At 38.2% G+C, this 72,089-nt stretch overlaps 3 protein-coding genes across 3 annotated transcripts in view; 1 reads left to right on the forward strand and 2 right to left on the reverse strand.

Annotated features, from left to right (window-relative positions):
* Positions 1 to 1,439: 1,439 nt before the first annotated feature.
* LOC128242430 (uncharacterized) lies at positions 1,440 to 13,210 on the reverse strand. Its single transcript, XM_052959578.1, has 6 exons — positions 13,069 to 13,210; positions 7,164 to 7,271; positions 6,606 to 6,698; positions 3,438 to 3,545; positions 2,541 to 2,584; positions 1,440 to 1,848 (listed from the first exon to the last, which is right to left on the reverse strand). Exons 1-6 carry the CDS (start codon positions 13,100 to 13,102, stop codon positions 1,810 to 1,812), a joined length of 426 nt encoding a protein of 141 aa, XP_052815538.1. The 5' UTR covers positions 13,103 to 13,210; the 3' UTR covers positions 1,440 to 1,809.
* Positions 13,211 to 22,561: 9,351 nt separating this feature from the next.
* LOC128242292 (uncharacterized) lies at positions 22,562 to 28,344 on the reverse strand. Its single transcript, XM_052959387.1, has 6 exons — positions 28,330 to 28,344; positions 27,333 to 27,430; positions 24,769 to 24,846; positions 23,607 to 23,784; positions 23,135 to 23,257; positions 22,562 to 22,737 (listed from the first exon to the last, which is right to left on the reverse strand). The coding sequence occupies exons 2-6, from the start codon at positions 27,365 to 27,367 to the stop codon at positions 22,639 to 22,641; spliced, it is 513 nt and encodes a 170-aa protein (XP_052815347.1). The 5' UTR covers positions 27,368 to 27,430; positions 28,330 to 28,344; the 3' UTR covers positions 22,562 to 22,638.
* A 42,612-nt stretch (positions 28,345 to 70,956) lies between these two features.
* LOC128243942 (uncharacterized) overlaps positions 70,957 to 72,089 on the forward strand; it is a 12,410-nt gene continuing 11,277 nt past the window's right edge. Inside the window, exons 1-2 of the mRNA XM_052961962.1 lie at positions 70,957 to 71,110; positions 71,679 to 71,758. The gene's annotated coding sequence lies outside the window, so the exon portion shown is untranslated. The remainder of the gene's footprint in view (positions 71,111 to 71,678; positions 71,759 to 72,089) is intronic.

Consider the following 72,089-nt stretch of genomic DNA (forward strand, 5'->3'; position numbering starts at 1 on the left):
CATGAAAAATGCCTAATTTAGCGACGCCGACGGGTATCAATCCAGCGAATTCGTACGGTACTACAGAACAGAAATGTTGTCGGTGTGTTTATAGGTCTAGCTGGTAAAATCTTTCTCACTGTTTCTTTTCTAAAAAAGTAACACCTCTGCATATTGTAACTCTTATATGGAAGTAAAACAGATAGTCATACTAACTGCCCTTAATTTCAATGGCTATTTCAGCGTGTGATAACGACTGCGTTGAAACAACTGAATCACCCAGTGTGTTACATGGGACTAATACTGTAATGTAATGCGAACAACGCATCATCTTGTGGAACTAAAATGACTCCTTTGCACTTTAAGGATGTGACACAGATATCTGTTTGCATATACATCAAGGATAATGTCAGCAAGTCAGTAAAGTTTTCAGAAGTATTTTATTGGTCTGATTGTAATACTGTAATAGTTAAGTGTCAATTAACAGAAACTTCAGATGGATGGATATATTTATATAGCTGATCATTACAAGACAGGTATTAAATACGAATATATCAATACTAAGTAATCAGTATAATGTAGACAAATGGATACAAATACATGTCAAAAGAACCTCGGATACATATGTTGTAACATGCTCGGATATGTGAAATAAGTACATAATTATCAATAGCCGGAAAGTAGATGATTTTTATCTCCAAAGAGCAGAATTCATACTTTTATTTATATGATAAAATATGTTGAAAGTCCACTTTACACAACAATCACTATTAAAGCTTTTAAAGTCTAAACTTGATTGTCAGACTTTCCCCTGTTAGTTAAAATAACTTACAAAGCATATCTTATTTCAACATTGAACCTTGATCTTGCAACAAGAGCGCCATCCATGAAGAGAACACCAGCGCTCGTCTGTTTTTTTCTCCTTCGAAAATGAGGCATAACTCAATACAAACTAAAGCCAGAGTTATGCCCCTTGATGTACACATGCATATTGTCCCTGGCAACATCTTAACCAAGTTTTATTTAAATATGAAGTGATTTAGTTACTGTCCTAGGTAAAAGACTGCATGATGCCCACAGCCCTGACAGGTGCCAAGGCATATCACAATACCAAGATACTTTTTTCTGAAAAATTTTCTTTTACAAAAATTAATGCATATCAAATTTCAGAAATAAACAAATCTTCATTCATTGGCTCTAGATACAATTCAACCAAACAAATACTAAACGTTTTGATAGCAAACAGAAGAAAGTTTATACATTTTTGTTTGACATGTTCATACATGATGATATTTCATTTGCATTTCATCAATTTATCCAACAACACGAAAAACATCACATCACTGGGAAGTGACAGAAGCATTCAATACAAAGCAATACCACACACCATTATTTACCATGGAACAAAAAAAACAATTGAATACACTGCAGTGTAAATGACCACAAATATCATGGACAATTCTAGCAAAATCACCTACATATTCAATTTCAAATTTTTAATTGTTAAAAAATAAATGAAAATAGAACAATATCCAAAGAAAATGTCAATCACTGATGGTATTCAGATATAAAGCTTAAATCAAAATGCAATCTAGTCTATTCTATAATTTAAAGTATCTGTTTGTTTAATTGTTTGCTTTTTGATGAGCCTATTGCAAGGCCAGTTGCCTTGTTCTAATGTACCCTTTCACCATTGTCCTTGATCGCCTGGCAAGAATTGGATACTTCTTTATAAGTTCTTTATAAGTTCAAGACATTCTAACTTATTTTTGGTGGAGTATTAAGCTTAAAACACTTTTTAAGGCCATTTTCTACCACGTCTTCTTCAGCCTAGCTCCAAGGTGTTCTGACTGTGGCTGTTCGTTTTTCCTAAAACACAGAAATACAGGCTATTTTATAGACAAAAAAAAATCACTATATTTTCATCTATTTTTGAGCACTAAAATATGAAAGTGTGTTCTTGATAGTCCTCTTTAGGATAAATAACCATAAAATCCTATATTAAAACATGTTTTATCAATTGAAGTTGTCTAGGAATTAGCAACAGTGCCTCTGCAAGTCAATATATAAATATGACCTGTATTCAAGATGATGTGTTTTCACTGATAACCTTTATATTATTTGATTTCTTAATTTGTACAATAAAATGGGCACGGTAAGCAAACTCATTTTTCTGTAGCACTGACCTGAGCAACATGTCTTACAGTGCTATATAATATACATTGTTGTCCATGTTAAACATGTTTGACTTCAGGATTTTATTTGATATGTAGAAATTCAATTCAAGGCCTTTCTGTTAAATACAATTAGATATTTTCACTGTAACTTTTTACACTGATCAGTAACATGACACACATTCTGGCTAATTTAAACACTGAATAGGTTTTTTTTAAGATTACAAGTATGGTTGTTACACAAAATTAATTGTACACTAAGGAAGACAACAGAAAAGCCTGATCACAAAAGTGCACTTACTCCTTTACAGAAACAACACTTTTTAAATCAAATTTGCTTTAAGAATAGAAATTTCTAATTGTTACAAATTTCAATATGATTCTTACATGGTTTGTGCCAATCCCAGCATTTACGACTGCTTCGAGTTGACCTATGGAGAAAAAAACATATTATATAGGCAAATAGGTCTGCTATGTTTCTTAACGTTAACAATTAATGCTATTTATAATAATGAAACAGGTGTCTCTCGACAAGTATTATTTGAATGAAATTGATGTACATTAACAAAACCTCTTTCTGAGGACTTTTCTAAAAATATCACCTCCAATGGAGGCCAGTTACTTTTATTAGACACCATGCCTGTATTGAGATCTCAGGTATTTCAAATTTCCTTGATGCCTATTATTTAAAATGCAGTACTGGTTCTGAAATATTGAAGGTGTAGTGTTTTTAATACAGGAGATAATTTATCTCAAACACACACACACAACTATCTCTACACAACTAGGCTAAAAGAGACATGTTGCAACAAAATGACATAGTATTTTGTCTTTTGAACCTCTGGTTTTTTTTATTTTGTTCTGTGGTAAGCATAATACTGAAAAGAAGTATTCAGCTTTACTGATTGTAAGCACATACAGGTACATATATTAATTATTTCGGTTAATGATAATGTTATTTACATACAATGATGTACAACCAAGATTGTGAAATGACCTTCAACCTACCACTTGAATGATGTCAAACTGATTTTAATATCTCTGGTGGTTTGAATTTCTTATTTGTTAAGCAAATTTCTACATGTAGTCATCACCTCAAAAGACAATGAATTTGGTCGAACACCCATTGATGTCCAAATGAAGACACTTCATTCCAATCACTTTGAACCCATTATGAAAACTACATTCCAAGACTAATTCTTTTACAACAAGGGCAAATCTATACATGAAAACATCAAATATCAGGCACCCGTTCATCTTATATTATAAAAACGATAAGTGTACCTATTTCAGTCCCTGGTTGATCAACGGAGGCATCAACATTATCAACATCCACATCATCAGCATCCCCATCATCAGTATCAACAGTATTCACATCATGGCACTGTCCAGCTGCAATACAAAAACATCACATCACTGAAAAGTGACAAAAGCATCAAAAACAGAACAAGATTATACATTATGGTATTTACCATAGAAGAAAAACTACTGAATATAGTGCAGTGTGAATGACCTCCAACTGAGGACAATTCTAGCACAAACACCTCCAATTGAGGACAAGTTAATACCTTTGGACAACACATAAAACTATTTCATAAATATCTCTTGTTTCAAATATCATCCTAATCTAAGCACTTCAAACAATTTAGTCTTTAAGACAGGAGGCACGTTTAAAGAAAGTATTTTAAAGAAAACCCACTGACAACCAATATAAAAAACTTCTAGTTAAGAAACAAGAGCTGTTATAAGACAGCGCGCTTGACTACGCCGCTTTGACTTAGAAGTGAAAACAATAACAATGTTATATGTGCCTGTCAAACACAATAAAACAATCAAATTAAAAAAGTGAACAAGAAGCGGGATGTGACAAAACCAGGTTTTTAATGATTGGCAGAAGAGATTCAGTTTCAACTGCTTTTTTCTATCTTTAGTAGCAGTGACCTTGATGCCATGGGCCCCAAACACAATCCCATGGAAGTCCTCCATAAACTCTTCCTACATATTAAGTTTGGTCACAGTATGTCAAACATAGCTGAAACAGTAATCTATTTTTAGTAACTGTGACTTTGACCCAAGAGGGCCGAAAGGCAATCCATCAAAGCTCTGCATATTGTCCTATATTCCAAGTTTGGTCACACTATGTCAACCCTTACTTGAGATATTCAGTACCGGTACTTAGCATATTTCTATTTTTAGTAGCAGTGACCTTGATTCCATGGGCCCCAAACACAATCCCATGGGAGTCCTCCATAAACTCTCCCTACATATTAAGTTTGGTCAAAGTATGTCAACCATAACTGAAACAGTAATCTATTTTAGTAACAGTGACTTTGACCCAAGGGGGCCGAAAGGCAATCCATGAAAGCTCTGCATAAACTTGTCCTATATACCAAGTTTGGTCACACTATGTCAACCCTTACTTGAGATATTCAGTACTAAGCATATTTTTATTTTTAGTAGCAGTGACCTTGATTCGATTGGCCCCAAACACAATCCGATGGAAGTCCTCTATAAACTCTTCCTACATATTAAGTTTGGTCAAAGTATGTCAACCATAACTGTTACTACATTTTCCTGTTCTACAGAAGTTCATTACTTTTATTTGGATTGGTTTTTCTTACTGCTTAAAGACCGACTGAATTAGTTTCAGTAAGTTATCTGTCCTCTGAAGGTACCTTCACCATTTTTACTTTCCTGGGCTCTGTTAAGGTAGTGCGTGGATTCCCTGTGGGCCACTCACATTTTTTCATATAGGTTTTCCAATTTAAAAACTTGATTATTGTACCTGAGATGTTAAATTTCTCCGATTTTTGATAGTTAGAAATAAGTTACTTGGAGTTTATTTTTTTATACTGTGTTTGTCAATTTTTGACACTCGACAGAATTGTTTCAAACTTACAGCCTAAAGTTGCATTATGGCTTGCCTGAGCAGCTAAGTATATCTAAGGCATTTATTAATTTCATAGTTAGTTTGGTTTTTACAGTGTTATTTCCATTTGAATTTAATTAATGAACTTGAATTCTTGAATAGATTGTATAAAAAAATGCAAACATCTCAGTTGTTCTTCACACCCAACCTCCCTGCCTTTGCCCTGTGTCGAACCTGAGGGTTCTTGTAACCGCCCGTGCGGCTTACTACCACTTGTTGAGGTTCGGTTACACAGTAATCTATTTTTAGTAACAGTGACATTGACCCTAGGCGAGCGAAGTCAATTCATGAAAGCTCTGCATAAACTTGTCCTATATACCAAGTTTGGTCACACTATGTCAACCTTTACTTGAGTTATTTAGTATAAGCATATTTCTATTTTTAGCAACAGTGACATTGACCTAGACCATAACTCTAGGGGCCCAAAACACAATCTCAGAAAAGGTCTCTATAAACTCTTCCTATATACCAAGTTTGGTCTATTTATTTCAAACCTAGCTAAAATTATTCCATTCATAAGGTGACTTTGACGCTGCCTCCCACCAGCCGCCCGAACAATGACGCAAGTTGATATTCAAATAACTGGTTTTCCCTTTATGAAAATGTGGTTAAGAATATATATAAAAATGTGCCTTTCAAAAAATATAAAAAGAAAATTGAAAAAAAAAATCATTCCCATAATTTGTATTAAGGGTTAAAATGGAGTTATGTTCCTTGTTCTAAGGTGGTCGTCAATAATTATGCAAAGTATTAAGGGCATTGAATGAAGGGTATAGACGTTTTTTTTATTAAAATCCCAACTTGCCCTACAACTTTAACCTGCCCTTTAACTTTAACCTGCCCTAAAACTTTAACCTAAGTCAATCAGGGGCCATAACTTGTATTAAGGATAATATGGAGTTATGTAACCTCATTGTGTGATAGTCCTAAACAATTGTGTGAATTATTAAGTCAACTGAATGAAGGGTATTGGACTAATAAGTGAAAATCCCAACTTGCCCTAAAACTTTAACCTGCCCTAAAAGTCTAACCCAAGTCAATCAGGGGCCATAACTTGTATTAAGAATGATATGGAGTTATGTAACCTCAAAGGGGTGATGGTCCTGAACAACTGTGTGAAGTATTAAGTCAATTGAACAAAGGGTATAGAAGTTGTTAATAAATATCCCAACCTGTCCTAAATCTTTAACCGAAGTTCAATAGTCAATCAGGGGTCATAATTTGTAAAAAGGATAATATGGAGTTATCTAACCTCATTGTTTGATGGTCATGAACAACTATGTTAAGTATTAAGTTAATTGAATGAATGTATTGGACTTCTCTAAGTGAAAATCCCAACTTGCCCTAAATTGCAATTTCTAACCGGACGCTGACACTGGGGTGAGTAGTATAGCTCTCCTAATTCTTCGAATAATCGAGCTAAAAACTATATTCCAAGGCTTATCATAAAACAATTTTTTTTTGCAATTTTGCTCAAATATCAGGCACAAATTTATCTCATATTATAAGAAAGATAAGTGTACCTATTTCAGTCCCTGGTTGATCAATGGAGGCATCCACATCATCAGCATCCACATCATCAGTATCATCAGTATTCACATCATGGCACTGTCCAGCTGCAATACAAAAACATCACATCACTGAAAAGTGACAGAAGCATCAAAAACAAAACAAGACTATACATTATGGTATTTACCATGGAAGAAAAACTACTGAATACAGTGCAGTGTGAATGACCTCCAACTGAGGACAATTCTAGCACAAACACCTCCAATTGAGGACAAGTTAATACCTTTGGACAACACATAAAACTATTTCATAAATATCTCTAGCATTTAATTCCTTTAAATCTAGGCACTTCAAACAGTTCTGTCTCATAAGATAGGAGGGACCTCTACTGAAAGTATTTGATAGAAACCCCACTGAAGACCAATATCAAAACACTGCAACTTAAACACTGCAACTTCTAGTTAAGAAAAAAACTATATTCCTCTAGGCTTATACTAGAACAAAAAATAATTGTAATATTACTTTAATTACAGGCACCCATTCATCTTATATTATAAGAAAGATTAAAGAACCTATTTCAGTCCCTGGTTGATCAACGGAGGCATCAACATTATCAACATCCACATCATCAGCATCCCCATCATCAGTATCAACAGTATTCACATCATGGCACTGTCCAGCTGCAATACAAAAACATCACATCACTGAAAAGTGACAAAAGCATCAAAAACAGAACAAGATTATACATTATGGTATTTACCATGGAAGAAAAACTACTGAATACAGTGCAGTGTGAATGACCTCCAACTGAGGACAATTCTAGCACAAACACCTCCAATTGAGGACAAGTTAATACCTTTGGACAACACATAGAACTATTTCATAAATATCTCTAGCATTTAATTCCTTTTATGCTAGGAACTTCAACGTCAGTTCAGTTTCATAAGACTGGAGACACCTCTACTTAAAGTGTTTTATAGCAAACCCACTGACGACCAATATTTAACACTTTGCAACTGTTAGACCTTTAAGAAAAAAACTAAATTTCAAGGCTTATAATGGAACAAAATTAAATTGCAATTTTACTTAAATATCAGGCAACCATTCATCTCATATAAGTAGAAAGGTAAGTGAAAAAGCGTACCTTAATTAGTCCCTGGTTGATCATCCGCGGCATCTACATCATCAATATCCACATTATCAGCATTATATCATCAGTATGAACAGTATCCACATCATCAGTATGAACAGTATCCACATCATGGCACTGTCCAGCTGCAATACAAAAAATCACATCACTGAAAAGTGACAGAAGCATCAAAAACAGAGCAAGATTATACATTATGGTATTTACCATAGAAGAAAAACTACTGAATACAGTGCAGTGTGAATGACCTCCAACTGAGGACAATTCTAGCACAAACACCTCCAATTGAGGACAAATTAATACCTTTGGACAACACATACAACTATTTCGTACAAGTCTCTAGTATCTAATTCCTTTAACTCTAGGCACTTCAAACAGTTCTGTCTCATAAGATAGGAGGGACCTCTACTGAAAGTATTTGATAGAAACCCCACTGAAGACCAATACCAAAACACTGCAACTTAAACACTGCAACTTCTAGTTAAGAAAAAAACTATATTCCTCTAGGCTTATACTAGAACAAAATATAATTGCAATTTTACTCCAATAACAGGCACCCATTCATCTTATATTATAAGAAAGATTAAAGTACCTATTTCAGTCCGGAGGCATCCACATTATCATCATCCACATCATCAGCATCCACATCATCAGTATCAACAGTATTCACATCATGGCAATGTTCAGCTGCAATACAAAAACATCACATCACTGAAAAGTGACAGAAGCATCAAAAACAGAACAAGATTATACATTATGGTATTTACCATGGAAGAAAAACTACTGAATACAGTGCAGTGTGAATGACCTCCAACTGAGGACAATTCTAGCACAAACACCTCCAATTGAGGACAAGTTAATACCTTTGGACAACACATAGAACTATTTCATAAATATCTCTAGCATTTAATTCCTTTTATGCTAGGAACTTCAACGTCAGTTCAGTTTCATAAGACTGGAGACACCTCTACTTAAAGTGTTTTATAGCAAACCCACTGACGACCAATATCTAACACTTTGCAACTGTTAGACCTTTAAGAAAAAAACTAAATTTCAAGGCTTATAATGGAACAAAATTAAATTGCAATTTTACTTAAATATCAGGCAACCATTCATCTCATATAAGTAGAAAGGTAAGTGAAAAAGCGTACCTTAATTAGTCCCTGGTTGATCATCCGGGGCATCTACATCATCAATATCCACATTATCAGCATTATATCATCAGTATGAACAGTATCCACATCATCAGTATGAACAGTATCCACATCATGGCACTGTCCAGCTGCAATACAAAAAACATCACATCACTGAAAAGTGACAGAAGCATCAAAAACAGAGCAAGATTATACATTATGGTATTTACCATAGAAGAAAAACTACTGAATACAGTGCAGTGTGAATGACCTCCAACTGAGGACAATTCTAGCACAAACACCTCCAATTGAGGACAAATTAATACCTTTGGACAACACATACAACTATTTCGTATAAGTCTCTAGTATCTAATTCCTTTAACTCTAGGCACTTCAAACAGTTCTGTCTCATAAGATAGGAGGGACCTCTACTGAAAGTATTTGATAGAAACCCCACTGAAGACCAATACCAAAACACTGCAACTTAAACACTGCAACTTCTAGTTAAGAAAAAAAACTATATTCCTCTAGGCTTATACTAGAACAAAATATAATTGCAATTTTACTCCAATAACAGGCACCCATTCATCTTATATTATAAGAAAAATTAAAGTACCTATTTCAGTCCGGAGGCATCCACATTATCATCATCCACATCATCAGCATCCACATCATCAGTATCAACAGTATTCACATCATGGCAATGTTCAGCTGCAATACAAAAACATCACATCACTGAAAAGTGACAGAAGCATCAAAAACAGAACAAGACTATACATTATGGTATTTAACATGGAAGAAAAACTACTGAATATAGTGCAGTGTGAATGACCTCCAACTGAGGACAATTCTAGCACAAACACCTCCAATTGAGGACAAGTTGAACAACACATACAAAACTATTTCTTAAATATCTCTGGTATAAAATTTCATTTAAGCTAAGCACTTCAACCAGTTTTGTCTCATAAAACTTGAGGCACGTTTACTGGAAGTTCTTTATAGCACACCCACTGACAACCAATATTATAACACTTTGCAACTCCTAGTTAAGAAAAACACACCATATTTCAAGCGTATCAAAGACAACAAAAATCTTCAATCACTTATGCTTTCTCAAACCAGGGGACAATTCAATACAATTTAACAGAGCAACCTTGGAGTTTACCAATTGCACTGACGGCAAATAAAAACTTCCTAGTAATTTTAATTGTAAACAAAACATGTACGTTATACCAAAGAATTACTCTTTATTTAAAATAAAGGTCGGGGCATGATGGTGAACAAGCATGCAAAGTTTCAAAGCCAGATGTCAATGGACTTTGAAAATATTTGAGGTGGTACGTAAACTTTAACGTAAATTCTAAGAAGAAAAAAGGGCATAATTTTCTCAAAATGCTTGATAAAGTTACCTCTTCCTGTGTACAGGTTGGGGGAATGATGGTGAACAAGCGTGCAAAGTTTCGAAGCCATATGTCAATGGACTTTGAAAATATTTGAGGTGGTACACAAACTTTAATATAAGTGGTTACGCCGACACTGCTGCCGACGCTCGGGTGACTAGGATAGCTCTCCTTATTCTTTGAATAGTCAAGCTAAAAAATCATTGGTTAACACCTTATGCTGGGGCCTGAACTATAACTTTCTGCCAACAAAGTTATGTCCTGTTATACATGTAAAATAGGTGAGTATGTATTTTCCCCAATTCTGCGACAATATTTTCCTTTAGATTGTCCTATTTATGAAAAAACATTTGATAGAAATCAGGTAAGAATTGGCCAAGAAAAAAACTTTGTCTGCAATAAAATAATTAATTATGCCTCCACTAGAATATGTGAATGCAAATGTTTATATGGCACATTATCACTTACATTCATTTCTACTTTGATAATAATTATATTTTGCTTTTTTTTTTTAATTATGCTTTCTTGTTTTAAACAGTATTCTATTTTACAATCAATTATTGGTTACAATCAATTGATTAGATATTGGCTGTAATTGGAAAGCTGTTGCTATTTATATACTGTTTAACTGTTATATATAACAGTAAGTCACTCTAAGATGAATTTTATGTATTTTATCGGATATACATGGTAAAGACTGATTTAGACTCTTAGATTGTTTTTTAAAAGAAATAAAAAATAAACATTATATCATATCTTGCTTTCAACCGGCTAGTGGTAACATTCAATCGTATTTGGAGTTTTTTTATAAAGATGAAATTAAACAAAATGTACGCCGTTAAATATGATATTGTTTTGGACTTCTGCTACATTAACAATAAATCTGACTGCAAAACAACCATGTATCTTAAAGATAAGTGTTTAACATCACATCAGTTCACATACAACTTCTGAGCATAAGCGACAGTAAATTTTGGACATATAGATCTATATAATTTTTGATTTTTGATTGTTTTAATTCCTTATGACCACACTTGACTTAAACATTAACATTAGAAAGTTAAGGTTAGTCACTGTACCCTAAACAGAATAATTTTGCATTCACAGTCACCTTAACATAAAAAACATAATCGGGTCATGATTCTTTGTCGGTAGGGTTTGGTTGTCTTGAAAACCTATACAAATCATATTGTAGTTTATTTTTCAGAGGGCTACAAGTTTGCTAACAGAAGTCGTACCAACACAAACTCGCACCAATACGAGTCGTGCAATATACGGACAGGTCGCCCCACATATGTATTATATAGGCGGTATGGGTAGATTCATATAAGTAGCTTGTCATATAGACTTTATATTAATTTACCATCATCAATTCTTAATCAATAAAATACCTTTAAAAAAGATATCCAATAAATATTGTAAAATTTGACAGAAATAATATGTACTACCGTATATAATCCATATGCGGGGCGACTTCTCTCTATATATGGGGAGACTTCATAGAAGTACTAGTTTGTGTTGGTACGACGGCTCTTGTAATCATGTGTTTGATGAAGTTCATGCATGGTTGTTAGCTACAAGCATGATTGTATGCTAGTCTAAAAAAATAGACGTGTTATACAGGATTCTTCCAATACCTAACGTCTAAACGGGTTTGTGCAAAAACAGGGGGTTTTTGACACGTATTGAAATTTTATTTCGAGAAGAATTTTATGTTTGAAATAGGTAATAAAGGTTTATATTCATATTTTACCATGTAACTTGTGCAAATATATTTTGCACAAAAAAAGCATTAAATTGCAATAAAACGAAACTTGACTAACACAGACTACAATTATGCCAAGCTTAACAACAATGCGTTGTTAAATTAAACCACAAAGGTTACACTTGAATTATTTTTAGACAATACCATTCTCTTATTACACTTAATGCACCTGTCAATTGTAACCTCGCCCCCCCCCCCCCAGGTCCGGGGGTATACCGGGGATAGCCGGGGAAAAGGGTTGTGTTTTTATTTTCCAGGTGCCCCCGCAGGGCCGGGTGACCGCGATGGTTTAGTCATAACGGCAAATTTAGCGGAGATTGGGCCTTATATAGAGTCTCTGGGGTGCGGGGGCATTTGGTCGGCGTTTAACAATCAGTTCGTCCCCGCAAGGCGAGGATTTTGCCCGGTGTTTGCTGGAATGAAAGTCAAAGTCCCGGCTATTCCATTGGACCTGGGGGGGGGGGGGACCGTGGTTACAATTGGCTGGTGCATAAGTGTTTCATGAAACCAGTCATCGATATTAGACTTTTGGATGAACAAGCCTGAATTCTTAAACTTTTGCTTGGCATCATTTTTTTTAACAAGCCCTGCGCCCTGTATAAAATTCAGAATTTTAACAAGCCCGGAAGACATTTTTCCAATGCAGGGGTTGCTAATTCATACTGATCTGTCAACAAAGCATCACCAATTTAAACTACTAGCAGGTGCCCTTTATCTTTCCACTCAATAAACTTAGCGCTGGGCTCTGTCATTCTTGGCTAGGAAAACAACAGGTGGGACATGGACGCTTAGAGTCGCCAAATAAAAACCGTCTCTGAAGACTGAAGCTATCATTCATCAACGACAACGTACAATTATTTGGACTAAGATGTATGCTATTAAGCATAATGCTTTAATGCACTGCTTTTGTAGATACATAAGCTTTAATAAATTAAACCATTCAAAAATAACTACTGGCGAATAGCTGGTGTTTAAACATAACAGCTGACCAACTTAAATCTTGTTTTGTTCATTTTTACAAGAATACTGTACACTGAATGTCTCCGAAAACTCGTCGTGTTGACATAATTCTTTAAATTAGCATAAAAAATGTAATACATTTCTATTTCAAAGAAAAGTATATAGTTTCTTATATAAACAGCTAATGGGCACATCATAATTGTAGAAACCATCACTGTATCTTCATTTTAATGAAATTTTCCGTTTCCGGGTCAGACATCGCGAAAACATATGACATTCTCAAAAATCAATCGAAGTAAACAACGTCTGGTCATGACCGTATCATACTGATAAGATAACACCTTTAAACATATATTTTACGATAAAATATTGTTATAAAGTAAATTAACAATTGAAAACAGATGTTTCACTCACTTGATGATGCGCGTAACACCGCCAATCGAGACCACTGGAGTGTGACCAAAAAAGAGGCAAAAAATGGAAATTTACGGACGGTCACGCACTTCCCATACACTTGACCCTTCTGACCTCCAACTGAGGACAGTCCATTTTTATGATATTATTTTTCGTTTCAAGTCATAAAACGAACTTTGAGACTACCTTAAAAAAATGCCAAATGAGACCGTCCTCAGTTGGCGGTAATGGTCTCAATCGTTGCTGTTATTTCTAAGGATTGTCCTCAGTTGGCGGTGTGTGCAAACCCACCACGCACGCACGCACGCACGCACGCACGCACGACACACACACACCCACACACACCCCCCACACACAATCGCACACACGCACCCACGCACACACGCACACACACACACACACACACGATACGATAAAATATATGTTCCAAATGGTAAAAATGATGATCCTGAAGTTAAATGGTACAAAAAAAGTTTGTAATCGAAAATAGTATGTACAGTTTATATATATATATATATATATATATATATATATATATATATATATATATATATATATATATATATATATATATTGTGTGTGTAAGTATCATTGTTTTAACTGTTATTAAAGCTTACTGAGCTTATTGAACACGTACATGAGCTTCTCATGCTAAACGTGACGTCAATGCTTTTTTATAGTGCGCATATTCTATTCTTTTAAGGTATACTATTTAAGTCATGGACTATCATCAGTTCAATTTGTGCTTTAATGAAACCCTGATAACGGATTCGAACGCGCAACATGAACATATTGAAGTGCAGGCAGTATCAATTAGTTGGCTACTAATTTTCCAAATGGCTAAAATGATGATCTTGAAGTATATGTATACCGCTTAGATGTCAACTCATTGCTTGTTTTTACCAATACCGAATTATTCTGTTTCGGCAATGCACTCAATGCCCATGATACAAAAGTCAACATAGCTACATTATCCTGCACTTTGCCGTGCGTACAATGGCTGTGAACGCGTGTGTGCATAAATGACTGCATGGGATAGCGTGTATGAGTGTGAGAGCGTGTGCGTGTTCGTGTGCGTGTGTGTATGTGTGCGTGCGTGTGCGTGCGTGCGTGCGTGCGTGCGTGCGTGCGTGCGTGTATGTGTGTGCGTGTATGCGCGTGTGTGTGTGCGCGCGCGCGCGAGCGTGTCCGCATACCTGCCTGCGTGCGCACGCGTTCTTGAGTGTAGGATGGTTTGTGGGGTGAGTTTTTACGCATTCTTACGTGCGTGCTTTTATTGTACCTGCGTTATGTGCGTGTGTTTGTATGTGAGTTATAACCACCCTAAATGAGCTTATATAACCTATTTAACTATAGTTCATTTATAATCAGTGCTATAATGATTTGATAATTTTTATTATTCAGAGTTTAACAGAAAAAAACATGTTGAATTATGAATTAAACAGAAATAAACAATTGCTGTTAAATAGTATTGATCAGTTGTTTGTTCAAAACTAAGCTCTTATTATTAACAATAATAATATTACGTATAACGTAATGTTAAACGTTTTAATACAATACGTATTGAATAAGAAACAGGTATAGGTGTTAGATTATTTGATACTGCGCAAAAAACGAAGTCGGTAAGGTACACTTTTCTGGATATCAGGTGATTTGTAACATTTAAAAATGTTTATATTTATTGTAATCTTAGGTCATAATTTATTTATTCTTTTTGTTAAATCTTTTAAAAAAATACCTTAAATGTATATCTTAACAAACAAAATGCTTTATTTTATACACAAGAATGATACACATTTGAAAATATAAATACATCGCAAAATAACGTCACTAGTACACAATTATTATAGATTCCATGTACTCACAATGATATTTCCTACTTTTACGAATATTATTTAAATCAAAAATTTACATTAAACGATCGATATATTTGGAGGATTCATTCATTTTGCGTTCCTTAAAAGTTTTTGTGCATCCTATTTTCCTTTTGTCGGAACTCTAGAGTAACATCGATCGATAACAACGGGTTACTTATAAGCCCCGCCCATATTGGACGCTGATTGGTCAGTCTTATTTGAAGCGGCTAGTCTGACAGGCAGTCTGCGTCATGTCAGTTCATTATTGTTAGAGATCATGGAGGAAAGCGCCGGGCAACTGATAAGCCCCGCCTTATCTTGGTGATGATTATGCAATCGATTATCGGTCAGCTGGTTTGACTGGCATCTGCTTCATGTACGGTAGAAACCAATCGCAGAAGATAAAATATTTACGCAATTTGATATTGAGAATTTTAGATAGGTTTTATTTTATTCTATTCCTGCCGATTAAGATTTGATTTGAAGCGATAATTTGGACAAATTAAGTTTCTTCTATGACATCAGAACATATTGTTTTGTAATACATGTGTGGCTTATTTAAATATTATGTATGGGTAATATTCAGGATGATTGAAGCTTTTATGTGTAAAACATAGATTGTTGCAGTTTAGTTTTGTGAGTTTACCGATACTGAAACTGTTCCCATATTCCCGTTCACACATTTCAGAATTTTAAAATAAAGCTTAAAAGCTGCACTTCTTTATCATGCCATGAAATACCAGCCATTTTTTCCAGTTTTCATTTCTACGCGAGAGTCAACTTTAGCTACACATTAACCCCTAATTGACCGAGAATCAAAGGTCAAATTCTCATGTTATCGTGCCTAGGGAATTGCTGCGGTTTGGGTCAAGATTTGGAAGAATGTATTTAATTTAGCCAAGAAAGATATTAAGAAGTATTAAGTGTTACGTAATTATTGACAAGTTAAAATTAATATAAACTTATACATAAACTATCTTGTTGGTCTTTAATAACAGCTGCACTCTCACAGTTATACCATTTCTGTGAGAGTGCATCTTTAATGAGTAACATTCAACTGTTTTAAACAGGTGGCAGCTGTTAATCAAAATGGTACGCTTATGAAAACCGTTTTATTTGTAATGTAAATGTAACCTGTAATGCCTTATATAAATCTAGTTGTATTTATCAATCTAATGTATTTAGGGGTTTTACTAAGCGTATAGATATTAATTTTACAAAGGAAGCTTGATTGATTTCGCATTTTATAATAGATACGAAAACTCTTAATTATTCATTTTAAAAGCTTTGCCGTTGATCAATGTATTTTTTTTTTATAAAACTCGTTAGTACTGTCGAACCCGATTGCCTCGAACTCATACGGACAGGCAAAAATACCTCGAGCCTCGGAAAATTCGAGCCAAGCGGGAATGGTTATTTTCAGTATAATGAAACATTTTCGGGCCAACGAGGAATTCGGGCCAAACGAGTTAGAGCCAACGGAGTTGTACTGTATACGTAAACACCATGTAAAATACAATCGAAACTTGAAAATATATCATATTGGTGAAATTGAACTTCGAATGTCAAATCTACTTCAATTGTGTTTACATCATCATGAACACATTCTAGGGCACTGTGAATTCATTTTCGTATAACAGATGCATCTTGCATTTTCTTCATACCTTGATCTGTGTAAGAACATATTTTGGCCGACATAAAATCATCATCCTTCAGTGACTCGTTTTGTGTATTATATAGCCCCCCTCCCCACAACCTCTAAAAATACTAAATGACTTCCCACGATCGTGTCTGTAAAAAAGTATATAACCCCGAACAGAACCGACTATGTTCTATTGAAGTTTAAATAGATATATTAGGTGAGCATGTTTGGTCATTTGGTATGTGCGCTTCAAATCTTAGTAATACAGCTGGTAATGCTTAAGTTTTTGCTGTCCATACTACCACTACTGTTTCTGCTATTGCCACTGTCATCAACACCGCAAAATCACCAGCGACGCCACCACCACCGCAATTATCATCACCACCGATATTGTGATGACTTTGCATCCCCTAAAACAACTGACGCTGCTGTTGATAATGTTGTTGTTGCCACTTCTACAGCTTCAGCTATGACTCCAACTACTAGTATGATTATTTTCGGCTTTGAAAACATGAATTTCTGAATTTTCCGTGTTGTTAGAAAAGACAATATTCAGCATATAACGCTCTGATGCATAGTGTGGTAAGGGTAAACTAAATTACAGCTTAAATGGCAAAATGAAGCGTTTTGAATTTGAAGACGCGCTTTTTTTTACCAAAACGACGGGAAACTTCGCACGATTTCGTCTTAGCAGAGCGATAAAAATCGAGTGAAATTGTAGCAAGATTACGTTAAATATTTAGTGTTCTGTAACATTTTACATCTTATCTTTGCTTTAAAGTCATTAAACTTAGAATCATCCGAACGTTACACATAGTTAAAGCCTTGTATCCAGCCCGTGTGAAAATATCGTGATACGCTTGAGGCTGCCCTGGGCTGTTCCAGGCTGCCAAAAAGATTGAAGTCGAAAAGTGGAGTAAAGTGATGTTTTTAGTTCACACAAAAAATAGTGTAAATGTTGAAAAAGTATTCATTTGAGTATGTTTGCGTCATTTAAGAGTGCTTTGCAAACGAACTGTTGTGAATGATTTTTTTTTTCATTTTTTTCGGCTTTAAAAACATGAAATTCTGAATTTTCCGTGTTGTTAGAAAAGTCAATATTCAGCATATAACGCTCTGATGGGTAGTGTGGTAAAGGGAAACTAAATTACAGCTTAAATGGCATAAAAATCGAGTGAAATTGTAGCAAGATTACGTTAAATATTTAGTGTTCTGTAACATTTTACATCTTATCTTTGCTTTAAAGTCATTAAACTTAGAATCATCCGAACGTTACACATAGTTAAAGCCTTGTATCCAGCCCGTGTAAAAATATCGTTATACGCTTGAGGCTGCCCTGGGCTGTCCCAGGCTGCTAGAAAACTAAAGTCGAAAAGTGGAGTAAAGTGATGCTTTTAGTTCACACAAAAAATAGTGTAAATGTTGAAAAAGTATTCATTTGAGTATGTTTGCGTCATTTAAAGAGTGCTTTGCAAACGAACTGTTGTGAATGATTTTTTTTTGGATTTTTTTTTCGGCTTTAAAAACATGAAATTCTGAATTTTCCGTGTTGTTAGAAAAGACAATATTCAGCATATAACGCTCTGATGCGTAGTGTGGTAAGGGGAAACTAAATTACAGCTTAAATGGCAAAATGAAGTGTTTTGAATTTGAAGACGAGCTCTTTTTACCAAAACGACGGGAACCTTCGCACGATTTCGTCTTAGCAGAGCGATAAAAATCGAGTGAAATTGTAGCAAGATTATGTTAAATAATTAGTGTTCTTTAACATTTTACATCTTATCTTTGCTTTAAAGTCATTAAACTTGGAATCATCCGAACGTTACACATAGTTTAAGCCTTGTATCCAGCCCGTGTAAAAATATCGTTATACGCTTGAGGCTGCCCTGGGCTGCTGGGGGCTGCCAGAAAACTAAAGTCGAAAAGTGGAGTGAAGTGATGCTTTTAGTTCACACAAAAAATAGTGTAAATGTTGAAAAAGTATTCATTTGAGTATGTTTGCGTCATTTAAAGAGTGTTTTGCAAACGATCTTTTGTGATTTTTTTTTCATTTTTTCGGCTTTGAAAACATGAATTTCTTAATTTTCCTTGTTGTTGGAAAAGACAATATTTAGCATATAACGCTCTGATGCGTAGTGTGGTAAGGGGAAACTAAATTGGAGCTTAAATGGCAAAATGAAGTGTTTTGAATTTGAAGACGCGCTTTTTTCTTACAAATACGACGGGAAACTTCGCACGATTTCGTCTTAGCAGAGCGATAAAAATCGAGTGAAATTGTAGCAAGATTACGTTAAATAATTAGTGTTCTGTAACATTTTACATCTTATCTTTGCTTTAAAGTCAATAAACTTTGAATCATCCGAACGTTACACATAGTTAGAGCCTTGTATCTAGCCCATGTAAAAATATCGTTATACGCTTCAGGCTTCCCGGGGCTGCTGGGGGCTGCTGGGGGCTGCCAGAAAACTAAAGTCGAAAAGTGGAGTAAAGTGATGTTTTTAGTTCACACAAAAAAAGTAGTGTAATTGTTTTTAAATGATTCATTTGAGTATTTTTGCGTCGATTAAAGGGGTGTTTTGCAAACGAACGTTTATGAATGTTTTTTTCTTCATTTTTTCGGCTTTGAAAACGTGATTTTCTGGATTTTCCGTGTTGTAAGAAAAGACAATATTCAGCATACAACGCTTTGATGCGCGGTGTGGTAAGGGGAAACTACAGCTTAAATGGCAAAATGAAGTTTTTGAATTTGAAGACGCGCTTTTTTTACCAAAACGACGGGAAACTTCGAATGTTTCATATACTAGAAGCCATGTATCTAGCCCGAGTAAAATACCATAAAACGCCCAGGGCTGCCTGGGGCTGCCCGGGGCTGCCCGGGGCTGCCCGGGTCTGCTCGGGGCTGGCAAAAAACTAAAATAGAAAAATGGAGGTAAGTGATGTTTTTAGTTCACACAAAAAGAATAGTGTGAATGTTGAAAATGTATTCTTTTTAGTATTTTGCGTTATTTATAGAGTATTTTGGAAACGAACAATTGTGAATGATTTTTTTCATTTTTTCGGCTTTGAAAACGTGATTTTCTGGATTTTCCGTGTTGTAAGAAAAGACAATATTCAGCATACAACGCTTTGATGCGCGGTGTGGTAAGGGGAAACTACAGCTTAAATGGCAAAATGAAGTTTTTTGAATTTGAAGACGCGCTTTTTTACCAAAACGACGGGAAACTTCGAATGTTTCATATACTAGAAGCCATGTATCTAGCCCGAGTAAAATACCATAAAACGCCCAGGGCTGCCTGGGGCTGCCCGGGGCTGCCCGGGTCTGCTCGGGGCTGGCAAAAAACTAAAATAGAAAAATGGAGGTAAGTGATGTTTTTAGTTCACACAAAAAGAATAGTGTGAATGTTGAAAATGTATTCTTTTTAGTATTTTGCGTTATTTATAGAGTATTTTGGAAACGAACAATTGTGAATGATTTTTTTCATTTTTTTCGGCTTTGAAAACATGAATTTCTGAATTTTCCGTGTGTTAAGTCATTAAACTTGTTATCATTCGAACGTTTCATATACTAGAAACCATGTATGCCGCCCGAGTAAAAATACCATAAAATGCCCAGGGCTGCCTGGGGCTGCCCGGGGCTGCTGGGGGCTGCCAGAAAACTAAAATAGAAAAGTGGAGTAAAATGATGTTTTTAGTTCACACTCAAAGAATAGTGTAAATGTTGAAAAAGTATTCAATTTAGTAGTTTGCGTCATTTAAAGCGTATTTTGCAAACGAATTATTGTGAATGAATTTTTTCATTTTTTTTCTGCTTTGAAAACATGAATTTTCCGTGTTGTTAAGTCATTAAACTTGTTATCATTCGAACGTTTCATATACTAGAAGCCATGTATACAGCCCGCGTAAAAATACAATAAAACACATGGGGCTGCCCGGGGCTGCCCGGGCTGTCAGAAGCGTGAAATCGAAAAGTCGATTTCTTTAGTTCACAAAAAGGGAATAGTGTTAATGTTTTTAACTTATTCAATTTAGTATTTTTGCTTCATTTTAAGGTTTGTTTTGCAAACCAACTATTGTGAAGATTTTTTTCATTTTTATGTTTTTTTTGTCTTTGAAAACTGAAAACCGACTGGAAACTTCACACGAGTTCGTCTTAGCATAGCCGCTAATCTGCTCAGCTGCTCAGCTGTTGACTTCACGCCGTCAGGCTTCTAGACTGCTAACTCGCGCTGCTATGCTGCTTGGCTGCTGACTTCACGCTACTAGGCTCTCAGTCTGCTGGGCTGCTGATTTCACGCTGCTGGGCTGCCAGTCTGCTGGGCTGCTGACTTCACGCTGCTGGGCTGCCAGTATGCTGGGCTGCTAACTTCACGCTGCTGGGCTGCTGACTTCACGCTGCTAGGCTGTCAGTCTGCTGGGCTGCTGACTTCACGCTGCTAGGCTGCCAGTCTGCTGGGCTGCTGACTTCACGCTGCTGGGCTGCTGGGCTGCCAACTTCACGAACATCTAAAATCCAGCTATTCTCGCTCGTGGTGGCATAAATCTATTCTGCTTGTCAGGAGAGATCTATGTGAAGGATATTGGTTATTTGATGGGCCTTTCATTCTACTGTATGGAATTATTGTCGTAATATGACGGGCCTTTCATTGTCATTCTACTTTAGAATTTTATGTCGTAAATTGATGTGCTTATACTTCTACTTTATTAACTTATTGTCGTAATGCAACATCACATACCATTAAGGTTACAGACGCCTTTTTAATTTCCTTTCATATGCCTCGCCAATGTTATCACAGTGTACTTGACGCGCTATGCCAGACGCACAGATGAAGGCACAAAACTCATGCTCAAAGAAAATCCGTGTATTATAATTCGGCGATTTCAACCAAACGTAAGGATATCGGTCAAATATCGTTTTTCGACATCAATATGATGTTTGAAAATATATCTGTCCATTTTGGACGAATATATTTTCTGATTGGCTCGAAAGCACTCAAAAAGTATTCAATTTATATCAAGAGTAGTCTACTTGTTCATATAATAATTTACAACAAAGCTACAGTGTACCAATACACATACGGGGAATATTACATAACTATCGGACCGTTATCGGGTCATCATTGGGCCTATCTGCCGACATTCCGACCAGATGCCGATAGCTTCAGACTTTAATAAAATATAAACCTTAAGTACCATACTCAATCTTAAAAAAGAGTGTGTATCTTGAACGTCATCCGGGAACTTTGCATTTAGTTATAACGTACCTATAATTAACCGAAAATTGCAAACACTAATTCAGGCGAAAGTGATCTACTAAAGCGTTATGTAAAATCGTAAATATGTTGTTTGATATTTTTTTTAATTTAACAATGAACCTCAAGAATATACTAGAATGAAGCGGAACGCAGTACTTATATTTATTTGAAAATCAATCATGTTTGGTACACATGATTTACAAGATCAGAAATACACTTTTTAATGGGATATTATAAGGACTTATGAATATGATGTTTCCTCAATGTTTCCTCGAATTGATTTAGTCCCATTCCTAGATTCCAATTACTAAATTTAGGAATTTAATGCGATTTTATGCATTTTTAATTGTCAATGAACCAAACTTCAAAAATTGCAAACACAAACGTACAAAATCATAGACTTTAGTCAGATTGGAAGTCTTTATTTTCAAATTGTACCAAATCAACGAAGTTCCATTCACTGATATTCGGTTATTAATTAAAGAATTGTATAGTAGTTTAAGGCGTCCATCAGGTTGACTCCCTGTGTTGTTATGGTGACGATGGCAGGGTCAAGGCCACACTCCTGAACCGCAATCTGAACAATAGCAAATGTATTTGACTTTTACCAAACCCAATGCTCTAAAACAGGTGGGTTTGCACTAATCTGATCAGGTGGTTGTTAATATTGCGTTTATAATAAAAGTAATTTATCTCTTATTTCTTGTATCTCTTAAACTCTTATTTTTTATATACCTCATTTTAAAAATTGATAGTCCAATTATTGAGACTGAATATGGTATGTGTTTTGTTACATTTACTCACATTTCCGTGATTTCCTTTCCAAATATTGATGAACTAATTTCAACTCTGTCGGTTGCAAAGTTATTTTAGTATATCGATATATAATCTGAATTTGAAATATAACGAATCTAAATTGAATAGATTTATTTCAAAAGGGTCAACATTGTCAAAAGTATCCCCCATAAGCGTACCTTAAATCCATTGGTCGTGCATTCCATGATGATTCCAGAGAGCCCTCCTTGGGAAACATATTGATTGTTGTCAAAAGCAGCTACGGCTGTGAATGGTGGGAGATTGTGGCAACTCGACATCACCTAGCACGTTTGAACGAAATCTGAGTATGAAAAAGGCTCGACTCTGTATGATGGAACTAGATAAACGACAAACTCATAACTTCAAGGTTCTACAAAATATCCGAATGGAGCTGAGGAAAAAACCATGAAACCAGCGCATTTGTCAGCCAAATATGTATATGTGAAAGGAATTAATGAATACATTTAATAGTGTTAAAGCAAATCATACCTACCAAATATGAAACACGATATATATATTATATGTATATTTCAACGAGTAAAATATATATTACTACGTTATAAAGAGGAAACACTGATGGTCTATGTGAAAATTAAAAGTCAAATATTTTCTCCAAAGTATGTTATTAACCTGTTTTCCGAACACCCATGATGTGGTATCATTATTGACGGTTAGACAGTTACTCAGCACGAGAGCCTCGTGGATGTACGTGTGGGTGAGCCGGGACACACGAATGCTCCCGGGTGTGAGCTTGATTCTTTGTTGAGGAGTTGCACTGACAGTAATTGATGTTGACATTGGTGGGTATCTGTAAAGGTACATGCATACATATTGATACAGTATATAGAGGGAGAAGTTGCATTGACAGTAGCTGATGTTAACATTGGTGGGTATCTGTAAACGAACATACATACATACATACATACATACATACATACATACATATTGATACAGTTTATCGGTTGAAGAGTTGCATTGACAGTAACTGATGCTGGCATTGGTGGGTATCTATAAACGTACATACATACATATTGATACAGTTTATCGGTTGAGGAGTTGCATTGACAGTAGCTGATGTTGACATTTGTGGGTATCTGTAAACGTACATACATACATACATACATATTGACATAATATACCGGCAACCACGTATACTTATATAACGGAGAAGTTGCTTCAAGAAATCATAGCTACTGAGTGTGAGATTGATACGTTATCGAAGCTGCGCAAGCGGAGACTGATGTTTACATTGGTGGGTATCTGTAGGGCTAACGATCATTAATAGGAAAGTTACAATGACAATAAAAGATTCTGTATGCAATATATTCGTCTTAATCAATTAGTTTTTTATCACTTTTCACACATAATGAAACATTTAGCTTAGTGAACTTTACAATCTTTCTTATGTTTGACTTTAAAGATTCAAAATTAAATATTTATCATAAAAATACCAGTTCTAAACAGTAAATTCACATTAACTACAGCATAACTTTTACAGTCAGAGTTATGGACCTTTCTATGCACATGAAATTGTCAATATTTTGTATTTTTTTTGTCTAAATATATCGGACATAATTATAGACTTGTATTGTTATTTAAAAAACTAATAATAAATTTAGAGGTTGCACGCTTATTAACTAGTTTAATTACACCGTCATAGGTAAGGCTTACCATTCCAAAGCAGTATTTTAAACACTTACTATGAATGCTTTGCTTGACCTTATGCTTTTATTGTTGTTTGAATAATTAATTTTCACAATTTTTTTGTAAAAAAATGAATAAAAACGGTTACTTATGTATGCTGTTGTCGTGGGCATTGTAGTTGTAGTAGTAGTTGTTGTTGTTGTCGTCGTAGGTGTTGTTGTCACCTCTGAAATATGGAAACACCGTTAAAACTGTCGAATAATTTCCTATCATGTGTGTTTAATTATATTTGCAAGTTGCCATGTGTGTTTAAATTTATTTGTATGTTGCCATGTATTATTTAAAGCTATTTGCATGTTGTCATGTATGTTTAATTTTATTTGTGCGTAACCATGTGTGTTTAAAGCTGTTTGTATGTTGTCAGGTATGTTTAATGCTATTTGTTTGCTGCCTTGCATGTTTAATACTTTTTGTACGTTGCCATGTATGTTTAGAGCTATTTGTACGTTGCCATGTGTGTTTAAAATTATTTGTATGTTGCCATGTATTATTTAAAGCTATTTGTTTGTTGCCATGCATGTTTAAAGCAGCTATTTGTATGTTGCCATGTATGTTTAAAGCTATTTGTATGTTGCCATGTGTGTTTAATTATATTTGTACGTTGCATTGTATTTTTAAAGCTATGCGTACGTTTCCATGTGTGTTTAAAGCTATTCATATGTTGTCATGTACGTTTAATGCTTTTTGTATGTTGCCATGTATGTTGATTGTTATTTGTATGTTGTCATGTATGTTTAAAGCTATTTGTATGTTGTAATGTATGTTTAAAGCTATTCGTATGTTGTAATGTATGTTTAAAGCTATTTGTATGTTGTCATGTATGTTTAAAGCTATTTGTATGTTGTCATGTATGTTGATTGTTATTTGTATGTTGCCATGTGTGTTTTTAAGCTATTTGTATCTTGACATGTATGTTTAAAGCTATTTGTACGTTGGCATGTATGTTTGATGTTATTTGTATGTTGCCATGTATGTAAAATGCTATTTGTATGTTGCCATGTGTATTTAAAGTTATTTGTATGTTGCCATATATTATTTAAAGCTATTGGTATGTTGTCATGTATGTTAAATGTTATTTGTATGTTGCCATGTGTGTTTTAAGCTATTTGTATCTTGACATGTATGTTTAAAGCTATTTGTATGTTGGCATGTGTGTTTAATGTTATTTGTATGTTGCCATGTATGTAAAATGCTATTTGTATGTTGCCATGTGTGTTTAAAGCTATTTGAATGTTGCCATGTATATTAAATGCTATTTGTACGTTGCAATATATGTTTAATTCTATTTGTACGTTGTCATGTGTGTTTAAAGCTATTTGTATGTTGCCATGTGTGTTAAATTCTATTGGTACGTTGCCATGTATGTTTAAAGCTATTTGTATGTTGTCATGTATGTTTAATGCTATTTGTATGTTGCCATGTATGTTTAAAGCTATTTGTATGTTGCCATGTATGTTTAATGCTATTTGTACGTTGGCATGCGTGTTTAAAGCTATTTGTATGTTGCCATGTATGTTTAATGCTATTTGTATGTTGCCATATATGTTTAAAGCAGTTACTTGAACGTTGTCATGTGTGTTTAAAGCTATTTGTATGATGCCACGTATGTTTAAAGCAGTTACTTGTACGTTGTCATGTGTGTTTAAAGCTATTTGTATGATGCCATGTATGTTTAAAGCAGTTACATGTACGTTGTCATGTGTGTTTAAAGCTATTTGTATGTTGCCATGTATGTGTAATGCTATTTGTACGTTGTCAAGTATGTTGAAAGCTATTCGTATGTTTTCATGTATGTTTAATTATATTTCTACGTTACCATGTGTGTTTTAAGCTCTTTGTATGTTGTCAGGTATGTTTAATTATATTTGTACGTTGCCATGTGTGTTTAAAGCTTTTGAAATGTTATTTGTATGTTGCCATGTATTTGAATGTTAGTTTTATGTTGCCATGTGTTTGAAATGTTGATTGTATGTTGCCATGTTTTTGAAATGTAAGTTGTATGTTGTCATGTATTTGAAATGTTGTTTTTATGTTGCCATGTTTGTTTAATGTTATTTGTATAATGTTATTTGTATGTTGCCATGTATTTGAAATGTTGTTTATATGTTATAATGTTTTTGAATGTTAGTTGTACGTTGCCATGTATGTTTAATGTTATTTGCATGTTGTCATGCATTTCAAATGTTGTTTTTATGTTGCCATGTTTTTGAAATGTTGTTTTTATGTTGCCATGTTTTTGAAATGTTATTTGTATGTTGCCATCTATTTGAAATGTTGTTTTCATGTTGTCATGTTTTTGAATGTTAGTTGTATGTTGTCATGTTTGTTTAATGCTATTTGTATGTTGCCATGTATTTAAAATGATATTTGTATGTTGCCATGTATTTGAAATGTTGTTGTATGTTGCCATGTATTTTAGTGCTATGTTCATGGTGTCATCTTATTGTAATGCTATGTGGCTGCTGTAATCTATTGTAATGCTATGTATCTGCTGCTATCTATTGTAATACTATTTAATATGTTGCCATGTATGTGTAATACTATTTGTATGTTGCCATGTTTTTAGTGCTATGTTCATGGTGTCATCTTATTGTAATGCTATGTGTCTGCTGTTATCTATTGTAATGATAGTTGTACCTGTTAATCTATTACCTGCACATGTTGGCCCGGTCCAGTTCGGATCGCATATGCAATAACGTTCAAAATATATTCCGTGAAACTGCAAAGGGAAGCTGGATCAGGCGTCGTACCTACAAGAGGGCTATATATTTAAACCGCTATATTTACTGAGGGAGCCAATGTCTTTGTTGCGGGAATAAGTGTAATTACTTTGTAATCCATGCACTACCCTTAAGTAATAAGTAACTATGACGTTATGTTTCAGTAGGTAAACGGACACAATCACGCATGTTTACAAAGGAAATTTCAGAACACTAAATACTTGGCTCTAATTGCCATTAATAATGCGAAGAACAAAGCAATTCAAAAAAGGTATGGTTTCAAAAGGGATGGTTTCAAAAGGGTTTCAAAAGGGATGGTTTCTAAAGGGATGGTAGCAAAAGGTATGGTTTCAAAAGGGATGGTTTCAAAAGGGATGGTTTCTTCTTTTACAGAAGCTAGCTGTTTGTTTCAGTGTAATATCGCAATATATTTCACCGAGTGAGCACCTAAAGCTAAATCTTTACGTTCGCTGTTCACGAGGTGATCTTTATTGCTGTCTTACACTGAAACATGTTTGTTTTATTGGTATATACCTAAAATGGTTATAAAATGACATTCTTTGTGATCGAAGCGTCATTCCGGAAACTACATTGTTTGAATTGTCTGATCAATCACTTTATTCCACTGGAAAGTATATCAATAAATGTTTGATATGTGATATATACTTTCATTTAAATGGAACAGCAATGTAAATATAGTCTGAAATAAACCTGTGTTTGTTTACATTTTTTCATTGACATGGTACGACCTCTTATTATGTCCTTATTTTAACTGATTTGAATTGAATTGAAAATCACATTTTTTTTCATATAAATGATGCGATCCTTCAATTACGTATTTAAACAGACTGTTGTACCAAACAATGTAAACATTATTATAACCTGATCCCATTTATTATATTAACTTCGAACAGTTCAACTATACTTACTTTCTTGATCTTGACAATGGGAACCAGTCCAAGGATAACTGCAGACACAATGATGAAGGCCATCGGAAGTATGGACAAAGGTTCCGCCATGGCCGCATATTTCATGGTCACAAAACTGTCCAGACCAGCCCTGGTGACACTGGCACACAGCATCCCGTTTCCTGTCCTCCACGTAGTGCCCATGGTCGCCGCAAATAGGTTTATTACCTATGATTAAGTCTGCTATATAATAATTGCCTATCTGACATAGGGAGTGTGTATTGGATGATCGGCAGTAGGCTGACCTTTAAACCTTTGAAACTCTTAATGATTAAGTCTGCTATATAATACTTGCCTATCTGACATAGGGAGTGTGTATCGGATGAGTGGCAGTAGGCTGACCTTTAAACCTTTGAAACTCTTAATGATTAAGTCTGCTATATAATACTTGCCTATCTGACATAGGGAGTGTGTATTGGATGATCGGCAGTAGGCTGACCTTTAAACCTTTGAAACTCTATATGATTAAGTCTGCTATATAATACTTGCCTATCTGACATAGGGAGTGTGTATAGGATGAGTGGCAGTAGGCTGACATTTGAACCTTTGAAACTCTTAATGATTAAGTCTGCTATATAATACTTGCCTATCTGACATAGGGAATGTGTATAGGATGAGTGGCTGTAGGCTGACCTTTAAACCTTTGAAACTCTTAATGATTAAGTCTGCTATATAATACTTGCCTATCTGACATAGGGAGTGTGTATAGGATGAATGGCAGTAGGCTGACATTTGAACCTTTGAAACTCCTAATGATTAAGTCTGCTACATAATACTTGCCTATCTGACATAGGGAGTGTGTATTGGATGATCGGCAGTAGGCTGACCTTTAAACCTTTGAAACTCTTAATGATTAAGTCTGCTATATAATACTTGCCTATCTGACATAGGGAATGTGTATAGGATGAGTGGCTGTAGGCTGACCTTTAAACCTTTGAAACTCTTAATGATTAAGTCTGCTATATAATACTTGCCTATCTGACATAGGGAGTGTGTATAGGATGAATGGCAGTAGGCTGACATTTGAACCTTTGAAACTCCTAATGATTAAGTCTGCTACATAATACTTGCCTATCTGACATAGGGAGTGTGTATCGGATGAGTGACAGTAGGCTGACCTTTAAACCTTTGAAACTCTTAATGATTAAGTCTGCTATACAAATACTTGCCTATCTGACATAGGGAGTGTGTATCGGATGATCGGCAGTAGGCTGACCTTTAAACCTTTGAAACTCTTAATGATTATCGTCTACTATATAATACTTGCCTATCTGACGCAGAGAGTGTGTATCGGATGAGTGGCAGTAGGCTGACATTTAAACCTTTGAAACTCTTAATGATTAAGTCTGCTATATAATACTTGCCTATCTGACGCAGAGAGTGTGTATCGGATGAGTGGCAGTAGGCTGACCTTTAAACATTTGAAACTCTTAATGATTAAGTCTGCTACATAATACTTGCCTATCTGACATAGGGAGTGTGTATCGGATGACTGACAGTAGGCTGACCTTTAAACCTTTGAAACTCTTAATGATTAAGTCTGCTATATGATACTTGCCTATCTGACATAGGGAGTGTGTATCGGATGAGTGGCTGTAGGCTGACATTTAAACCTTTGAAACTCTTAATGATTAAGTCTGCTATATAATACTTGCCTATCTGACGCAGGGAGTGTGTATCGGATGAGTGGCAGTAGGCGGACCTTTAAACCTTTGAAACTCTTAATGATTAAGCCTGCTATATAATACTTGCCTATCTGACATAGGGAGTGTGTATCGGATGAGTGGCAGTAGGCGGACCTTTAAACCTTTGAAACTCTTAATGATTAAGTCTGCAATACAAATACTTGCCTATCTGACATAGGGAGTGTGTATCGGATGATCGGCAGTAGGCTGACCTTTAAACCTTTGAAACTCTTAATGATTATCGTCTACTATATAATACTTGCCTATCTGACGCAGAGAGTGTGTATCGGATGAGTGGCAGTAGGCTGACATTTAAACCTTTGAAACTCTTAATGATTAAGTCTGCTATATAATACTTGCCTATCTGACGCAGAGAGTGTGTATCGGATGAGTGGCAGTAGGCTGACCTTTAAACATTTGAAACTCTTAATGATTAAGTCTGCTACATAATACTTGCCTATCTGACATAGGGAGTGTGTATCGGATGAGTGACAGTAGGCTGACCTTTAAACCTTTGAAACTCTTAATGATTAAGTCTGCTATATAATACTTGCCTATCTGACATAGGGAGTGTGTACCGGATGAGTGGCTGTAGGCTGACATTTAAACCTTTGAAACTCTTAATGATTAAGTCTGCTATATAATACTTGCCTATCTGACGCAGGGAGTGTGTATCGGATGAGTGGCAGTAGGCTGACCTTTAAACCTTTGAAACTCTTAATGATTAAGCCTGCTATATAATACTTGCCTATCTGACATAGGGAGTGTGTATCGGATGAGTGGCAGTAGGCTGACCTTTAAACCTTTGAAACTCTTAATGATTAAGCCTGCTATATAATACTTGCCTATCTGACATAGGGAGTGTGTATCGGATGAGTGGCAGTAGGCTGACCTTTAAACCTTTGAAACTCTTAATGATTAAGTCTGCTATATGATACTTGCCTATCTGACATAGGGAGTGTGTATCGGATGAGTGGCTGTAGGCTGACATTTAAACCTTTGAAACTCTTAATGATTAAGTCTGCTATATAATACTTGCCTATCTGACGCAGGGAGTGTGTATCGGATGAGTGGCAGTAGGCTGACATTTGAACCTTTGAAACTCCTAATGATTAAGTCTGCTACATAATACTTGCCTATCTGACATAGGGAGTGTGTATCGGATGAGTGACAGTAGGCTGACCTTTAAACCTTTGAAACTCTTAATGATTAAGTCTGCAATACAAATACTTGCCTATCTGACATAGGGAGTGTGTATCGGATGATCGGCAGTAGGCTGACCTTTAAACCTTTGAAACTCTTAATGATTATCGTCTACTATATAATACTTGCCTATCTGACGCAGAGAGTGTGTATCGGATGAGTGGCAGTAGGCTGACATTTAAACCTTTGAAACTCTTAATGATTAAGTCTGCTATATAATACTTGCCTATCTGACGCAGAGAGTGTGTATCGGATGAGTGGCAGTAGGCTGACCTTTAAACATTTGAAACTCTTAATGATTAAGTCTGCTACATAATACTTGCCTATCTGACATAGGGAGTGTGTATCGGATGAGTGACAGTAGGCTGACCTTTAAACCTTTGAAACTCTTAATGATTAAGTCTGCTATATAATACTTGCCTATCTGACATAGGGAGTGTGTACCGGATGAATGGCTGTAGGCTGACATTTAAACCTTTGAAACTCTTAATGATTAAGTCTGCTATATAATACTTGCCTATCTGACGCAGGGAGTGTGTATCGGATGAGTGGCAGTAGGCTGACCTTTAAACCTTTGAAACTCTTAATGATTAAGCCTGCTATATAATACTTGCCTATCTGACATAGGGAGTGTGTATCGGATGAGTGGCAGTAGGCTGACCTTTAAACCTTTGAAACTCTTAATGATTAAGCCTGCTATATAATACTTGCCTATCTGACATAGGGAGTGTGTATCGGATGAGTGGCAGTAGGCTGACCTTTAAACCTTTGAAACTCTTAATGATTAAGCTTGCTATATAATACTTGCCTATCTGACATAGGGAGTGTGTATCGGATGAGTGGCAGTAGGCTGACCTTTAAACCTTTGAAACTCTTAATGATTAAGCCTGCTATATAATACTTGCCTATCTGACATAGGGAGTGTGTATCGGATGAGTGGCAGTAGGCGGACCTTTAAACATTTGAAACTCGTAATGATTAAGTCTGCTATACAAATACTTGCCTATCTGACATAGGGAGTGTGTATCGGATGATCGGCAGTAGGCTGACCTTTAAACCTTTGAAACTCTTAATGATTAAGCCTGCTATATAATACTTGCCTATCTGACGCAGGGAATGTGTATCGGATGAGTGGCAGTAGGCTGACCTTTAAACCTTTGAAACTCTTAATGATTAAGCCTGCTATATAATACTTGCCTATCTGACATAGGGAGTGTGTATCGGATGAGTGGCAGTAGGCTGACCTTTAAACCTTTGAAACTCTTAATGATTAAGCCTGCTATATAATACTTGCCTATCTGACATAGGGAGTGTGTATCGGATGAGTGGCTGTAGGCTGACATTTAAACCTTTGAAACTCTTAATGATTAAGTCGGCTATATAATACTTGCCTATCTGACATAGGGAGTGTGTATTGGATGATCGGCAGTAGGCTGACCTTTAAACATTTGAAACTCTATATGATTAAGTCTGCTATATAATACTTACCTATCGGACATAGGGAGTGTGTATCGGATGAGTGGCAGTAGGCTGACCTTTAAACCTTTGAAACTCTTAATGATTAAGCCTGCTATATAATACTTGCCTATCTGACATAGGGAGTGTGTATCGGATGAGTGGCAGTAGGCGGACCTTTAAACATTTGAAACTCTTAATGATTAAGTCTGCTATATAATACTTGCCTATCTGACGCAGAGAGTGTGTATCGGATGAGTGGCAGTAGGCTGACCTTTAAACCTTTGAAACTCTTAATGATTAAGCCTGCTATATAATACTTGCCTATCTGACATAGGGAGTGTGTATCGGATGAGTGGCAGTAGGCTGACATTTAAACCTTTGAAACTCTTAATGATTAAGCCTGCTATATAATACTTGCCTATCTGACATAGGGAGTGTGTATCGGATGAGTGGCAGTAGGCTGACCTTTAAACCTTTGAAACTCTTAATGATTAAGCCTGCTATATAATACTTGCCTATCTGACATAGGGAGTGTGTATCGGATAAGTGACAGTAGGCTGACCTTTAAACATTTGAAACTCTTAATGATTAAGCCTGCTATATAATACTTGCCTATCTGACATAGGGAGTGTGTATCGGATGAGTGGCTGTAGGCTGACATTTAAACCTTTGAAACTCTTGATGATTAAGTCGGCTATATAATACTTGCCTATCTGACATAGGGAGTGTGTATTGGATGATCAGCAGTAGGCTGACCTTTAAACATTTGAAACTCTATATGATTAAATCTGCTATATAATACTTGCCTATCGGACATAGGGAGTGTGTATCGGATGAGTGGCAGTAGGCTGACCTTTAAACCTTTGAAACTCTTAATGATTAAGCCTGCTATATAATACTTGCCTATCTGACATAGGGAGTGTGTATCGGATGAGTGGCAGTAGGCGGACCTTTAAACATTTGAAACTCTTAATGATTAAGTCTGCTATATAATACTTGCCTATCTGACATAGGGAGTGTGTATCGGATGAGTGGCAGTAGGCGGACCTTTAAACATTTGAAACTCTTAATGATTAAGCCTGCTATATAATACTTGCCTATCTGACATAGGGAGTGTGTATCGGATGAGTGGCTGTAGGCTGACATTTAAACCTTTGAAACTCTTAATGATAAAGTCTGCTATATAATACTTGCCTATCTGACATAGGGAGTGTGTATCGGATGAGTGGCTGTAGGCTGCCATTTAAACCTTTGAAACTCTAAATGATTAAGTCTGCTATATAATACTTGCCTATCTGACATAGGGAGTGTGTATCGGATGAGTGGCAGTAGGCTGACCTTTAAACCTTTGAAACACTTAATGATTAAGTCGGCTATATAATACTTGCCTATCTGACATAAGGAGTGTGTATTGGATGATCGGCAGTAGGCTGACCTTTAAACCTTTGAAACTCTATATGATTAAGTCTGCTATATAATACTTGCCTATCTGACATAGGGAGTGTGTATCGGATGAGTGGCAGTAGGCTGACCTTTAAACCTTTGAAACTCTTCATGATTAAGTCTGCTATATAATACTTGCCTATCTGACATAGGGAGTGTGTATAGGATGAGTGGCAGTAGGCTGACATTTGAACCTTTGAAACTCCTAATGATTAAGTCTGCTACATAATACTTGCCTATCTGACATAGGGAGTGTGTATCGGATAAGTGACAGTAGGCTGACCTTTAAACCTTTGAAACTCTTAATGATTAAGTCTGCAATACAAATACTTGCCTATCTGACATAGGGAGTGTGTATCGGATGATCGGCAGTAGGCTGACCTTTAAACCTTTGAAACTCTTAATGATTATCGTCTACTATATAATACTTGCCTATCTGACGCAGAGAGTGTGTATCGGATGAGTGGCAGTAGGCTGACATTTAAACCTTTGAAACTCTTAATGATTAAGTCTGCTATATAATACTTGCCTATCTGACGCAGAGAGTGTGTATCGGATGAGTGGCAGTAGGCTGACCTTTAAACATTTGAAACTCTTAATGATTAAGTCTGCTACATAATACTTGCCTATCTGACATAGGGAGTGTGTATCGGATGACTGACAGTAGGCTGACCTTTAAACCTTTGAAACTCTTAATGATTAAGTCTGCTATATGATACTTGCCTATCTGACATAGGGAGTGTGTATCGGATGAGTGGCTGTAGGCTGACATTTAAACCTTTGAAACTCTTAATGATTAAGTCTGCTATATAATACTTGCCTATCTGACGCAGGGAGTGTGTATCGGATGAGTGGCAGTAGGCTGACATTTAAACGTTTGAAACTCTTAATGATTAAGCCTGCTATATAATACTTGCCTATCTGACATAGGGAGTGTGTATCGGATGAGTGGCAGTAGGCGGACCTTTAAACCTTTGAAACTCTTAATGATTAAGCCTGCGATATGATACTTGCCTATCTGACATAGGGAGTGTCTATCGGATGATCGGCAGTAGGCTGACCTTTGAACCTTTGAAACTCTTAATGATTATCGTCTACTATATAATACTTGCCTATCTGACGCAGAGAGTGTGTATCGGATGAGTGGCAGTAGGCTGACCTTTAAACATTTGAAACTCTTAATGATTAAGTCTGCTACATAATACTTGCCTATCTGACATAGGGAGTGTGTATCGGATGACTGACAGTAGGCTGACCTTTAAACCTTTGAAACTCTTAATGATTAAGTCTGCAATACAAATACTTGCCTATCTGACATAGGGAGTGTCTATCGGATGATCGGCAGTAGGCTGACCTTTGAACCTTTGAAACTCTTAATGATTATCGTCTACTATATAATACTTGCCTATCTGACGCAGAGAGTGTGTATCGGATGAGTGGCAGTAGGCTGACATTTAAACCTTTGAAACTCTTAATGATTAAGTCTGCTATATAATACTTGCCTATCTGACGCAGAGAGTGTGTATCGGATGAGTGGCAGTAGGCTGACCTTTAAACCTTTGAAACTCTTAATGATTAAGCTTGCTATATAATACTTGCCTATCTGACATAGGGAGTGTGTATTGGATGAGTGGCAGTAGGCTGACCTTTAAACCTTTGAAACTCTTAATGATTAAGCCTGCTATATAATACTTGCCTATCTGACATAGGGAGTGTGTATCGGATGAGTGGCAGTAGGCGGACCTTTAAACATTTGAAACTCGTAATGATTAAGCCTGCTATACAAATACTTGCCTATCTGACATAGGGAGTGTGTATCGGATGATCGGCAGTAGGCTGACCTTTAAACCTTTGAAACTCTTAATGATTAAGCCTGCTATATAATACTTGCCTATCTGACGCAGGGAGTGTGTATCGGATGAGTGGCAGTAGGCTGACCTTTAAACCTTTGAAACTCTTAATGATTAAGCCTGCTATATAATACTTGCCTATCTGACATAGGGAGTGTGTATCGGATGAGTGGCAGTAGGCTGACCTTTAAACCTTTGAAACTCTTAATGATTAAGCCTGCTATATAATACTTGCCTATCTGACATAGGGAGTGTGTATCGGATGAGTGGCAGTAGGCTGACCTTTAAACCTTTGAAACTCTTAATGATTAAGCCTGCTATATAATACTTGCCTATCTGACATAGGGAGTGTGTATCGGATGAGTGGCAGTAGGCTGACATTTAAACCTTTGAAACTCTTAATGATTAAGCCTGCTATATAATACTTGCCTATCTGACATAGGGAGTGTGTATCGGATGAGTGGCTGTAGGCTGACATTTAAACCTTTGAAACTCTTAATGATTAAGTCTGCTTTATAATACTTGCCTATCTGACATAGGGAGTGTGTATTGGATGATCGGCAGTAGGCTGACCTTTAAACATTTGAAACTCTATATGATTAAGTCTGCTATATAATACTTGCCTATCGGACATAGGGAGTGTGTATCGGATGAGTGGCAGTAGGCTGACCTTTAAACCTTTGAAACTCTTAATGATTAAGCCTGCTATATAATACTTGCCTATCTGACATAGGGAGTGTGTATCGGATGAGTGGCAGTAGGCGGACCTTTAAACATTTGAAACTCTTAATGATTAAGCCTGCTATATAATACTTGCCTATCTGACATAGGGAGTGTGTATTGGATGAGTGGCAGTAGGCGGACCTTTAAACATTTGAAACTCTTAATGATTAAGCCTGCTATATAATACTTGCCTATCTGACATAGGGAGTGTGTATCGGATGAGTGGCTGTAGGCTGACATTTAAACCTTTGAAACTCTTAATGATAAAGTCTGCTATATAATACTTGCCTATCTGACATAGGGAGTGTGTATCGGATGAGTGGCTGTAGGCTGACCTTTGAACCTTTGAAACTCTTAATGATTATCGTCAACTATATAATACTTGCCTATCTGACGCAGAGAGTGTGTATCGGATGAGTGGCAGTAGGCTGACATTTAAACCTTTGAAACTCTTAATGATTAAGTCTGCTATATAATACTTGCCTATCTGACGCAGAGAGTGTGTATCGGATGAGTGGCAGTAGGCTGACCTTTAAACCTTTGAAACTCTTAATGATTAAGTCTGCTACATAATACTTGCCTATCTGACACAGGGAGTGTGTATCGGATGAGTGACAGTAGGCTGACCTTTAAACCTTTGAAACTCTTAATGATTAAGTCTGCTATATAATACTTGCCTATCGGACATAGGGAGTGTGTATCGGATGAGTGGCAGTAGGCTGACCTTTAAACCTTTGAAACTCTTAATGATTAAGCCTGCTATATAATACTTGCCTATCTGACATAGGGAGTGTGTATCGGATGAGTGGCAGTAGGCTGACCTTTAAACCTTTGAAACTCTTAATGATTAAGCTTGCTATATAATACTTGCCTATCTGACATAGGGAGTGTGTATTGGATGAGTGGCAGTAGGCTGACCTTTAAACCTTTGAAACTCTTAATGATTAAGCCTGCTATATAATACTTGCCTATCTGACATAGGGAGTGTGTATCGGATGAGTGGCAGTAGGCGGACCTTTAAACATTTGAAACTCGTAATGATTAAGCCTGCTATACAAATACTTGCCTATCTGACATAGGGAGTGTGTATCGGATGATCGGCAGTAGGCTGACCTTTAAACCTTTGAAACTCTTAATGATTAAGCCTGCTATATAATACTTGCCTATCTGACGCAGGGAGTGTGTATCGGATGAGTGGCAGTAGGCTGACCTTTAAACCTTTGAAACTCTTAATGATTAAGCCTGCTATATAATACTTGCCTATCTGACATAGGGAGTGTGTATCGGATGAGTGGCAGTAGGCTGACCTTTAAACCTTTGAAACTCTTAATGATTAAGCCTGCTATATAATACTTGCCTATCTGACATAGGGAGTGTGTATCGGATGAGTGGCAGTAGGCTGACCTTTAAACCTTTGAAACTCTTAATGATTAAGCCTGCTATATAATACTTGCCTATCTGACATAGGGAGTGTGTATCGGATGAGTGACAGTAGGCTGACCTTTAAACATTTGAAACTCTTAATGATTAAGCCTGCTATATAATACTTGCCTATCTGACATAGGGAGTGTGTATCGGATGAGTGGCTGTAGGCTGACATTTAAACCTTTGAAACTCTTAATGATTAAGTCTGCTATATAATACTTGCCTATCTGACATAGGGAGTGTGTATTGGATGATCGGCAGTAGGCTGACCTTTAAACATTTGAAACTCTATATGATTAAGTCTGCTATATAATACTTGCCTATCGGACATAGGGAGTGTGTATCGGATGAGTGGCAGTAGGCTGACCTTTAAACCTTTGAAACTCTTAATGATTAAGTCTGCTATATAATACTTGCCTATCTGACATAGGGAGTGTGTATCGGATGAGTGGCAGTAGGCGGACCTTTAAACATTTGAAACTCTTAATGATTAAGCCTGCTATATAATACTTGCCTATCTGACATAGGGAGTGTGTATTGGATGAGTGGCAGTAGGCGGACCTTTAAACATTTGAAACTCTTAATGATTAAGCCTGCTATATAATACTTGCCTATCTGACATAGGGAGTGTGTATCGGATGAGTGGCTGTAGGCTGACATTTAAACCTTTGAAACTCTTAATGATAAAGTCTGCTATATCATACTTGCCTATCTGACATAGGGAGTGTGTATCGGATGAGTGGCTGTAGGCTGACATTTAAACCTTTGAAACTCTTAATGATTAAGTCTGCTATATAATACTTGCCTATCTGACATAGGGTGTGTGTATCGGATGAGTGGCAGTAGGCGGACATTTAAACATTTGAAACTCTTAATGATTAAGCCTGCTATATAATACTTGCCTATCTAACATAGGGAGTGTGTATCGGATGAGTGGCAGTAGGCTGACCTTTAAACCTTTGAAACTCTTAATGATTAAGCTTGCTATATAATACTTGCCTATCTGACATAGGGAGTGTGTATCGGATGAGTGGCAGTAGGCTGACCTTTAAACCTTTGAAACTCTTAATGATTAAGCCTGCTATATAATACTTGCCTATCTGACATAGGGAGTGTGTATCGGATGAGTGGCAGTAGGCGGACCTTTAAACATTTGAAACTCGTAATGATTAAGTCTGCTATACAAATACTTGCCTATCTGACATAGGGAGTGTGTATCGGATGATCGGCAGTAGGCTGACCTTTAAACCTTTGAAACTCTTAATGATTAAGCCTGCTATATAATACTTGCCTATCTGACGCAGGGAATGTGTATCGGATGAGTGGCAGTAGGCTGACCTTTAAACCTTTGAAACTCTTAATGATTAAGCCTGCTATATAATACTTGCCTATCTGACATAGGGAGTGTGTATCGGATGAGTGGCAGTAGGCTGACCTTTAAACCTTTGAAACTCTTAATGATTAAGCCTGCTATATAATACTTGCCTATCTGACATAGGGAGTGTGTATCGGATGAGTGGCTGTAGGCTGACATTTAAACCTTTGAAACTCTTAATGATTAAGTCGGCTATATAAAACTTGCCTATCTGACATAGGGAGTGTGTATTGGATGATCGGCAGTAGGCTGACCTGTAAACATTTGAAACTCTATATGATTAAGTCTGCTATATAATACTTACCTATCGGACATAGGGAGTGTGTATCGGATGAGTGGCAGTAGGCTGACCTTTAAACCTTTGAAACTCTTAATGATTAAGCCTGCTATATAATACTTGCCTATCTGACATAGGGAGTGTGTATCGGATGAGTGGCAGTAGGCGGACCTTTAAACATTTGAAACTCTTAATGATTAAGTCTGCTATATAATACTTGCCTATCTGACGCAGAGAGTGTGTATCGGATGAGTGGCAGTAGGCTGACCTTTAAACCTTTGAAACTCTTAATGATTAAGCCTGCTATATAATACTTGCCTATCTGACATAGGGAGTGTGTATCGGATGAGTGGCAGTAGGCTGACATTTAAACCTTTGAAACTCTTAATGATTAAGCCTGCTATATAATACTTGCCTATCTGACATAGGGAGTGTGTATCGGATGAGTGGCAGTAGGCTGACCTTTAAACCTTTGAAACTCTTAATGATTAAGCCTGCTATATAATACTTGCCTATCTGACATAGGGATTGTGTATCGGATAAGTGACAGTAGGCTGACCTTTAAACATTTGAAACTCTTAATGATTAAGCCTGCTATATAATACTTGCCTATCTGACATAGGGAGTGTGTATCGGATGAGTGGCTGTAGGCTGACATTTAAACCTTTGAAACTCTTGATGATTAAGTCGGCTATATAATACTTGCCTATCTGACATATGGAGTGTGTATTGGATGATCGGCAGTAGGCTGACCTTTAAACATTTGAAACTCTTAATGATTAAATCTGCTATATAATACTTGTCTATCGGACATAGGGAGTGTGTATCGGATGAGTGGCAGTAGGCTGACCTTTAAACCTTTGAAACTCTTAATGATTAAGCCTGCTATATAATACTTGCCTATCTGACATAGGGAGTGTGTATCGGATGAGTGGCAGTAGGCGGACCTTTAAACATTTGAAACTCTTAATGATTAAGTCTGCTATATAATACTTGCCTATCTGACATAGGGAGTGTGTATCGGATGAGTGGCAGTAGGCGGACCTTTAAACATTTGAAACTCTTAATGATTAAGCCTGCTATATAATACTTGCCTATCTGACATAGGGAGTGTGTATCGGATGAGTGGCTGTAGGCTGACATTTAAACCTTTGAAACTCTTAATGATAAAGTCTGCTATATAATACTTGCCTATCTGACATAGGGAGTGTGTATCGGATGAGTGGCTGTAGGCTGACATTTAAACCTTTGAAACTCTAAATGATTAAGTCTGCTATATAATACTTGCCTATCTGACATAGGGAGTGTGTATCGGATGAGTGGCAGTAGGCTGACCTTTAAACCTTTGAAACACTTAATGATTAAGTCGGCTATATAATACTTGCCTATCTGACATAGGGAGTGTGTATTGGATGATCGGCAGTAGGCTGACCTTTAAACCTTTGAAACTCTATATGATTAAGTCTGCTATATAATACTTGCCTATCTGACATAGGGAGTGTGTATCGGATGAGTGGCAGTAGGCTGACCTTTAAACCTTTGAAACTCTTCATGATTAAGTCTGCTATATAATACTTGCCTATCTGACATAGGGAGTGTTTATAGGATGAGTGGCAGTAGGCTGACATTTGAACCTTTGAAACTCCTAATGATTAAGTCTGCTACATAATACTTGCCTATCTGACATAGGGAGTGTGTATCGGATAAGTGACAGTAGGCTGACCTTTACACCTTTGAAACTCTTAATGATTAAGTCTGCAATACAAATACTTGCCTATCTGACATAGGGAGTGTGTATCGGATGATCGGCAGTAGGCTGACCTTTAAACCTTTGAAACTCTTAATGATTATCGTCTACTATATAATACTTGCCTATCTGACGCAGAGAGTGTGTATCGGATGAGTGGCAGTAGGCTGACATTTAAACCTTTGAAACTCTTAATGATTAAGTCTGCTATATAATACTTGCCTATCTGACGCAGAGAGTGTGTATCGGATGAGTGGCAGTAGGCTGACCTTTAAACATTTGAAACTCTTAATGATTAAGTCTGCTACATAATACTTGCCTATCTGACATAGGGAGTGTGTATCGGATGACTGACAGTAGGCTGACCTTTAAACCTTTGAAACTCTTAATGATTAAGTCTGCTATATGATACTTGCCTATCTGACATAGGGAGTGTGTATCGGATGAGTGGCTGTAGGCTGACATTTAAACCTTTGAAACTCTTAATGATTAAGTCTGCTATATAATACTTGCCTATCTGACGCAGGGAGTGTGTATCGGATGAGTGGCAGTAGGCTGACATTTAAACATTTGAAACTCTTAATGATTAAGCCTGCTATATAATACTTGCCTATCTGACATAGGGAGTGTGTATCGGATGAGTGGCAGTAGGCGGACCTTTAAACCTTTGAAACTCTTAATGATTAAGCCTGCTATATAATACTTGCCTATCTGACATAGGGAGTGTGTATCGGATGATCGGCAGTAGGCTGACCTTTGAACCTTTGAAACTCTTAATGATTATCGTCTACTATATAATACTTGCCTATCTGACGCAGAGAGTGTGTATCGGATGAGTGGCAGTAGGCTGACCTTTAAACATTTGAAACTCTTAATGATTAAGTCTGCTACATAATACTTGCCTATCTGACATAGGGAGTGTGTATCGGATGACTGACAGTAGGCTGACCTTTAAACCTTTGAAACTCTTAATGATTAAGTCTGCAATACAAATACTTGCCTATCTGACATAGGGAGTGTCTATCGGATGATCGGCAGTAGGCTGACCTTTGAACCTTTGAAACTCTTAATGATTATCGTCTACTATATAATACTTGCCTATCTGACGCAGAGAGTGTGTATCGGATGAGTGGCAGTAGGCTGACATTTAAACCTTTGAAACTCTTAATGATTAAGTCTGCTATATAATACTTGCCTATCTGACGCAGAGAGTGTGTATCGGATGAGTGGCAGTAGGCTGACCTTTAAACCTTTGAAACTCTTAATGATTAAGTCTGCTATATAATACTTGCCTATCTGACACAGGGAGTGTGTATCGGATGAGTGACAGTAGGCTGACCTTTAAACCTTTGAAACTCTTAATGATTAAGTCTGCTATATAATACTTGCCTATCGGACATAGGGAGTGTGTATCGGATGAGTGGCAGTAGGCTGACCTTTAAACCTTTGAAACTCTTAATGATTAAGTCTGCTATATAATACTTGCCTATCTGACATAGGGAGTGTGTATCGGATGAGTGGCAGTAGGCTGACCTTTAAACCTTTGAAACTCTTAATGATTAAGCTTGCTATATAATACTTGCCTATCTGACATAGGGAGTGTGTATTGGATGAGTGGCAGTAGGCTGACCTTTAAACCTTTGAAACTCTTAATGATTAAGCCTGCTATATAATACTTGCCTATCTGACATAGGGAGTGTGTATCGGATGAGTGGCAGTAGGCGGACCTTTAAACATTTGAAACTCGTAATGATTAAGCCTGCTATACAAATACTTGCCTATCTGACATAGGGAGTGTGTATCGGATGATCGGCAGTAGGCTGACCTTTAAACCTTTGAAACTCTTAATGATTAAGCCTGCTATATAATACTTGCCTATCTGACGCAGGGAGTGTGTATCGGATGAGTGGCAGTAGGCTGACCTTTAAACCTTTGAAACTCTTAATGATTAAGCCTGCTATATAATACTTGCCTATCTGACATAGGGAGTGTGTATCGGATGAGTGGCAGTAGGCTGACCTTTAAACCTTTGAAACTCTTAATGATTAAGCCTGCTATATAATACTTGCCTATCTGACATAGGGAGTGTGTATCGGATGAGTGGCAGTAGGCTGACCTTTAAACCTTTGAAACTCTTAATGATTAAGCCTGCTATATAATACTTGCCTATCTGACATAGGGAGTGTGTATCGGATGAGTGACAGTAGGCTGACCTTTAAACATTTGAAACTCTTAATGATTAAGCCTGCTATATAATACTTGCCTATCTGACATAGGGAGTGTGTATCGGATGAGTGGCTGTAGGCTGACATTTAAACCTTTGAAACTCTTAATGATTAAGTCTGCTATATAATACTTGCCTATCTGACATAGGGAGTGTGTATTGGATGATCGGCAGTAGGCTGACCTTTAAACATTTGAAACTCTATATGATTAAGTCTGCTATATAATACTTGCCTATCGGACATAGGGAGTGTGTATCGGATGAGTGGCAGTAGGCTGACCTTTAAACCTTTGAAACTCTTAATGATTAAGTCTGCTATATAATACTTGCCTATCTGACATAGGGAGTGTGTATCGGATGAGTGGCAGTAGGCGGACCTTTAAACATTTGAAACTCTTAATGATTAAGCCTGCTATATAATACTTGCCTATCTGACATAGGGAGTGTGTATTGGATGAGTGGCAGTAGGCGGACCTTTAAACATTTGAAACTCTTAATGATTAAGCCTGCTATATAATACTTGCCTATCTGACATAGGGAGTGTGTATCGGATGAGTGGCTGTAGGCTGACATTTAAACCTTTGAAACTCTTAATGATAAAGTCTGCTATATAATACTTGCCTATCTGACATAGGGAGTGTGTATCGGATGAGTGGCTGTAGGCTGACATTTAAACCTTTGAAACTCTTAATGATTAAGTCTGCTATATAATACTTGCCTATCTGACATAGGGTGTGTGTATCGGATGAGTGGCAGTAGGCGGACATTTAAACATTTGAAACTCTTAATGATTAAGCCTGCTATATAATACTTGCCTATCTAACATAGGGAGTGTGTATCGGATGAGTTGCAGTAGGCGGACCTTTAAACATTTGAAACTCTTAATGATTAAGTCTGCTATATAATACTTGCCTATCTGACATAGGGAGTGTGTATCGGATGAGTGGCAGTAGGCTGACCTTTAAACATTTGAAACTCTTAATGATTAAGCCTGCTATATAATACTTGCCTATCTGACATAGGGAGTGTGTATCGGATGAGTGGCAGTAGGCTGACCTTTAAACATTTGAAACTCTTAATGATTAAGTCTGCTATATAATACTTGCCTATCTGACATAGGGAGTGTGTATCGGATGAGTGGCAATAGGCGGACCTTTAAACATTTGAAACTCTTAATGATTAAGCCTGCTATATAATACTTGCCTATTTGACATAGGGAGTGTGTATCGGATGAGTGGCTGTAGGCTGATATTTAAACCTTTGAAACTTTTAATGATTAAGTCTGCTATATAATACTTGCCTATCTGACATAGGGAGTGTGTATCGGATGAGTGGCTGTAGGCTGACATTTAAACCTTTGAAACTCTTAATGATTAAGTCTGCTATATAATACTTGCCTAACTGCAATTTCATTGGCTGAAAATGTAGGCTGTATTCTTACTCTTGTCATTAGTTTTAATAAATACTTTGAATAATCACATAAATAAGATGTTGTTGTTAGTTACCATAAACCATTGCTAGTCCCGCCAACAACACCAAGGCATGCAAGCACGTGAACCGTGGTCCTGGAAATAGAAATCAGTACATGCAAGCACGACCATGACGTCACTCTGACATCCGGCTTTAATATCAAGAAAATACTTAAGTCAGTTCTCAATCACCATATCAACTAAATCCAATTCTATCGAAATAATTGCACTTTACCAATGCAGTCTATGTATACTACGTGATAAATTGCGTCATAAATGCTACGTCGGAAGGCCATATTTTGCTTCGAATGGAGACTTAAAACAAAGATTTTGACAACTTTTTTTTTGATCTTGGAATGAGCCAATTTTTGCGAAAATCCATGGAAACCAGTTATATAATACTGCTGACAAAACATAGGTCACAGATGTTTATATTTATGTTCAAAAAGTGATGTTTTATTCATTTTTCTTAAACCGTAACTAACGCCTTAAGCCATAAAACATTAATTTGCAAACGGCAATATGAAAATTTGCGATCTGATCTTTTGTCAGCAATCTTATAGCACTGGTTTGTAGATATTTACGCAAGAATTTGCTCTTACCAAGACAAAATATAAAAAAGTTGTAAAAAATGGTCAATCTGTGAGAGTGCAGCTTTAAGCGTGTTTGATGTATCGTTATTTGATATATGTAAAAAGGACACCGTGGCGACATTTTACACTTAGGTAAAACTGACAGCATGCATCATTAGTTTTGATTTTTTTTAATTAAATATTGTTTTTACATTACACATAGAACTATCGTGATGATGTCTGTCTTTTAGAAGCAAAGCCTCAATACTGTTTAATTTCATAAATAATGCACCAGTCAATTGCAACCATGCCCCCATCATCCCCCCCATGTCCGGGGGTATACCGGGGAGAGCCGAGGAAATGGGCGATGTTCTTATCCTCCCAGGTGGCCCCGCAGTGCCGGGTGATTGCGGTTGTTTTGTCTTCGCGCCAAAAATAGTGGGGACTTGGCCTCACCTAGGTTCACTGGGGTGCTGGGGCATTTGGCGGGGATTTTACCAGCATTTTGTCCGCAAAGGGCGGGGATGTTACCGAAAGTCAAAGTCCCCGCTATTTCCCGGACCGAGGGGGTTGACTGGTGGTTTGACTGGTGCATGAGGTTTGAACTAATGTCTGATTTAATATGAAATAAAGGTTAGAAAGTCCTTTTTAAATTCTAAATCCTGAATACTATCACATTTTCAAATTAAACGAAAGCATTACCATTTTAACTTAAAATGATTGAGTTTTTTTCGGTTATAAAAATACTCAAGATATATGGTTCTAAAGGAGTTTTTATTTAATTGATGAATTGCAAAAATATACAAACCAATATAAATGTCCATCCTTGACAGCGTTCAAGATCTGCCAATTTAAGTTAAGAATTAAGGAAGGGTTCCGTATAGATAAGAAAGTCACCATACATGTAAATATATTTAATCTATGTTTCCAATTTGAGAGCACACTTTATATATGCGTCGACATGCATTAATTAAATTCGGTCATAACTGTAAATGCAAGTTAATATCTAGCCCCACGAAAGCTTCGTAGGCTTGAGAAGCTTATTTCAATAAGTCAAATGCATAATTTGATTTTGATAAATGAAAAATGGTAAAGTGATATAAAATTATTCCTATTTAACGTTTAAACATTCTTAAAGCTGCACTCTCACAAATTGACCATTTTTACAACTCTTTTTTTTGCATAAATATCTGCAAACCACTGATATAAGATTGCTGACAAAATCGTAGATTTTCATATTTCCGTTCGAAAATTAATGTTTTTTGGCTTAAACCGTTACTAACGGGTCAAGAAAAATGCATAAAACAACATTTTTTTAAACTTAAATTTAAAATCTGCGATATATTGTATTTTGGCAAGCAGTCTTATATAACTGGTTTTCATGGTTTGTCACAAAAATTGGCTCGTTCCAAGACAAAAAATAAAAAAGTTATCAAAACGTTCAATCTGTGAGAGTGCGGCTTTAAAGAGTATGCAAATTAAACAAAACAAAAACAAACATTATGCTGTACCTGAATCCTGTTATAAGGGCTTCAGATGTTTGGTGAAGTACGGGCCAGATGTGCGGCAATTCTAATGCAAACCTGTTATCAATAAATTAATGTGGCGTTTAAAAGGGACTTGTTCAAAGATATTGTGTTCAATATTTGCTGTCATATTTGTTATATTACTTATACTTTTAATGTTAAAGAACTGGTAAACACCCATTTGGAAACCATTTAGTAAAATCCAAGCCTAATATGTTTCAATATTCAGAAACGGAATTTTTCTCATGTCATGCTCTTTTCAGCAAAAGAGAGAAACTTCTGTCACACTCTTTAATAACTATGAACTAAAAAGCTTAATGGCTTATCAAATTTCACACGAAATGAAAGTGGTTGATTTCTGAGTCCATAAAACGTGAACGAGCCCCTTTATAACTTCATAACTCAACAAAACTACTAGAACACGATCAAGCCCATAAGCAATGCATCAGGACCGAAAGCCGAATATCAGGCCCAGTATCCACATATAAAATCAAGTGTTCCGAAATTCAGACAAGTAGCCATTATCAGACCCAGTCGCAGACCCAATTGCTAAATATCAGACCCAGAAGCCAAATGTCAGACCCTGTAGCCAAATGTCAGACTTAGTAGGCAAATATCAGACCCAGAAGCCAAATATCAGACCCAGTAGCCAAATGTCAGACTTAGTAGCCAAATATCAGACCCAGGAGCCAAATATCAGACCCAGTAGCCAAATGTCAGACTTAGTAGCCAAATATCATACAAAGAAGCCAAATATCACACCCAGTAGCCAAATATTACAATCGGTGGCCAAATATCAGACCCAGTAGCCAAATGTCAGATACAGTATCCAAATATCAGATCCAGTTGCCAAATATCAGACCAAGTAAGCAAATATCAGATCCAGTTGCCAAATGTCAGATCCAGTAGCTAAATGTCTGACCCTGTGGCCAAATATCAGACCCAGGAGCCAAATGTCAGACCCAGGAGCAAAATATCAGACCCAGTAGCCATTTATCAGACCAAGTATGCAAATATCAGACCCAATAACCAAATATCAGACCAAGTACGCAAATATCAGACCCAGTAGCCAAATGTCAGACCCAGTAGCCAAATATCAGACCAAATAGTCAAATATTGGATCCAGTTGTCAAATATTAGACCCAGTAGCCAAATATCATACCATGTAGCCAAATGACATGTCCTGGAGTCAAACACTTGGCCCAGTTGCCAAACCTCATTCCAAAAAGCAATACATCAGGCCCAGTAGCAAATATCAAATATCAGGACCAGTAACCAAATATCATACCATGTAGCCGAATGTCATGTCAGGTAGTCAAACATCAGGCCCAGTTGCCAAACTTCAGCCCAATTAACAAAACATCAGGCCCAGTAGCCAAACTTCAGTCCCAGTAGCGAAACATCAGACCAAGTTACCAAACATCAGACCCAGTAGCAAAACATCAGGCCCAGCTGCCAAACTTCAGTCCCAGTAGCAAAACATCAGACCAAGTTGCCAAACTTCAGTCCGAGTAGCAAAACATCAGACCAAGTTGCCAAACTTCAGTCCGAGTAGCAAAACATCAGACCCAGCTGCCAAATATCATACCATGTAGCCAAATGACATGTCCTGGAGTCAAACACTTGGCCCAGTTGCCAAACCTCATTCCAAAAAGCAATACATCAGGCCCAGTAGCAAATATCAAATATCAGGACCAGTAACCAAATATCATACCATGTAGCCGAATGTCATGTCATGTAGGCAAACATCAGGCCCAGTTGCCAAACTTCAGCCCCATTAGCAAAACATCAGGCCCAGTAGCCAAATTTCAGTCCGAGTAGCAAAATATCAGGCCCAGCTGCCAAACTTCAGTCCCAGTAGCAAAACATCAGACCAAGTTGCCAAACTTCAGTCCGAGTAGCAAAACATCAGACCAAGTTGCCAAACTTCAGTCCAAGTAGCAAACCATCAGGTCCAGCTGCCAATCTTCAGTCCCAGTGGCAAACATCAGTCCCAGTAGCCAAGCTTCAATCCCAGTAGTTAAACTTCAGTCCCAGCTGCCAAACCTCAGTCCGAGTAGCAAAACATCAGGCCCAGCTGCCATATTTTAGTCCGAGTGGCAAAATATCAGGCCCAGTAGCCAAACATCGGGCCTAGTAGCCAAACTTCAGTTCCAGTAGCAAAACATCAGGCCCAGTAGCCAAACTTCAGTCCCAGCTGCCAAACTTCAGTCCCAGTAGCAAAACATCAGGCGCAGTTGCCAAACATCAGGCCCAGTTGCCAAACTTCAGTCCCAGTAGCAAAACATCAGGCGCAGTTGCCAAACTTCAGTCCCAGTAGCAAAACATCAGGCCCAGTTGCCAAGCTTCAGTCCCATTAGCAACACATCAGGCCCAGTAGCAACACATCAGGCCCAATAGCAACACATCAGGCCCAGCTGCCAAACTTCAATCCCAGTAGCAAAACATCAGGCCCAGTAGCCAAACTTCCGTCCCAGTAGCAACGCATCAGGCCCAGTAGCCAAACTTCAGTCCTAGTAGCAACACATCAGGCCCAGTAGCCAAATTTAGGACCAGCTGCCAAACATCAGGCCCTGTAGAAAAACATCAGGCCCAGCTGCCATATTTTAGTCCGAGTGGCAAAACATCAGGACCAGCTGCTAAACTTCAGTCCCAGTAGCAAAACATCAGGCCCAGTAGCCAAACTTCAGTCCCAGCTGCCAAACTTCAGTCCCAGTAGCAAAACATCAGGTGCAGCTGCCAAACTTTAGTCCCAGTAGCCAAACTTCAGTCCCAGCTGCCAAACTTCAGTCCCAGTAGCAAAACATCAGGCGCAGTTGCCAAACATCAGGCCCAGTTGCCAAACTTCAGTCCCAGTAGCAAAACATCAGGCGCAGTTGCCAAACTTCAGTTCCAGTAGCAAAACATCAGGCCCAGTTCCCAAGCTTCAGTCCCAGTATCAAAACATCAGGCCCAGTAGCCAAACTTCAGTCCCAGTAGCAACGCATCAGGCCCAGTAGCCAAACTTCAGTCCTAGTAGCAACACATCAGGCCCAGTAGCCAAATTAAGGTCCAGCTGCCAAACATCAGGCCCTGTAGTCAAACTTCAGTTCCAGGAGCAAAAAAATCAGGCCAAGTTGCCGAACTTCAGTCCCAGTGGCAAAACATCAGGCCTAGTAGCCAAACTTCAGTCCCAGTAGCAAAACATCAGGCCCAGTAGCAAAACATCAGTCCCAGTAGCAAAACATCAGGCTCAGCTGCTAAACTTCAGTCCCAGTAGCAAAACATCAGGCCCAGCTGCTAAACTTCAGTCCCAGTAGCAAAACATCAGGCCCAGCTGCTAAACTTCAGTTCCAGGAGCAAAAAATCAGGCCAAGTTGCCGAACTTCAGTCCCAGTAGCAACACATCAAGCCCAGTGGCCAAGCTTCAGTCCCAGTAGCAAAACATCAGGCCTAGTAGCCAAACTTCAGTCCCAGAAGCAACACATCAAGCCCAGTGGCCAAGCTTCAGTCCCAGTAGCAAAGCATCAGGCCCAGCTGCTAAACTTCAGTCCCAGTAGCATAACATCAGGCCCAGTTGCCAAACTTCAGTCCCAGTAGCAAAACATCAGGCCCAGTCGCCAAGCTTCAGTCCCAGTAGCAAATCATTAGGCCTAGCTGCCAAGCTTCAGTCCCAGAAGCAAAACATCAGGCCCAGTAGCAAAACATCAGGCCCCGTAGCCAAGCTTCAGTCCCAGTAGCAAAACATTAGGCTTAGCTGCCAAACTTCAGTCCCAGTAGCAAAACATCAGGCCCAGTAGCAAAACATCAGGCCCAGTAGCCAAGCTTCAGTCCCAGTAACAAAAACAGCAGGCCCAGTAGCCATGCTTCAGTCCAAGTAGCAAAACATTAGGCCTAGCTGCCAAACTTCAGTCCCAGTAGCAAAACATCAGGCCCAGTAGCAAAACATCAAGCCCAGCTGCAAAACGTCAGGCCCAGTAGCCAAGCTTCAGTCCCAGTAGCAAAACATCAGGTCCAGTAGCCAAGCTTCAGTCCCAGTAGCAACACATCAGGCCCAGTAGCCAAACTTCAGTCCCAGTAGCAAAACGTCAGGCCCAGTAGCCAAGCTTCAGTCCCAGTAGCAACACATCAGGACCAGCTGCCAAACTTCAGTCCCAGTAGCAAAACGTCAGACCCAGTAGCCAAACTTCAGTCCGATTAGCAAAATATCAGGCCCAGCTGCTTAACTGCAGTCCCAGTAGCAAAACAGCAGGCCCAGTAGCCAAGCTTCAGTCCAAGTAGCAAAACATTAGGCCTAGCTGCCAAACTTCAGTCCCAGTAGCAAAACATCAGGCCCAGCTGCAAAACGTCAGGCCCAGTAGCCAAGCTTCAGTTTCAGTAGCAAGACATCAGGCCCATCTGCTAAACTTCAGTCCAAGTAGCAACACATCAGGCCCAGTAGCCAAACTTCAGTCCCAGTAGCAAAACATCAGACCCAGTAGCCAAGCTTCAGTCCCAGTAGCAAAACATCAGGCCCATCTGCTAAACTTCAGTCCCAGTAGCAACACATCAGGCCCAGTAGCCAAACTTCAGTCCCAGTAGCAACACATCAGGCCAAGTAGCCAAACGCTGGGCCTAGCAGCCAAACTTCAGTCCCAGTAGCAACAAATTGACAAGCCCAGTAGTCAAATAGCATTCCAGTAGTAAACAAGTTGCCAGAAATATTTGGACAATTGAATGAAATATGCATGGACTGAAATGACAGCTGATTTGTCATTGGATGCATATGAGGCAGGTCATCTACTGGTCATACCTAATCTTCATGTCAAGTTTGATGACCATAGGTCCGGGAATTGTTGAGTTATCACTCGGACAAGCTTTGGTCTTCCAACAGACCGACCGACATGTGCAAAGCAATTATATAACCCCTCTGCTTCGAAGGGGGGCATAATTAAACTAGATGTTCACTGAAAACTGATACTTCAACTCATGCATTTAGTGACATATAAATTTCTACTGTCTACTATATAAGAAAATAAAATATGGACAATCAGAAAACCTTTTTTCAGCTTACAGTCACACTGACCTTGACCTTTGACCCACTGACCTCAAAATCAATAGGGTTCATCTGCTGGTCATGACCAATAAGCCTACCTAGTATGAGGTCCCTGGGTCAAAGCGTTCTCAAGTTATTGATCGGAAACCGTTTTTCATGTTAAGGTCACACTGACCTTGACCTTTGACCCACTGACCTCAAAATCAATAGGGTTCATCTGCTGGTCATGACCAATACACCTACCAAGTATGAGGTTCCTGGGTCAAAGCGTTCTCAAGTTATTGATCGGAAACCGTTTTTCATGTAAAGGTCACACTGACCTTGACCTTTGACCCACTGACCTCAAAATCAATAGGGTTCATCTGCTGGTGATGACCAATACACATACCAAGTATGAGGTTCCTGGGTCAAAGCGTTCTCAAGTTATTGATCGGAAACCGTTTTTCATGTAAAGGTCACACTGACCTTGACCTTTGACCCACTGACCTCAAAATCAATAGGGTTCATCTGCTGGTGATGACCAATACACATACCAAGTATGAGGTCCCTCGGTCAAAGCGTTCTCAAGTTATTGATCGGAAACCATTTGGTATTCCGACCGACCGACAGACAGACAGACAGACAGACAGACCGACCGACATGTGCAAAACAATATACCCCACTTTTTTCAAAAGGGGGCATAAAATATCATTCCAGTAGTCAAACCAAGATCCAAATATTAGGCCGCCCATTAGCCGAACATAAGGACCAGAAGCCAACTATCAAATATCAGTACCAATAACAGTGTCATTTAAGAGAATTATCAAAGTTGTGCTCTCGTTGTTATGAATTTGGCTACAATCTAACTCGGTTAAAATATGCTAAATCGGAAACTGCGGCTTTTTTTATAAGACACAAATTAATGGCTGGTCTAACAAGCATGGCAAATACATCAATTCTATTAGCCGTCTACATGCTCTTAACGAAGTAAATATTACGCACATTATACAAAACCAAAAAAATAGTGAGCTTAGCTTAATCCTGTTTTAAAGGGTTTGAGAAGTTTCGAGAAAATCGGGTCAGCTGCTTGTTATTTAAAAAGAGATGAAAGTCTTTCATGCTGCTTTAACATACGGCAAACGTTTCCTTTCAGCCGTGATATGTCTCACTAAGTAATTAAGTAAACTTTAAATATAACTTGTTGGTAATAATACTTTAAGCCCGTACTGTAGAGGCAGCGCCTTCGTTCATATTTTATGTTATCACTGACTGTACCAAGGGCGTTCACCCCTGTGGCACATAGGGATAGTTACCCATGTAAGTGCACTTACCGTCGAAAAGAAACACTATGCATAAACAATCGATGAAAAATAGCTAGTATAGGTACAAGAATTGTGCACTTTGACTAAAAACACAGTTTTAAGTCGAGCAATTTTCTATTTTCACTTTGTAAACAAGCAATCGTTCTAGAAACAAAGGTTAAAAAAAACTGAGAGAATCTTACACGTGTGGCCTCCGGGTAGGCGTATTTATAAGGCGAGAAAAGTGATAAAACTTACTTACTAGGTGAAAATTATCCTCCCAAAACACCAAAATCTCTTCCAACACCGCCATTTTATTCCGCATCACACATTTCCCTCGCTTAATATTCGGAAAACACAAAACACGTTGGACCCCCTGCATTGCTTAAGTCTTTATCTATGATATAAAATAGTTGTATGTGAAATGCTGGTACATCCCTCGTATGTACATAGGTGGTTACAAAAGTAAATATACAACGATACTTGCTCAAACCGGGACTGTCTTATCAGTTTTTGCAAGAGAAGGTGATGAACTATGATCTTGTGTCAAATTTACGGTATTGTACATTTTTCTTTTACTTGATTATTACTTTGCCTGTGTTTAATTCAATTAGCCTTTTAGTTATATTAGCCGACGTTCCAATACCACAATCAACCCATGTCAGGGGCGTAGCCAGCGTTACGCACTTAATTTGAAATATGAAAAAAATAAATCTGGCCATAAATGGCATCAAGGTCGAGGGCTAAGGTAAAAATTGATATCAGAGTAAAAGGAAGATCAGCCAAAGTAAACGTAGCTTTTCTGTGTTCGATAACTTTCTGAGCTGAAATCAATCACTTGGTAACTACAAAGTCGGCGGCCTCGAATCTATAAATCCCTCCAAATTCACCTCAGAGCTCAACATGTTAGTTCCATTTTCCCCCTAGGTACCCCCGAACCCCCAACCGGCTACAGGGATATTCCCCATCCCACACCCTCCCCCTTTCGTGCGTATTATTCGGTAACACCTGGCTACGCCTCTGCATGTGATGATCTCGATGTTATTTGTTTTGAAATATATTCAAAATGCGGTAGTTCATGTTTCACGCGGTATCATAGGTGTAACATTCCTCGTGCTACTGGCTACAAGTGTGACACCACAAGCACCTCCATGCGATGATCTCGATTCTAACGGTTGTGCTAACAATCGCCATCTCTGCGAAGATCCGATTTTAGCGGAAGTGACATGCCCTAAGATGTGTAACAAATGCCGTAAGTCTATGCAAACAAGACATGTATTGTAAGTTCACTCTAATTGATTTCCTTAAACAGAGTCAAGAATTAGTAATCAATCGATTAATCATATAGAAATGAGCGCATAATTCATAAAGCTTTGAATATATTTTTCGTCCTCCTTTGCCTGTCGTCTTGAAGAACGAAATAATGATTTATCTCCCACCTCAGATAAGTAGATCCAAAAATTGAACCATGCTAGAAATTCTTATCTTGTCCACGGGCAAATAATTACCCGTATGGAACTCCTTTTTAATGGTCATCACATTGTAATTACCTCCCTTGTTGAAGACTGTCGTCTGTGGCATCATAGAAACCTTGTCTTGTAGCAATATTTAGAACGCTAATTAATAATTGCTCGCTTCAAATGTCACCATTAAAAGTTTGCATTCACCTTTAAAGAAATAATGCTTCACTCTCCTCATAACTATGTAAGGACCGATTTGTCTATTAGCATAATCTGAATCAATGCGCGCATATCCATGACGACCACGAATTATCACATGTCCATACCCATTTATTTTCACTACGCACAATATAGTTCCAGGAAAAATTAAATTTAACTCAATTTTGTTAAACTGAGTTGGGAGAAAAAGCATCTTCCATAGCCGCTCGTGTAAGATAAACCACGGTAAACCTCATTTCCGCAAAACACTCTACGCTCCGTTCAGAATGAACCTACCATGATCTTACACTCTCGGTCATGGAAGATATTTATAATCTTGCATAGAAAACGTACGAGAAAACAAAAGGACTCAAACAATATGATTTGTTCCAACAGAAGCATTATAATCTCTATTTTCGTTTTCATTCCGATACAATACAATATGTACATAATTGTTTACCATAAAATGGCATACTACGAGTTTCAGTAACAACAATAGAACCCTGATGGCCCGAACTCGCTTGGTTAGATTTGTTTTGGCTTTATCTGGATATAAAGGACCTGATGTTTTCTGATGAATGTAAGCATTCCCGCATGGCTCCAAAGCTCGAGGTATTTTCGTCGAACCTGGGCGCCGCGTCTCACAAAGGCGTTCCGGGCTGTCCTGTTTGCGAAGTGGTTAGCGCCCTCGCTTCTCTGCAAGGCGTCTTGGGCTGTCCTGTTAGTGAAGTGATTAGCGCACTACTTTCTCACCAGGGCGTTCCTGGTTGTCCTGTTAGTGCAGTGATTAGCGCATTCGCTTCTCACCAGGTCGGGTTGTCTTGTTAGCGTTTTGGTTAGCACAACAGCGTCTCACCAAGGCGTTCCGGATTCGATTGCCTGTCCGGGCGTATTCAAGTTTCGATGTGAGTCACCAAGGCGGACAAGTTGGTTTTCTCTAGGCACTCCGGTCTTCCCTCGTATCACTAGCTGTAATCAAATTTAATGTTTACAAACCGATATCTTAAACGCTATGATTGTGTTATTTATATAGCCTTCTACTGCTATCACTGTGACGGCGTCATTACTGATCCTGCTTCCTGCACAAACATGACTGTCTGCCCTCATGATAAGGTACGTCATAGTTATTGCCCTTGCATCATCTTTGATCAGTTTATACGTTGTGTTTTTATCCAACGGTTAAATTACAATATATGTAACTGTAATAATTTTATATTCTTCGGGAAGGAAAGTTGAGTAACCGGCCATGAAACTTTATTACGATCCGCCAATGTTCGCATGGTGGTCATTGTGGACATCTACATTTCCTAAATATTTTATAGACAATTGACAAATTCGCACACCAAATAACACTGATTTGAAGTATTTCACGACCCAAACATAATATATAGGAGGTTCCACTTGTGAAATAAGCAGTTTACAACACCCGGTGTAGAAGTACAAACAATGCGGTGAATATGTTAACAAAAAAGTAAATAAAGTAGTTCCAGCATTTATTTCAACATTTGTTATCACATACATGTACTATCCAGTTTCAAAACATATACACGCGTCAGATGGAAAGTAACCAATAGTCTGAGATGAAAATAACCATTCATTGATTGACTGTCATGTGTTAAAAATATGATAAGGAATGTAACATTGAGTAGTCAATTCCGAATTGGTGTAATTTGCCCTGGTGTTTACACAACACTGATCAGATTGACGAAGGAACCAACATGGCAAAATATTCGGATAACAAACGTTGCATACTAGTTTGAGGAACTTTTTGTAGTTATCTGTTTTATGTAAAGGACGTATTAAACGGTTATCTTCTGTATAACTTTGTGAGGTTAAGTGTCTCATTTGGAGTGTAAAATTGTATATTATAATTGTGTCTCTAATAAAGTTGATGATAAGAACATGATACATCTATATATCCAGACTGTAACGTTAACTTACTCCATTTTAGCAATGCATATTACAACGCAAGGCGTCAATTACCAAAGGTCCTGATATTTACACAATGGACTGCGTCGACCCAGCGGTAAGCTGCTTCTTTTGTACAAACACACCCTGGCTCTCACTATCATGGTTAAGGGTTCCATTCCTCCCGACTGATCGTAGCGGTGTAAATGGTAGTGATTCGTGGTGAATCGGGATTCCGCGCCCTGGTTTCACCTGCATACGGATATTGACGATTGCCCTACGACGGGAGTACGAATACAAACGACGCCAGTGCGGCATAAAGCAGATTATGTACGACTGCGCCACAATACGTTACGATCCAACCCTCGGTCTAACACGGTTTGACGCAATTGCGTCAATAAATGCAATACCTGGTCACGATAGTAGTCGATAGCTAACGATTGTTTTCGATCACTCACGGGTGAAGTAAGACTGGAGTACGACCGATGACGATGAGTAACGATGGATGAAAAATACAGACTACCCATGTTTCTATTCGATTTGTCAAATAATAGTAGAATGAATTAAATAGGACCTTACTCTGTGGGTAACTCAAACTAGCCTTAATTCTAAAGAAAATAAAAAAATCTCAATTATTTTTATTGCAAAAATGGCCTAATTCTAACTAAGGGAGATAAACGTACAATGCTAAAAATACTCTGACTGGTTTATTTGCCCATTACATGACAACACAACGCATGTTTCTAGACGATTCTGATACATATTTATCCAAGTTTAAGGCCCTCTGTTCTACATCAGTCTATTTTTGGCTCTTGAGCTGTGAACATCTGACAATGTACCACCTGACGTATTTAGTTAGTCAGGCCACTCCTTTTTTTATTTTTTGGTTTACAAGAATTTTTGGAAAAAATGTCCACCGGGTGGTCGAAAAAAAAAAAAAAGGAAAAAAGTTACAAAACATAAAAGGGTGAAAATCAGAGAACAACATAAAAACATTGAAAATTTGTATCATTTACTTGACATTATAAATTTTTAAACTGCTATTAATGCATGTTTTAATACACTCAAAGTTTCAAAGTTCTAATTAACACACAGTTTAAATCTTACATACTGTGCATATAAAACATCAATGAAATTGACTATAAAACATGTATAAACTACACTTTTTATCAAAGATACATTGAATATCACTCAGCAAGACATTTGTATAGCTTTAAGGGTATGCTAAAGCAAAAGTGAATGCAGATCACTTAAAAACTGACCCATTTTAAATTGAAAAAAGAGAAGGCGAATTTCAGCATTAAAATACACAAAAAATGCACTGTATTAACACAATACATTACATTTTCTTAACATTGTTTCAGTTATTTCAATATTGGAAAATGTCAATAAAGTGAAATAATTACCAAATTTGTAAATAAGGAAGTAACATTTTATGAAGACATTTGAGCTTTAATATTGTGAAAGCAATTCTTGAAAAACTAAAAACCAAACTAGACCTAGATTTGAGTTTTAATAACCTTTACCATGCGGGGTCCTAGTTGTGTGTAACCCGATCCATGCTAAGTCCGGATATTTTCTGACCGGGATATTTACCATGGGATGTTCACCAAATCCATTTCAAATTCAAATCTTGCAGCAAATTACCACATCAGTACAAAAAATCACATAGCAAAATAATAAACATAGCATGTGACTTAACTTTATGTACTAATGATAGTAACAGAGAAAACCATATTTATGTGTTGGATATTTTCATCTTTTCCCAACTCCGCCATTTTGTGTATGCATGCGTTCACAGGGCATCTATACTTCATGCTTGTTTATTTTTCATTTTAAAGACTATTCCTTGGTTACAACAACAAATCTCATTTATAGTGAAATATCAAGTTCATTACAAATTTAAATGGACTTATTCAATATAGTTTTCCGTGTTGTTTTATCTAAATGTTTTGCACACAACTCTCCTGGCACTAGTAAATGTCATTGACACATGCGTTCAACTCTTTCATTGTTTTTACTCTACTATTAACCCAACCATGAATTTATATAAACATGTAATCTAGAATAAACACAAGCTTTACATTGACTCAATGACAAGTATTTCCAAACCATTTTGTGATTTATATTCCATAAACACCACCGATCGAACTTGTGAAACTAGGTCACCGGTGTCAACTTAGAAATTTTACTTTCGATTTCACCACTCACACTTAGTGCACTGTTATTTGATATTTAACCATTAAATTTTATAAAATGGTTTTCTCACACATGATTTACAGATATTTGTGTCTACTAATTCGATGGCAGCCGCTGACACTTTTATTTTTTATCTATAAACAACAATATTTTCATGACTTAAATTTCGCGGGGAAAACAACAATCACGTGACAGTTATTGTTTGTGTCGGCTGTTAAATTTGCCAATGTTTATTGCTATTGTTATTTTAACAACTCCTGCATATTTTAATTAATTATTTTTACAAAGAATGACTGCTATCGTCATCGTCAATTCCGCCATTGCCAACGGCGCTGCCATAACAGTTGACTGGCTCTCATGCTATCACTATAAATTGGCGAATACGGCTACGGAACAACAAACCAGTCGAGATCAACTGCATTCGTACTCTTATCTGTTCGTTTTTCTTTCGAATCGCACCAAAAGCAATACGGTCGGGAAAATATTTTTTTTTTTTAAAGTGAAATTCATTTCTTATTTTTATTTTTGTACTTTTCGGAAAATTAGACCCGCCGGTTTTGTAAACCAATTTATATAAAAGTAGTGGCCTCACTAACATAATTACATTTAGGCCCAAAATCACTTGGCGAGTCACAAATACCAATGCTAATTGTAGATTTTTATTTTTATTTTTTTTAAGGTTTGCGACAACAATAATAATGCCATCACGACACATTGCTGTTCAAATAACCTTTGTAACCATCCACACATTACGACGACAACAACAACAACAACCATTCCAGTGACAGCACCTCCAGCACCTCAAATTGGTAAGAAATAATATAAGTCAACATCAAATTGATACTTTGTTCGAAGGATTGATCGCCCAAATCGTAAAACAACTGCCGTTCATAATCCTGGCCAAAATTCTAAATAAAACATTAATATAAATGAGTGCAATGGCTCGCCTTCTTTTTTATTACAGTTATGATATAAAAAAAAATATATTCCCCATGCTTCATGGGAAATTTCTTAAATGTACACTTAAAAAGGGATAATAATATATTATTTCATGCTTTTCACTTTTGAACACTGGTTATCGCCACAACCATTCTCTGACCGCATCAAAACTATACCACTAACACATTTTAACGGTATTTAGGTTGTGTGGGCAAACACCCGTTTACCACCCACCCATCACCCGTAGTGATTCCTTACCGAGTATTCACTGACCGTACTATGGTGGTAACCCCAATTTTTTCAACAGTAATAAGGTTGTGTGTAAATAAATCGATTCAATACCCCAGTAAAAAAAAAATTAAAGCAAGCTTACGCGGTTGCACCTGTTATTTCCATTGCATTATCATGATTATCTTGTTTATCTCTTATTCTTCAAGTACACAGAAGTTGTACCAGAGACATCGTTTTCATCATCGACGAGTCATATGGTCACGCCTTTGGATTTGAAACCGAAAAACGCTTCATGCACAACGTAATCAGTGCGTTTGATATTAGTACCCAACACAGTCTGATGGCTTTATTCACCACAAGCACCATGAAGGCATTTGGATGGGGTCTTTCCAGGTATGTTTTTTTTTTGTTTAAATAGATATTGTTTGGAATTAAAATAAAAAAATAAACCAATCTACTAGCAATTATAATTGCTATGGTTGGTTTGTAGAGCACGTGTCCTTTGTCAGTTGGGGATATCTTGAAATTGAAAGCAGCATGTATGCATATAAACGTGCTTATTTAAAAAAAAAAGAAGAAGGCCATATCAAATTGTTTATTGTCCGGTTAGCGCAGTGGTTATCGAACTCGCTTCTCACCAAGGCGATCCGGGTTCGATTGCCGGCTTGGGCGCATTTGAGTTTGGTTTGTGGTCACCAAGTCGGACATGTGGGTTTTCTCCTGGTACTGTGGTTTCCCCAACAACACAAAACCACACTACGAGAGTGATTGACATAATGTTGTAATATCTTGTTTCACAATCGTTGTAAAACAAATATGTTTAAATTAAACCAAATTGTTTTAATGTTTAGCGTCAACACTTTGTACAAAGCCCTATCTAGCTATCCTAAAAAAGAACCTCCGTGGCATTCTATGTAGAATATACATACCCCGCAGCCTCCTTAGTCCATTTTTGTCTATTCTCGATTGTCAGATAAAAATCCACTGCAAAATGAGTTCAAATAATATATCCAAATTTAAAAACTGCAGTGGGGTTAGCGAACTCGCTTTTTACCAATGCGAACCGGGTTCGATTCCAAAAGTGGGCACATATGAATTGGGATAAGTGGGTTTTCTCCGGCTTCTCCGGTTTCCCCCACGAAACAAGACCACACTCTCGCGCAACATCGCACCAACGACAGTGAACTGTATTTCAGATCAGGTTTTAAAAAGTCTTAGTCATTCTAAGGTTGCCTGAACGTGTTCATCAACAGTAAAGATAAGTCCTTAAATGTCATCGTTCATATCACTGCCTTAAGCGATATTCTTCTCTCTTTTTTATTTCACCCATTAAGACAAATTTAATGCAGAAGCAATACATGCTAATAAATAACATCATTAGACTAACTCCACATACTCTTTTCCAGATATACATCGAAATCTAGCCTGATAGGTGCAATTGACAGACTAAACCAAGACCCAGCTAATATAGCAAACAATAACGACCTCATGGCTGGTGTCCATGCCTATATCGACACGACTCGTAATGGTGCCATGCAAAACAGGTACTTCGTTTCATTGAGGAGTTTTAGAATTGCTTTTAAAAAGGCGACTCTGACCACGGTCATTACCTATGTCAATCGGCTTCAAGAACAACTTGTTTTTTTATATTCTGTCATCACCTTAGTATCATCCCAAACACTGCACAATAATATGTGTTTTTACAAACTCTCCTTTTTGCAAAAGAGGCGAGATGGGGAGGGGATGGGGGTTCTTGGAACAATGAAAGTTTAGTAAAACAAACCCATACACAATTCGCGTTTACAGTGAAACATAATTTAAGTCGGTTAAAATCCTAGAGTTATTTAAATAAGCTGTTAAATACGCTGTTTAATAAAAATATGGAATTAAATACCTGTGAATGTTTCTAAAATCGAATTTTAGGTTTGCACGTATTTTAATGACGCAGTTTTGGGCCAAAATTTCAACGTTGCATATTTTGGCCAAGGACTGCATCATTAAAATACATGCAAATCTACAATATTTTACACACATAGAAGCAGAAAATTGCATAGTATCGTACAGGCCTAGAACTCTTCTCATATCTTTTCTGTCAAAAATGTTATTGAGAAATTAACGTCACTTCCTTGTTTATTTACATCGGTGGTGACCCGTGGGTACCCAAGTGATAACCCCTTCATTCCTTACCTTTGACATGATAAAGCTGCAACGTACAGAAGAACATTGTTAAATCAAAATGCAATTAACATTTAAATATGGCAAAGTATGTGTTGTTTGCTATGTAATTAAACGAAATAATAAATATGTCTCAAGTAAATTGTTGCAAATAATTTCGAATGTAGAACAATTTCCTAAATTCCCGTCGCTTAATTTTAATTTTATTAAAGTGATCAACGGGCATGACGTCATATTCTGTTACGAACGCGGTTTTGTTTACAAAAAAAGAATTGTATTCATTCTAATACGTTCATTGTGTATACTTTCTAGGCCCAATGTACCCGATGTCGTTATTTTGCTAACTTGGAGGAACTGGGACGATAGGAAACATTTTCTCCTCACAGGTAAACAGCATATGACATATGGCTATGTTTTTCTAATATCAGAAAAATACGCTCAGGAAGAGAGATCATTCGAAAGCATCACACAGTATGACAACAACAGGCCCTATTTGATAGAGACTGTTCATTATCAGTAATGGTAGGTACAACACTGGCAACAACCCCTATCGGTGGTTTGAGCGGTTGTGGATAGGTTATGTCGTATCCTTTTTGAAGCTGTCCCACAGCTGCTGTAGTGCAAAATAAACTTATTCTGAAATATTAGAGAGTCTTTGCGAATCTCATGACAAACATAAGTGCCGTCGCATAGAAACATTTGCTGGGCGTATCCTTGTAGTTTCCATTAGTTTACTGATATTTACAAATGTTGTTATTAGTTGAAAACAAGTGGAAGACACTTGACTTTCCACGTAGTAAAAAGAGATACGTGTGTATTGTGAACGAAATAAGAATTATAAGGGTACGTGTACGTGTTGACTTGTTAACCAGGTAGGTATACATTGTAAAATTTTAAAATAGCATGTACGTGTACGATATCACAATACAAGTGATAAATGCGAGAGTCAGCGAGCTTACGAGTTCGAACTTCAAGTAAAACTCGCAAACGAATTTTAAATTCAACGTCAACGATTGCTTGTCATTGAAGCAACATATACAAGTACACGTGCACGTCGTTTTTCTCAATATCCCTTATGGGTTGACATTATTTACCGTGAACACTTAATGGCAGCTTCTCGACAATGTCCGTGTTGGTTTGTTAGTGAACTGCGAAAATGAAGTTTTCGGGTAAAAGATTTAAACATCAACTTCATAATGCATTCGCAATTTATAAATATCTTCTGATATAAAATATATCTAATTTCAATAATACACTTAAAATGGTTCAAATCCATTCGGCATGTATTGTACCTGTCAACGGGTTATGCACCTGTCGACGTGTATTGTACCTGTCGACGTGTATTGTACCTGTCGATGAGTATTGTATCTGTCGACGTGTTTTGTACCTGTCGACGTGTATTGTACCTGTCGACGTGTATTGTACCTGTCGACGTGTATTGTACCTGTTGATGAGTACTGCACGTGTCGACGTGTATTGTACCTGTCGACGTGTATTGTACCTGTCGACGTGTATTGTACCTGTCGATGAGTATTGTATCTGTCGACGTGTTTTGTACCTGTCGACGTGTATTGTACCTGTCGACGTGTATTGTACCTGTCGACGTGTATTGTACCTGTTGATGAGTACTGTACCTGACGATGTGTATTGTACTTGACGGTGTGTATTGTACCTGACGGTGTGTATTGTACCTGACGATGTGTATTGTACCTAACTGTGTGTGGTATACCTAAAGGAAATTAACTTGGCGGCTTGAAATGTAGCTGTCTCCGTGTAAATTAGCGTTCCTGTCGGCGTGTTACGTACCAGTCGGAATGAACTATATCTATCGGCGTTTAATGTGCATGTCGGCGTGTATTATGCTTGTTGGTGTGTAATGTACCACGTCGACGTGGAATATGCCTATCGGCGTGTTATGTGCATGTTGGCATACAATGTGCCCTGTCGGCGCGATATGTGCCCTGTCAACTTGTTATGTATCCTGGTCAACGTGTAATGTGGCCTGTCAGCTTGTTTTGTGTCATGTCGGCGTGTTATATAACCTTTCGGCAACCTTGCTTTGAAACCTGTCGGCAAGTTATCTACCATGTTGGCAAGTAATGTATCCTGTCAGCGTCATAGGTGCCTTTTTGACAAGTTATGTGCCCAGTCGGCGTGGTATGTCACCTGTCAGCAAGTAATGTGCCCTTGTTATGTGCTCTGCCGGCACGTTTTGTAACCTATTGGCAAATTGTGTGCCCTGCCGGCGTGCTATGTGCCCTGCCGGCGTTCTATGTGCCCTGCCGGCGTATTATTTGTGCCCTGCCGCCGTGTTATGTAACCTTTCGGCAAGTTATTTGCCCTGCCGTCGTGTTATCTGCCTTGTCGGCAAGTTCTGTGGCCTTTCAACGTGCTATGTGCCCTGTCGGTAAGTTTGGGGCCCTGCCGGCGTGTTATGTACCCTATCAGCGTGTTATGTGCCCTGTCGGCGTGTTATGTGCCCTGTCGGTAAGTCAGGTGCCCTGTCGGCGTTGTATGTGCCCTATCGGTAAGTTAGGTGCCCTGCCGGCGTGTTATGTGCCCTGTCGGTAAGTCAGGTGCCCTGTCCGCGTGGTATGTACCCTGTCGGTAAGTCGGGAGCCCTGTCCGCGTGGTATGTGCCCTGTCGGTAAGTCGGGAGCCCTGTTCGCGTGGTATGTGCCCTGTCGGTAAGTCGGGAGCCCTGCCGACGTGGTATGTGCCCTGTCGGTAAGTCGGGTGCCCTGTCGGCGTTTTATGTGCCCTGTCGGTAAGTCGGGTGCTCTGTCCGCGTGGTATGTGTCCTGTTGGTAGGTTGGGTGCCCTGCCCGCGTGGAATGTGCCCTGTCGGTAATTTGAGTGCCCTGTCGGCGTGTTTTGTGCCCTGTCGGTAAGTTCGGTGCCCTGTCGGCGTGTTATGTGCCCTGTCGGTAAGTCGGGTGCCCTGTCGGCGTGGTATGTGCTCTGTCGGTAAGTTCGGTGCCCTGCCGGCGTGTTTTCTGCCCTGTTGGTAAGTTGGGTGCCCTGCCGGCGTGGTATGTGCCATGTCGGTTAGTTGGGTGCCCTGCCTGCGTGGTATCTGTCGGTAGGTTGGGTGCCCTGCCGGCGTGGTATATATCATGTCGGCGTGTTATGTGCCCTGCCGGCGTGTTATATATCATGTCGGCGTGCTATGTGTCCTGCCGGCGTGTTATATATCATGTCGGCGTGTTATGTGCCCTGCCGGCGTGTTATATATCATGTCGGCGTGCTATGTGCCCTGCCGGCGTGTTATATATCATGTCGGCGTGCTATGTGCCCTGCCGGCGTGGTATATATCATGTCGGCGTGCTATGTGCCCTGCCGGCGTGGTATATATCATGTCGGCGTGCTATGTGTCCTGTCGGCGTGGTATATATCATGTCGGCGTGCTATGTGTCCTGTCGGCGTGGTATATATCATGTCGGCGTGCTATGTGTCCTGCCGGCGTGGTTTATATCATGTCGGCGTGCTATGTGTCCTGCCGGCGTGGTATATATCATGTCGGCGTGCTATGTGCCCTGCCGGCGTGGTATATATCATGTCGGCGTGCTATGTGCCCTGCCGGCGTGGTATATATCATGTCGGCGTGCTATGTGCCCTGCCGGCGTGGTATATATCATGTCGGCGTGCTATGTGCCCTGTCGGCGTGGTATATATCATGTCGGCGTGCTATGTGTCCTGCCGGCGTGTGCTATGTGTCCTGCCGGCGTGTTATATATCATGTCGGCGTGCTATGTGTCCTGCCGGCGTGTTATATATCATGTCGGCGTGCTATGTGTCCTGCCGGCGTGTTATATATCATGTCGGCGTGCTATGTGTCCTGCCGGCGTGGTATATATCATGTCGGCGTGCTATGTGCCCTGCCGGCGTGGTATATATCATGTCGGCGTGCTATGTGCCCTGCCGGCGTGTTATATATCATGTCGGCGTGCTATGTGTCCTGCCGGCGTGTTATATATCATGTCGGCGTGCTATGTGTCCTGCCGGCGTGTTATATATCATGTCGGCGTGCTATCTGTCCTTGCATTTTGTAATATTTAGCAGTCGGCGTGCAATGTTCCTGTCTTTGAGAATTGTAACATGTCGGTGAATTATGTACCACGTCGGCGTGTAATCGAACTGTAATTGTTTGTCGATATCAATACTGCATCTGGCAGATAACTTTCGAGGTGTATTATCTAAACATTACCGAGCCCGTGATCCGAGTAGTGTACATATGTTAAACTATGTTTTATTTAGGAACAAGTCCACAAGCCGTCATGCCGATGTTTCATGCTGTCCCTCGGAACGTGATTGCCATCGGTGCCGGAAACAACGTGGCCGACAGTCAGCTGCAAATGTTGTCAACAAATGGGCACAAGTTTCGAGTTCAAAACGAGAACGACCTATACAGGATTCAAAATGATGTCACAAAAATTATCTGTGAATAAATATATGGAGAAGTTCAACAGAGTTATTCTCATTATTAACAAGCGAAAGCAGGCATATATACTGCCAAAGGTCATATGATAAAAGACAAAAATGATATAATTGCACATTTTACTTGTGGATGAACATCAATCATGTTTCTTTTAATGCATATTAAAATCAACAATATAATAAAACTACGAACTGGTCTAATAGTTTGAACACTTTTGAGTATGCAATGCAATACTAAGGACTGTAACACCCGTTACACGACATAACGTATGTCTGTCACACCAGCTACACGACATAGCGTATGTCTGTCACTTCCGGTACACAACATAACGTATGTCTGACACACCCGCTACACGGGATAACGTATGACTGTAACACCCGCTACACGGCATAACGAATTACTGTAACCCCCGCTACACGACATATCGTATGACTGTCACACCCGCTTTACGACATAACGTATGTCTATCACACCCGCTACACGACATAACGTATGTCTATCACACCCGGTACACGGCATAACGTATGACTGCCACACCCGCTACACGGCATAACGTATGACTGTCACACCCGCTACAAGACATAACGTTTGACTGTCATACCCGCTACACGGCATTATGTATGACTGTCATACTCGCTACACGACATAACGTATGACTGTCACAACCGCTACACGACATTACGTATGACTGTCACACCCGCTACACGACATAACGAATGACTGTCACACCCGCTACACGACATAACGAATGACTGTCACACCCGCTACACGACATAACGTATGACTGTCACACCCGCTACACGACATAACGTATGACTGTCACACTCGCTACACGACATTACGTATGACTGTCATACTCGCTACACGACATAACGTATGACTGTCACACCCGCTACACGACATTACGTATGACTGTCACACCCGCTACACGACATAACGAATGCCTGTCACACCCGCTACACGACATAACGAATGACTGTCACACCCACTACACGGCTAAATGAATGACTGTCACACCCGCTACACGACATAACGTATGACTGTCACAACCGCTACACGACATAACGTATGACTGTCACACTCGCTACACGACATTACGTATGACTGTCACACCCGCTACACGACATTACGTATGACTGTCACACCCGCTACACGACATAACGTATGACTGTCACACCCGCTACACGACATAACGAATGACTGTCACACCCACTACACGGCTAAATGAATGACTGTCACACCCGCTACACGACATAACGTATGACTGTAACACCCGCTACACGGCATAACGTATGACTGTAACACCCGCTACACGACATAACGAATGACTGTCACACCCGCTACACGACATAACGAATGACTGTCACACCCGCTACACGACATAACGAATGACTGTCACACCCGCTACACGACATAACGAATGACTGTCACACCCGCTACACGACATAACGAATGACTGTCACACCCACAACACGGCTAAACGAATGACTGTCACACCCGCTACACGACATAACGAATGACTGTCACATCCGCTACACGACATAACGAATGACTGTGACACCCACTACACGGCTAAACGAATGACTGTCACAACCACTACACGGCTAAACGAATGACTGTCACACCCGCTACACGACATAACGAATGACTGTCACACCCGCTACACGACATAACGAATGACTGTCACCCCCACTACATGGCTAAACGAATGACTGTCATACCCGCTACACGACATAACGTATGACTGTAACACCCGCTACACGGCATAACGTATGACTGTAACACCCGCTACACGGCATAACGTATGACTGTCACACCCGCTACACGACATAACGAATGACTGTCACACCCGCTACACGACATAACGAATGACTGTCACACCCGCTACACGACATAACGAATGACTGTCACACCCGCTACACGACATAACGAATGACTGTCACACCCGCTACACGACATAACGAATGACTGTCACACCCGCTACACGACATAACGAATGACTGTCACACCCGCTACACGACATAACGAATGACTGTCACACCCGCTACACGACATAAAATAAGTCTGTAACACCCGCTACACGACATAACGTTTGACTGTCATACCCGCTACACGGCATAACGTATGACTGTTACACCCGCTTCACGACATAACGTTTGACTTTCCCACCCACTACTCGACATAACGTGAAATTTTTAACCGTCCATATACATCCGAGGCAATCGTAACAAATCGGCAATCTCCGGCAAGTTTTGAGATAGACCCCGTAAACACGTTCGAAATTCAGATGGGCCCTAGTTATCACCAGAGAAGTTGGACATATTGGGACCCATCTTAGCAGTTATTTTCTCGAATTAATAATAATATTCCTGTGTATTTATTATATCTATATCGAAACTAAGAGCTGTACTGGTCAGTTTTGGCAGAGTGTGTTTGCTCACTTAGTTTTCTATTGTGATTTGGCAAGTCGATACGAGGCTGCATGGTTTGTGTCATGATCAACCAATTTCCAACCGGATGTGACTTCGTACGACTCTTAATACCAGATCACACCGGATCTTTCTTACAATTGTCAAGCAGATACCGCATTACCAGATCAGAAGTCCGTAATTGATATACAGTGCTACCCATGATACCAAACCGGACGTTTATTTATAATGACCAAAGAAAAAACCGCTTAACCACACCGCGGTTTCTGCTCTGTAATGGAAGCAGTATCACCCGATATACAATGACGGGATTGGATATGCGGACTTTATCCATCTTAGATCCACTTTCGGCCACTTTAACTTACTTCACTGTTGATTGTCACCGTTTGCCTGATAGTTTACTTTCTCATTGAAGTGGGACAACATCAAATATTAATAATATTGTAAATTCAGAGGCTAGGCACAACTACAAGTCATGCCTACCACGCTTGGTAATAAGGCTGGAACCCTCCCCATTACTCTGCATTTTGAGGGTTTTTTACGATGTGCTCTGAACTGAAGATGGTACACAGTACGCAAACACTTAACATAAGACGGTAGTCACTACGATGGCCGTAATAAAATTGACATGCCAAATTGTGGAGGGACGCTCTCCCTCACTCTATGGTGACATGGTGATAAGGGGCTTACTCCACGCACATTATAAACGTACGGTGACGTTTAGCAATGCGCAGATCAACATTTACTTATCAGTTCAAATAGGACACTGGACGGAGTGATGCATAATGGTGTATGTAGGCTATGGCAAGTCTTGTTTTGTTTCATTTAATGTTATATCTTTCCATACTAGTACCATATTTGTTAAATGTAATAATGAACAAACTATCACACGAATATGTAAAGTATCGCTATAATTTTATATTGTGCTTTTTGTAATAAACAAACTACTACGAAAGCAGGTTCATAACCTTAAGCATGTAATTCATTTATGTGACTCATATTCATTTGGCCAATATATACCGTCTTATATTTTGTCAGCGAGACCACAGTCACAACGATGTGGTATAAGATTTTTTTTATATTGAGTCACCAAATTTATATCATACCAAAATGGCGCCTAATTTCCGATACCGATGAATAAATGAAATATATAAACATGTAAACAGGTAGTCGACGTGATATAAACATTTCGGGGTTACGCCTCGCCCAATATGGTTTCCTTTGCCCCGTATATCCCATATCGGGTCACCTACTAACCCCGTAACTTATAACTGCTTATTTACCTTTCGTTAATGTATATAGTTATTATCAAAACATGCATTTACTATTTCATAGTTTGGGCAACCCTAGTGCTATTACTATTAACAACAAGTGTAGCACCCCTGTCACCCCCATGTGATGATATCGACGTTCATGGATGCGCCAACAACCACCAACTCTGTGCCGACCCTGTCCTGGCGGAGGTCACGTGTCCGCGAACGTGTAACAAATGCCGTAAGAGTTATTTTTGAAACATTCCTGACGTTGACGCCTGATTCAAAGGCTGAATATTAGACAGTGAGTGTCTATTTTTTGCATACCATTTTTGCAATGTAATAGGATTTTGTTACTACTACTTAAATAAAAGGGGTTCGTTCGCGCTTTATAAGGTCAAACATCTTTTTTTATCTCGTGTGAAATTTTAACAAAACACTTGTTTCAATGATAAATATATCTTAAAAAGTTGAAATTTTTAAAATGTGACAGAAATTCTCCAATTCTCCGAAAAGCTTGGTTACGTTATGGAAAACTTGCCAACACACTTATGTTCAACTGCAAGTTGCTGTTTGTTTATGGACATACATAACTCAAAGTCAATTTCTACAAAGTAAAAAGATCGTTTCCGACATACAATGTGTGAACGCGTCTCTTTAACGTATTTGACCTATTATACTTTTCACAATATATACAATTACACCTTTCTGCTGTTGAGTGCTATTATAAATAATACTAATAATAGTTTTTCAGAAAGAAAAAAAACACATTAAACTTTACATGTATACAGTTCAAATTTCATTTTTAGCGTTCTTCTGCTTACACTGTGATAACGTCGTCGCCGATGCCGCCACTTGTAAAAATAAGACGATTTGTCCAAACAATAAGGTAACTCCATGGGCTCTACAGGGTACATCATGGGCAATATAAGGTAACATCATGGGTCATATACGGTAACACCATCGGCTATACAGAATTACATCATTGGCCGTATAAGGTAACACCATGTGCCATTAAGTTAACACCATGGGCCATTAAGTTAACACCATGGGCCATTAAGTTAACACCATGGGCCATATAAGGTAGCACAATCGGCTATACAGGATTACATCATGGGTCATATAAAAAAGCATCACGGGCCATTTAAAAAAACATTATAGGCCATACAAGGAAGCACCATCGGCTATACAAGGTAACATCGTGGGCCATATAAGGTAAC

Source organism: Mya arenaria, chromosome 8 (genome assembly GCF_026914265.1).
Source record: "Mya arenaria isolate MELC-2E11 chromosome 8, ASM2691426v1".
NCBI lineage: Eukaryota > Metazoa > Mollusca > Bivalvia > Myida > Myidae > Mya > Mya arenaria.

What these genes read in the sequence shown, in the direction of transcription:
- LOC128242430 (XM_052959578.1), bottom strand. Translation starts at nt 13,102, where the DNA reads ATGTCAACACGACGAGTTTTCGGAGACATTCAGT. An exon ending in TCAACCAGGGACTGAAATAG is followed by an intron (nt 3,546 to 6,605) that starts GTACACTTATCT and finishes TTTGTATTGCAG; the next exon opens with CTGGACAGTGCCATGATGTG. An exon ending in TCAACCAGGGACTGAAATAG is followed by an intron (nt 2,585 to 3,437) that starts GTACACTTATCG and finishes TTTTCTCCATAG; the next exon opens with GTCAACTCGAAGCAGTCGTA.
- LOC128242292 (XM_052959387.1), bottom strand. Translation starts at nt 27,367, where the DNA reads ATGCGATCCGAACTGGACCGGGCCAACATGTGCAG. An exon ending in GACCGGGCCAACATGTGCAG is followed by an intron (nt 24,847 to 27,332) that starts GTAATAGATTAA and finishes TCCATATTTCAG; the next exon opens with AGGTGACAACAACACCTACG. An exon ending in CACGACAACAGCATACATAA is followed by an intron (nt 23,785 to 24,768) that starts GTAACCGTTTTT and finishes GTACCTTTACAG; the next exon opens with ATACCCACCAATGTCAACAT.